The 71689-nt window shown below is 46.7% G+C and overlaps 1 protein-coding gene and 9 non-coding genes across 10 annotated transcripts; 5 read left to right on the top strand and 5 right to left on the bottom strand.

Annotated features, from left to right (window-relative positions):
- Positions 1 to 8039: 8039 nt before the first annotated feature.
- On the bottom strand, positions 8040 to 8112 carry trnaf-gaa (transfer RNA phenylalanine (anticodon GAA)). The gene has a single exon. It is a non-coding gene; the product is annotated as a tRNA-Phe (tRNA).
- A 916-nt stretch (positions 8113 to 9028) lies between these two features.
- Positions 9029 to 9117, bottom strand: trnap-cgg (transfer RNA proline (anticodon CGG)). The gene is given in 2 exon segments: positions 9029 to 9064; positions 9082 to 9117. It is a non-coding gene; the product is annotated as a tRNA-Pro (tRNA).
- A 3540-nt stretch (positions 9118 to 12657) lies between these two features.
- trnaf-gaa (transfer RNA phenylalanine (anticodon GAA)) lies at positions 12658 to 12730 on the bottom strand. The gene has a single exon. It is a non-coding gene; the product is annotated as a tRNA-Phe (tRNA).
- A 7556-nt stretch (positions 12731 to 20286) lies between these two features.
- On the top strand, positions 20287 to 20377 carry trnar-ucu (transfer RNA arginine (anticodon UCU)). Its single transcript is given in 2 exon segments — positions 20287 to 20323; positions 20342 to 20377. It is a non-coding gene; the product is annotated as a tRNA-Arg (tRNA).
- Positions 20378 to 29512: 9135 nt separating this feature from the next.
- On the top strand, positions 29513 to 29584 carry trnaw-cca (transfer RNA tryptophan (anticodon CCA)). Its single transcript has one exon. It is a non-coding gene; the product is annotated as a tRNA-Trp (tRNA).
- Positions 29585 to 43581: 13997 nt separating this feature from the next.
- On the top strand, positions 43582 to 43664 carry trnal-uaa (transfer RNA leucine (anticodon UAA)). The gene has a single exon. It is a non-coding gene; the product is annotated as a tRNA-Leu (tRNA).
- A 4109-nt stretch (positions 43665 to 47773) lies between these two features.
- Positions 47774 to 48133, bottom strand: LOC137350517 (histone H2A-like; the record flags this gene model as incomplete). Its single annotated transcript, XM_068015179.1, has 1 exon — positions 47774 to 48133. A coding segment is annotated over exon 1 (360 nt), but the record flags the coding sequence as incomplete, so codon positions are not given.
- Positions 48134 to 48203: 70 nt separating this feature from the next.
- Positions 48204 to 48286, top strand: trnal-cag (transfer RNA leucine (anticodon CAG)). Its single transcript has one exon. It is a non-coding gene; the product is annotated as a tRNA-Leu (tRNA).
- A 13891-nt stretch (positions 48287 to 62177) lies between these two features.
- Positions 62178 to 62266, bottom strand: trnap-ugg (transfer RNA proline (anticodon UGG)). Its single transcript is given in 2 exon segments — positions 62178 to 62213; positions 62231 to 62266. It is a non-coding gene; the product is annotated as a tRNA-Pro (tRNA).
- A 4472-nt stretch (positions 62267 to 66738) lies between these two features.
- trnar-ucu (transfer RNA arginine (anticodon UCU)) lies at positions 66739 to 66829 on the top strand. Its single transcript is given in 2 exon segments — positions 66739 to 66775; positions 66794 to 66829. It is a non-coding gene; the product is annotated as a tRNA-Arg (tRNA).
- Positions 66830 to 71689: the final 4860 nt, after the last annotated feature.

Below are 71689 nucleotides of genomic sequence, written 5' to 3'. Positions count from 1 at the left end.
AGCTCTGTCAGCAGCTGGAGCTGCGGGTTCGGAGTTGGAGCGGGATATTAACAAAGTGCGAGAAGACTTTGCGGGCTCACACAGCTGGAGCAGGGCCTCAGGGCCACAATAACATGGAACAATCCCATCTGTATCCCTGCGGATGGCGGTGGTGAAGCTTTTCCCGGTGAGGCTTCCCGAAACGGCGTCGAAATGGATAAGAATTGGGGACTGGGCAGGGAGCGTCTGTAAATGGATAAGAATTGGGGACTGGGCAGGGAGCGTCTCTAAATGAATAAAATTTGGGTACTGGTCAGGGAGCTTCTCTAAATGAATAAAATTTGGGTACTAGTCAGGGAGTGTCTATAAATGAATAGGAATTGGGGACTGGGCAGGGAGTGTCTATAATTGAATAAGAATTGGAGACTGGGCAGGGAGCGTTTCTAAATGAATAAGAATTGGGGACTGGTTAGGGAGCGTTTTTTTATTCGTTCGTGGGATGTGGGTGTCGCTGGCTCGATCTCAGCTCGAGTAATGTGTCCAGTTCTGGGCACCAGGCTTTAGAAAGGACATCAAAGCTTCTGAGACAGTTCGGAGGAGATTTACGAGAATGATACCAGAGATGAGGGGTTTCAGTTCTCTGGACAGGCTGGTGAAGCTGGGATTGTTCTCTTCAGAGTAGAGAAGGTTAAGGGAAGATTTAATAGAGGTGTTCAGAATCATGAAGGATTTTCATAGGGTAGAGAGGGAGAAACTGTTTCCACTGTCCTGGGGGTCAGTAACCAGAGGACACAGATTTAAAATAATTGGCCAAAAATGTCAAGGGGAGGTGAGGAGAGATCTTTTTACCCAGTAACTGATTCGGATTTGGAATGAATTGTCTGACAGGGTGGTGGAAACAGATTCAATTATAACTTTCATAAAGGAATTGGACAAATATTTCAAAGTGAAATTCTCCAGGATTATGGGGAAATAGGCAGGGGGTTGGACTAATTGCATCTTTTTGTCAGAGAGTCAGCAGAGGCACAATGGGGCCGAATGGTCTTCTTCTGTGCTGTATGATTCTATGAACATAAGAACGAGGAACCGGAGTCGGCAAGTCAGCCCCTCGAGCCTGCTCTGCCATTCAATACAATCATGGCTGATCTCATCACGGCAGTTCTTGTTTCTTGCCAGTAGATGTCACTTCACTCCAATGCAGTGAAGTTTAGAAATCTGAGAGAGACACAACAGGAAATAATTGTTCACATTATAGTGAATGTGTGGGATTTAGAAATACTAGGAGTGGAGACGAGTTATTACTTGTCTGCTCAATCCCCATTGCCCTGTAAAATTATTTCCTTCAAGTGCCCATTCAAATTCCTTTTGTAATCCTCGATTATCTCCATTTCCACCGCCCTCGTGGGCAGCGAGTTACAGATCATCACCAATCACTGTGTAAAAAAGTTCTTCCGCACATTCCCCCTGTATCTCCTGTCCAAAACCTTCAATCTGTGTCCCCTAGTCCTTGTACCAATAGTTAACGGGAACAATGTTTCCTTGCCAACTTATTTAAAACTGTCATAGCCTAAAACACATCCATCAATTCTCCCCTCACTCTCCTTTGATACAGGCAGAACAGCCCGAGCTTTTCCAACCTACACTTGTGACTAAAATCCTCCATCCCTGGATCCATTCTGGTGAATTGCCTCTGCATCCTCTCAAGGACCCTCACATGCTTTCTTAAGTGTGGTAAGCAAAACTGGAAGCAACACGCCAACTGGGGCCTAACCAGAGCTTTATAATGGTTCAGCATAACTTCCCTGCTTTGTACTCAATGCCTCTATTTATAAAGCCCAAGATCCCATATGCTTTGCTAACCACTCTCGCAATATGTCTTGCCACCTTCAAAGATTGATGCACATGAACCCCAAGTCCCTCTATTCCAATACACTCTTTAGAACTGTGCCATTAAGTAAATATTGCCTCTCCCTATTCCTTATGCCAAAATACATCACCTCACACTAGTCACTATTAAATTCCATCTGCCACCTGTCTGCCCATTCTGCTAGCCTATCATTGTCCTGTTGCAGGCAGTTCATATCATCCTCACTGTTTGCCGCTCCTCCAAGTTTGTTGTCATCGGGATATTTTGAGATTCTACTCAATATTCCAAGATCCAAGTCATTTATCTTTAGCAAAAAAAGCAGTGGTTCTAGCACTGACCCATGGGGAACACCACTGTCGACTATCCTCCAGTCTGACAAAGAATCATTTCATAAGACTCGCTGTTTTCTGTCCTTAAACCAATTTTCTATCCAATTGGACACTGACCCTCCTATACCACGAACCTCAATTTTGTAAACCACCCTTTTCTGTGGTACCTTGTCAAACGCTTCCTTAAAATCCATATAAACAACATCCACTGCATTCCCTTCATCAAGCTGCTCTGTTAGTTCATCAAAAAATGCAGTTAGATTAGTCAAGCATGAACTCCCATTTATAAATCCATGCTCACTCTACTTAATTAACTCAAACGTCTCCAAGTGACTGTTGATTTTTTACCCTGATTATTCTTTCTAAAACCTTACCCACCACTGCTGTTAATCTAACTAGCCTGTAGTTAGCCGGACTGTCCTTGCACCCTTTCTTGAATAAGGGCATCGCATTTGCCACTGTTTACTCCTGGCGCCTCCCCCGTATCCAGGGAAGATTGGAAGATTATAGCAAACTCTTCCATTATCTGCATCCGCATTTCCTTTCGCAACCTGGGATGTGAGCCATCCGGACCAGGTGATTTATCTACCCTAAGCACAGCCAGCCTTTTTAGTACCTCCCTCTCTCAATCTGTACCCTCTCCATTGACTCTACTCTCTTCACTTCAACTGATATTTTGTCCAATTCCACTTCCTTAGTGATCACTGATACAAAGTACTCATTAAGTAGATTAGCATTGCCCTGCACCTCTAAGCATATCTTATCCTTTTTGTCCCTAATAGGCCCGACTCAACCTCTTACTACCCACTTATCATTTACATGCTGCTCGAAGATTTTTGGGTTTCCTTTCATGTTGATTGCCAGTCTATTCTCATAGAAATAGAGAATAAGCAAATATAGAAGATGTAAGTATTTCCCATCCTTGATGAGGTGGAATTTTTTATGTTGTGGGTGGTAATGTCTTGGCCCACGAGTGTGGTGGAAGCAGAGACAATCAATGATTTGAAAAGGAAATTAGATGGATACTTGAAGGAAAGAAACTTGCAGGAGGAAAGGGATCGAGCTGGTGAGTGGAACTGACTAGATTGCTCCGGGGAGAGCCAGCATGGACGTGATAGGCCAAACGACCACCTTCTGTGCTGTAAATGACTCTGTGTTGTTTCTCAAATTCAATTCACTGGTGCTTGGTAAATAATTTCAAAGTAAATTGTGCAACTGGAAAATCAGAACCAAGGCAAGGGACGCATAAGGAAGCAAAATTGCTGAAACCCGGGATTGAACCCTGGACCATTAGATCTTCAGTTTAATGCTCGCCCAACTGAGGTATTTCAGCCCTACATTAACAGTGGTTTGGTGTCCTTGTTTTGGAAGAAAATACATACATTCAAGTTTTCCAAAAAATTAAAGAACACAACATGTGAGTAATATTCCCCATTGCTTTCTCAGTACTGATGGATTGTGAAGCGGGAGACAGCCAGAAGTGCCACTGAGCCACACAGACCCCGAGCTGAGAATGAAATGAGATCAAATTCAATCTTTCATAGTGAGATGCTGCTGAGAGGTAAGAGTCCTGAATCAAAGTGAGACTTGCTCATTTCAAACACTCCCTGTACTCTCTGCTCATGAAGCCTTAAAAAAGGGAAAAACAGAATGGCACTCAAACTCACAACCCTGCCATTAAAAGTCTCATGTTCGACTGACAGAACTGTCACTTCTACTCGGTCTCTTATTGGATGGATGCAACTCCAACGCAGGGATGGCATTCAAATCCTCCCATGGGTCCACATGTCAGACTGAGTTACATGTTGTAGACTCAAGCAAAGGAAATCTGCTCAGTTCCAAAACTATCAGCGAATTGAAGCTGATTACGATCAACATCATCAGAGGTCAGAACTACCTGGTGAAAGAAGACACCCTGAAGAAGGATCCACAATTATTCAAAGGCATCGACAAAGTGAAAAACAAGAAAACCAATGAGTCAATGCAAGCCAAACAACAGAAACACTGAAGAATTCCATTTCATTCCAGTCCAGATGTTTTTGGAGTCAGTTCTCAATTACTGCAACAACTTTATATTCCCACTTGGCTATCTGTACATTTAGTTAATTACAATTTTGTCGACAAGCTCTTTGAATCCAGTTGTCTGGTCCTCAAGCCAGCTCCGTATGGAAGTCAATTCCACCTTCTGCAAGGCTGAAACCAATAGATAACCTTAATCTAAAAATGCCAGCAGACCAGGGCTCGTCCGGGACTTGAACCCAGGATTTCTCGCATGTTAATTAACCATACTCCCTAAGCGAGAATCATACCCCTAGACCAACGAGCCACTGACAGGTTAGGCTTTATTAGCTGCTGTGGAATTTCACTGGAACCCCCCAGCCAATCATCCATTTTTTTTCAGATCAAAGCAACATCCTGCAAATGCTGAAAGAAAAACAGAAAGTGCTGGAAATGCTCAGCAGCTCTCGCAGCATCTGTGCTGTGAGAAACACAGTTAACGTTTCAGGGCACTCACCTTTTGTTTCAGCCATCCTTTCAGACTGCTTCTGTCCATCCAATCTCACTTTCTATTCTATCCACATTCTAACCATTCACTACGTTACTACATTTTTCATGAATTCCTCATTTCTTTTATTAATGACAATTTTGTATTTCTGGCCTTTGCTTCAGACACCACCACAAGTGGAATCATGTCTCCATCTACCCAATCAAACCACTTCGCTGTATCCTCACATTGCAATGTTTCTTTAACCCTGACAGACTGTGGAGTTTCTGCTGCTTGATTGCAGTTCTTGCTTCCTGCCAGTAGATGTCACCTCACTCCAATACAGTGAAGTTTACAAATCTGAGAGAGACACAACAGGAAATAATTGTTCACATTATAGTGAATGTGTGGGATTTAGAAATACTAGGAGTGGAGACGAGTTATTATTGCACTCTGCTATTACATCTTTTATAATGGACTCCAGCATTTTCCCCACGACTGATGTCAGGCTAACCAGTATATAATTCGCTGTTTTCTTTCTGCCTCTTTTTTTAAATAGCGGAGTTACATTAACTACCGTCCAATCCATTGGAAGTGTTCCAGAGTCTATAGAATTTTGAAAAAAGACCAGAAATGCATCTGCTATTTCAAGGGCCACTTCCTTAATTACTCTGGGATGTAGATTATCAGGCCCTGGGGATTTATCGGCCTTCAATCCCATCAATTTCCCAAACATTCCCTACTAATACTGATTTCATACAGTTCCTCCTTCTCACTAGACCCTATGTTCCCCAACATTTCTGGGAGATAATTTGTATCCTCCTTTGTGAAGACAGATCCAAAGTATGTATTTAATTGGTCTGCCATTTCTTTGTTCCCCATTATAAATTCCCCCGTTTCTGACTGTAAGGGGCCCACATTTGTCTTCACTAATCTTTTTCTCTACACATATCTATAGAAGCTTTTACAGTCAGTTTTTATGTTCTCTGCTAGCTGACTCTCATACTCTATTTCCCCCTTCTTAATCAATCCTTTTGTCCTCCTCTGCTAAATTCCAAACTGCTCACAATCTTCAGGTTTGCTGCTTGTTCTGACCATTTTATATTTCTCCTCCTTGGATCTAATACTTTCCTTAATTTCTTTTGTAAGCCACAGTTGAGACACCCTTCCTGTTTTACTTTTGCACAGACAGGAATGAACAATTGTTGTAATTCATCCATGCGCTCTTTAAATGCTAGCCATTGCCTATCCACTGTCAAGCCTTTAAGTAACGTTCCCCAATCTATCATAGCCAACTCCCGCCTCATACCTTCATAGTTTCCTTTGTTTAGATTCAGGACCCGAGTCTCGGAATCAACTCTCTCACTCTCCATCTTAATGAAGAATTTTATCATATTATGGGCGCATTTCCCCAAGGGACCCCACACAACAAGATTGTTAACTAATCCTTTCTCATTACACAATACCCAGTCTAGGATGGCCTGTTCTCTAGAGGTGTTATACACCTCTATCAATTCTCCACTCAATCTCCTTTGATATAGGCAGAATAATCCTAGCTTTTCCAACCTAACCTTGTAACTAAAATCCCCCATCCTTGGATCCATTCTGGTAAATCACCTCTGCGTCCTCTCAAGGGCCCTCACATTCTTTCTAAAGTCTGCTGAGCAGAACTGGAAGCAACACTCCAATTGGGGCCTAACCAGAGTTTTATAATGGTTCAGCATAACGTCCCTGCTTTTGTACTCAATGCCTCTATTTATAAAGCCCAAGATCCCATATGCTTTGCGAACCACTCTCGCAATATGTCTTGCCACCTTCAAAGATTGATGCACATGAACCCCAAGTCCCTCTATTCCAGCACACTCTTTAGAGCTGTGCCATTAAGTATATATTGCCTCTCCCTATTCCTTTACATCACCTCACACTTGTCACTATTAAATTCCATCTGCCACCTGTCTGCCCATTCTGCTAGCCTATCACTGTCCTGTTGCAGGCAGTTCATATCATCCTCACTGTTTGCCACTCCTCCAAGTTTGGTGTCATCGGCATATTTTGAGATTCTACTCTGTATTCCAATATCCAAGTCACTTACCTTTAGCAAAAAAAGCAGTGGTTCTTGCACTGACCCTTGGGGAACACCACTGTCGACTATCCTCCAGTCTGACAAAGAACCATTTAATACGACTCGCTGTTTTCTGTCCTTAAACCAATTTTCTATCCAATTGGACACTGACCCTCCTATACCACGAACCTCAATTTTGTTAACCGCCCTTTTATGTGGTACCTTGTCAAATGCTTCCTTAAAATCCATATAAACAACATCCACTGCATTCCCTTCATCAACCTGCTCTGTCAGTTCATCAAAAAATGCAGTTAGATTAGTCAAGCATGAACTCCCATTTATAAATCCATGCTCACTCTCCTTAATTAACTCGAACCTCTCCAAGTGACTGTTGATTTTTTACCCTGATTATTCTTTCTAAAACCTTACCCACCACTGCTGTTAATCTAACTAGCCTGCAGTTACCCAGACTGTCCTTACACCCTTTCTTGAATAAGGGTGTCGCATTTGCCACTGTTTAATCCTCTGGCACCTCCCCCGTATCCAGGGAAGATTGGAAGATTATAGCAAGCCCTTCCGTTATCTGCATCCGCATTTCCTTTCGCAACCTGGGATGTGAGCCATCCGGACCAGGTGATTTATCTTCCCTAAGCACAGCCAGCCTTTTTAGTACCTCCCTCTCCTAATTTGTGCTCTCTCCATTGCCTCTACTCTCTTCACTTTGACTGATATTTTGTCCAATTCCACTTCCTTAGTGATCACTGATACAAAGTACTCATTAAGTAGATTAACATTGCCCTGCACCTCTAAGCTTATATTATCCTTTTTGTCCCTAATAGGCCCTACTCAACCTCTTACTACCCACTTATCATTTACATGCTGCTCGAAGATTTTTGGGTTTCCTTTCATGTTGACTGCCAGTCTATTCTCATAGAAATAGAGAATAAGCAAATATAGAAGATGTAAGTATTTCCCATCCTTGATGAGGTGGAATTTTTTATGCTGTGGTTAGTAATGACTTGGCCCACGAGTGTGGTGGAAGCAGAGACAATCAATGATTTGAAAAGGAAATTGGATGGATACTTGAAGGAAAGAAACTTGCAGGAGGAAAGGGATCGAGCTGGTGAGTGGAACTGACTAGATTGCTCCGGGGAGAGCCAGCATGGACGTGATAGGCCAAACGACCACCTTCTGTGCTGTAAATGACTCTGTGTTGTTTCTCAAATTCAATCCACTGGTGCTTGGTAAATAATTTCAAAGTAAATTGTGCAACTGGAAAATCAGAACCAAGGCAAGGGACACATAAGGAAGCAGAAGTGCTGAAACCCGGGATTGAACCAGGGACCTTTAGATTTTCAGTCTAACGCTCTCCCAACTGAGCTATTTCAGCCCTACATCAAAAGTTTTTTGGTGTCCTTGTTTTGGAAGAAAATACATTCATTCAAGTTTTCCAAAAAATTAAAGAACACAACATGTGAGTAATATTCCCCATTGCTTTCTCAGTACTGATGGATTGCGAAGCGGGAGACAGCCAGAAGTGCCACTGAGCCGCACAGACCCCGAGCTGAGAATGAAATGAGATCAAATTCAATCTTTCATAGTGAGATGCTGCTGAGAGGTAAGAGTCCTGAATCAAAGCGAGACTTGCTCATTTCAAACACTCCCTGTACTCTCTGCTCATGAAGCCTTAAAAAGGGGAAAAACAGAATGGCACTCAAACTCACAACCCTGCCATTAAAAGTCTCATATTCGACTGACAGAACTGTCACTTCTACTCGGTCTCTTCTTGGATGGATGCAACTCCAACGCAGGGGTGGCATTCAAATCCTCCCATGGGTCCACATGTCAGACTGAGTTCCATGTTGTAGACTCAAGCAAAGGAAATCTGCTCAGTTCCAAAACTATCAGCGAATTGAAGCTGATTACTATCAACATCATCAGAGGTCAGAACTACCTGGTGAAAGAAGACACCCTGAAGAAGGATCCACAATTATTCAAAGGCATCGACAAAGTGAAAAACAAGAAAATCGATGAGTCAATGCAAGCCAAACAACAGAAACACTGAAGAATTCCATTCCATTCCAGTCCAGAACCCAGTCCTGTTGTTTTTGGAGTCAGGTCACAATTACAGCAACAACTTTATATTCCCACTTGGCTATCTGTACATTTAGTTAATTAGAATTTGGTCGACAAGCTCTTTGAATCCAGTTGTCTGGTCCTCAAGCCAGCTCCGCATGGAAGTCAATTCCACCTTCTGCAAGGCTGAAACCAATAGATAACCTTAATCTAAAAATGCCAGCAGACCAGGGCTCGTCCGGGATTTGAACCCGGGATCTCTCGCATGTTAATTAACTATACTCCCGAAGCGAGAATCATACCCCTAGACCAACGAGCCACTGACAGGTCAGGCTTTATTAGCTGCTGTGGAATTTCACTGGAACCCCCCAGCCAATCATCCATTTTTTTTCAGATCAAAGCAACATCCTGCAAATGCTGAAATAAAAACAGAAAGTGCTGGAAATGCTCAGCAGCTCTGGCAGCATCTGTGCTGTGAGAAACACAGTTAACGTTTCACGGCACTCACCTTTTGTTTCAGCCATCCTTTCAGACTGCTTCTGTCCATCCAATCTCACTTTCTATTCTATCCACATTCTAACCATTCACTACGTTACTACATTTTTCATGAATTCCTCATTTCTTTTATTAATGACAATTTTGTATTTCTGGCCTTTGCTTCAGACACCACCACAAGTGGAATCATGTCTCCATCTACCCAATCAAACCACTTTGCTGCATCCTCACATTGCAATGTTTCTTTCACCCTGACAGACTGTGGAGTTTCTGCTGCTTAATTGCAGTTCTTGCTTCCCGCCAGTAGATGTCACCTCACTCCAATACAGTGAAGTTTACAAATCTGAGAGAGACACAACAGGCAATAATTGTTCACATTATAGTGAATGTGTGGGATTTAGAAATACTAGGAGTGGAGACGAGTTATTATTGCACTCTGCTATTACATCTTTTATAATGGACTCCAGCATTTTCCCCACGACTGATGTCAGGCTAACCGGTATATAATTCGCTGTTTTCTTTCTGCCTCTTTTTTTAAATAGCGGAGTTACATTAACTACCGTCCAATCCATTGGAACTGTTCCAGAGTCTATAGAAATATTTAAAAAAGACCAGAAATGCATCTGCTATTTCAAGGGCCACTTCCTTAGGTACTCTGGGATGTAGATTATCAGGCCCTGGGGATTTATCGGCCTTCAATCCCATCAATTTCCCAAACATTCCCTACTAATACTGATTTCATACAGTTCCTCCTTCTCACTAGACCCTATGTTCCCCAACATTTCTGGGAGATAATTTGTATCCTCCTTTGTGAAGACAGATCCAAAGTATGTATTTAATTCGTCTGCCATTTCTTTGTTCCCCATTATAAATTCCCCCGTTTCTGACTGTAAGGGGCCCACATTTGTCTTCACTAATCTTTTTCTCTACACATATCTATCGAAGCTTTTACAGTCAGTTTTTATGTTCTCTGCTAGCTTACTCTCATACTCTATTTCCCCCTTCTTAATCAATCCTTTTGTCCTCCTCTGCTAAATTCCAAACTGCTCACAATCTTCAGGTTTGCTGCTTGTTCTGACCATTTTATATTTCTCCTCCTTGGATCTAATACTTTCCTTAATTTGTTTTGTAAGCCACAGTTGAGACACCCTTCCTGTTTTACTTTTGCACAGACAGGAATGAACAATTGTTGTAATTCATCCATGCGCTCTTTAAATGCTAGCCATTGCCTATCCACTGTCAAGCCTTTAAGTAACGTTCCCCAATCTATCATAGCCAACTCCCGCCTCATACCTTCATAGTTTCCTTTGTTTAGATTCAGGACCCGAGTCTCGGAATCAACTCTCTCACTCTCCATCTTAATGAAGAATTTTATCATATTATGGGCGCATTTCCCCAAGGGACCCCACACAACAAGATTGTTAACTAATCCTTTCTCATGACACAATACCCAGTCCAGGATGGCCTGTTCTCCAGAGGTGTTATACACCTCTATCAATTCTCCACTCAATCTCCTTTGATATAGGCAGAATAATCCTAGCTTTTCCAACCTAACCTTGTAACTAAAATCCCCCATCCTTGGATCCATTCTGGTAAATCACCTCTGCGTCCTCTCAAGGACCCTCACATTCTTTCTAAAGTCTGCTGAGCAGAACTGGAAGCAACACTCCAATTGGGGCCTAACCAGAGTTTTATAATGGTTCAGCATAACTTCCCTGCTTTTGTACTCAATGCCTCTATTTATAAAGCCCAAGATCCCATATGCTTTGCGAACCACTCTCGCAATATGACTTGCCTCCTTCAAAGATTGATGCACATGAACCCCAAGTCCTTCTATTCCAGCACACTCTTTAGAACTGTGCCATTAAGTATATATTGCCTCTCCCTATTCCTTTACATCACCTCACACTTGTCACTATTAAATTCCATCTGCCACCTGTCTGCCCATTCTGCTAGCCTATCACTGTCCTGTTGCAGGCAGTTCATATCATCCTCACTGTTTGCCACTCCTCCAAGTTTGGTGTCATCGGCATATTTTGAGATTCTACTCTGTATTCCAATATCCAAGTCACTTACCTTTCGCAAAAAAAGCAGTGGTTCTCGCACTGACCCTTGGGGAACACCACTGTCGACTATCCTCCAGTCTGACAAAGAACCATTTAATAAGACTCGCTGTTTTCTGTCCTTAAACCAATTTTCTATCCAATTGGACACTGACCCTCCTATACCACGAACCTCAATTTTGTTAACCGCCCTTTTATGTGGTACCTTGTCAAATGCTTCCTTAAAATCCATATAAACAACATCCACTGCATTCCCTTCATCAACCTGCTCTGTTAGTTCATCAAAAAATGCAGTTAGATTAGTCAAGCATGAACTCCCATTTATAAATCCATGCTCACTCTCCTTAATTAACTCGAACCTCTCCAAGTGACTCTTGATTTTTTACCCTGATTATTCTTTCTAAAACCTTACCCACCGCTGCTGTTAATCTAACTAGCCTGCAGTTACCCAGACTGTCCTTACACCCTTTCTTGAATAAGGGTGTCGCATTTGCCACTGTTTAATCCTCTGGCACCTCCCCCGTATCCAGGGAAGATTGGAAGATTATAGCAAGCCCTTCTGTTATCTGCATCCGCATTTCCTTTCGCAACCTGGGATGTGAGCCATCCGGACCAGGTGATTTATCTTCCCTAAGCACAGCCAGCCTTTTTAGTACCTCCCTCTCCTAATTTGTACTCTCTCCATTGCCTCTACTCTCTTCACTTTGACTGATATTTTGTCAAATTCCACTTCCTTAGTGATCACTGATACAAAGTACTCATTAAGTAGATTAACATTGCCCTGCACCTCTAAGCTTATATTATCCTTTTTGTCCCTAATAGGCCCTACTCAACCTCTTACTACCCACTTATCATTTACATGCTGCTCGAAGATTTTTGGGTTCCCTTTCATGTTGACTGCCAGTCTATTCTCATAGAAATAGAGAATAAGCAAATATAGAAGATGTAAGTATTTCCCATCCTTGATGAGGTGGAATTTTTTTATGTTGTGGGTGGTAATGTCTTGGCCCACGAGTGTGGTGGAAGCAGAGACAATCAATGATTTGAAAAGGAAATTGGATGGATACTTGAAGGAAAGAAACTTGCAGGAGGAAAGGGATCGAGCTGGTGAGTGGAACTGACTAGATTGCTCCGGGGAGAGCCAGCATGGACGTGATAGGCCAAACGACCACCTTCTGTGCTGTAAATGACTCTGTGTTGTTTCTCAAATTCAATCCACTGGTGCTTGGTAAATAATTTCAAAGTAAATTGTGCAACTGGAAAATCAGAACCAAGGCAAGGGACGCATAAGGAAGCGGAAGTGCTGAAACCCAGGATTGAACGAGGAACCTTTAGATTTTCAGTCTAACGCTCTCCCAACTGAGCTATTTCAGCCCTACATTAACAGTGTCTTGGTGTCCGTGTTTTGGAAGAAAATACATACATTCAAGTTTTCCAAAAAATTAAAGAACACAACATGTGAGTAATATTTCCCATTGCTTTCTCAGTAGTGATGGATTGTCAAGCGGGAGACAGCCAGAAGTGCCACTGAGCCGCACAGACCCCGAGCTGAGAATGAAATGAGATCAAATTCAATCTTTCATAGTGAGATGCTGCTGAGAGGTATTCCCTATTCCTTTACATCACCTCACACTTGTCACTATTAAATTCCATCTGCCACCTGTCTGCCCATTCTGCTAGCCTATCACTGTCCTGTTGCAGGCAGTTCATATCATCCTCACTGTTTGTCACTCCTCCAAGTTTGGTGTCATCGGCATATTTTGAGATTCTACTCTGTATTCCAAGATCCAAGTCACTTACCTTTAGCAAAAAAAGCAGTGGTTCTCGCACTGACCCTTGGGGAACACCACTATCGACTATCCTCCAGTCTGACCGAGAACCATTTAATAAGACTCGCTGTTTTCAGTCTTTAAAACAATTTACTATCCAAATGGACACTGACCCTCCTAATCCATGAACCTCAATTTTGTTAACCACCCTTTTATGTGGTACTTTATAAAATGCTTTCGTAACATCCATATAAACAACATCCACTGCATTCCCTTCATCAGCATTCTCAGATAGTTTATCAACAAATGCAGTTAGATTCGTCAAGCATGAACTCCCATTTATAAATCCATGCCCACTCTCCTGAATTAACTCAAACCTCTCCAAAGGACTTGATTTTTTTCCCTGACCTGTTGATCTCGTGCTGATTGCAAGCTCACCATCGAGCATGTATTTGGCAATGTGACCATCATCCATTTGGCCCAGTCAACAGAGTCACCGCTGACTCAAGAGGGCAAACATGCTGCGGATCCCTGCACGCTGGTGTACTTCCGCCTTTGGCACTCTGTCCTGCCAGGAGATGCCCAGTATCCATCTGAGGCAGTGGAGGTGGAAGCTGTTCAGCTTCTTTTTTTGGTTTGTATAAGTTGTTGATGCTTCTCTACTCTAAAGGAGGGTGCTGAGAACACAAGCCTGGTACACATGGAGCTTTGTATTTTCGGTCACTTTGATTAGAGATACAGCACTGAAACAGGCCCTTCAGCCCACCGAGTCTATGCTGACCATCAACCACCCATTTACACTAATCCTACACTAATCCCATATTCCTACCAAACATCCCCACCTGTCCCTATATTTCCCTACCACCTACCTATACTAGTGACAATTTATAATGGCCAATTTACCTACCAACCTGCAAGTCTTTTGGCTTGTGGGAGGAAACCCACGCAGACACAGGGAGAACTTGCAAACTCCACACAGGCAGTACCCAGAATCAAACCCAGGTCCCTGGAGCTGTGAGGCTGCGGTGCTAACCACTGCGCCACTGTGCCGCCCTGTGCTGTTGGTTCACACTTGTCTTCTCAACTTTGACATGACAGCTGCAGCATTGGCAATCCTGGTGCTGATTTCAGTATCAAGGGCCAGATTGCTGGTGATTGTTGATTGAAGGTATGTGAAGCTGTTGACAACCTCCAAAGTGAGGTTGTCGATGTTGATGGAAAGTGGAGTCTCTACGTCCTGGCCCATAACTTTCATCTTCCTGATGCTGATCGTCAGTCCAAACTCTTTGCAGGCCAGGGAGAAGCTATCTCCAAGCTGCTGTCAGTGAACTTCATTATGGGATGTCAGCACAGCATCATCAGCAAACAGCAACTCACAGACTAGGAATTTCCCCACTTTGGTCTTGGTGCACAGTCTTGCCAAGTTGAACAGCTTATCGTCAGCTCTGATGTGCAGGTGAACACCCCCATCTGAGTCACTGAAAGCGTACAATAGCAGCATGGAGAAGAATATGCCAATTATAAAGGATGTGATAACTAGACAGTGAGAAAATAATGATATGATTGGGCAGAGTCAACATAGATTTATGAAAAGGAAAACAGGTTTGAAAAACCTGTTGAGTTTTTTGAGGATGTTACCTATAGAACAGATAAAGGAGAACCAGTGGATGATAGAGCCAGAGCCAGCATGATAGAGCCTCCCTCAAATGGCTCGGAACGCATACTGTCCATCCGACTGCTCACCACCTCTGGTCCAGTACACCTACTCAGCATCTATGCTCCAACACTCTGCTCTGCACCTGAAGCTAAAGACCACTCTCAACCTCCATAAATTTGCCCAGGCATGCGCCATGGAGAGGTCACTCCATAGTTGCCTCACAGCGACTGAAACAACACGGAAGGCAGCAGTTACGGGTTATAAGTCCAGATAAATTGGCGTAGAAACTGGGCGCCACGGGTTGCCTTTGTCGGTGGGAGAGGTCATTGCACCTCACTGGACAGCTACCGCCCGCCTCAAACCGGGCAGCCCCCGGTCAATAAAGTTCTGTCCCGCCACAGTCTGCCTGCTTCAATGGGTGCTTGGAGCTCAGGGTCATTGCCCGAAAGGTGGACTGATACACCGCACCAAACAACATGAAAAAAGGAAAGAAGGTACCAGCCCTTCGCTTTGCAAGCTGGAACGTCAGAACTATGTGTCCTGGCCTGTCGGAAGACCTTACACAAATCAACGATTCTCGGAAGACCGCCATCATTAACAACGAGCTCAGTAGACTCAATGTGGACATTGCAGCACTTCAGGAGACTCGCCTCCCCGCGAGTGGCTCTCTAGCAGAGCAAGACTACACCTTCATCTGGCAGGGCAGGGATCCTGAAGAACCAAGACAGCATGGAGTGGGCTTCGCCATCAGAAACTCCTTGCTCAGCATGATAGAGCCTCCCTCAAATGGCTCGGAACGCATACTGTCCATCCGACTGCTCACCACCTCTGGTCCAGTACACCTACTCAGCATCTATGCTCCAACACTCTGCTCCGCACCTGAAGCTAAAGACCAGTTCTATGAACAACTCCATAACATCATTAGCAGCATCCCCAACACCGAACACCTATTCCTGCTGGGGGACTTTAATGCCAGGGTTGGGGCCGACCATGACTCATGGCCCTCCTGCCTTGGGCGCTATGGCGTTGGAAGGATGAATGAGAACGGGCAGAGACTGCTTGAGTTGTGTACCTATCATAACCTCTGCATCACCAACTCGTTCTTTCACACTAAACCCTGTCACCAGGTTTCATGGAGGCACCCAAGATCACGTCGTTGGCACCAGCTAGACCTCATTGTCACAAGGCGAGCCGCCTTAAACAGTGTTCAAATCACACGCAGCTTCCACAGTGCGGACTGCGACACCGACCACTCCCTGGTGTGCAGCAAGGTTAGACTCAGACCAAAGAAGTTGCATCATTCCAAGCAGAAGGGCCACCCGCGCATCAACACGAGCAGAATTTCTCACCCACAGCTGTTACAAAAATTTCTAAATTCACTTGTAACAGCCCTTCAAAACACTCCCACAGGGGATGCTGAGACCAAGTGGGCCCACATCAGAGACGCCATCTATGAGTCAGCTTTGACCACCTACGGCAAAAGTGCGAAGAGAAATGCAGACTGGTTTCAATCTCATAATGAAGAGCTGGAACCTGTCATAGCCGCTAAGCGCATTGCACTTTTGAACTACAAGAAAGCCCCCAGCGATTTAACATCCGCAGCACTTAAAGCAGCCAGAAGTACTGCACAAAGAACAGCTAGGCGTTGCGCAAACGACTACTGGCAACACCTATGCAGTCATATTCAGCTGGCCTCAGACACCGGAAACATCAGAGGAATGTATGATGGCATGAAGAGAGCTCTTGGGCCAACCATCAAGAAGATCACCCCCCTCAAATCTAAATCGGGGGACATAATCACTGACCAACGCAAACAGATGGACCGCTGGGTTGAGCACTACCTAGAACTGTACTCCAGGGAGAATGCTGTCACTGAGACTGCCCTCAATGCAGCCCAGCCTCTACCAGTCATGGATGAGCTGGACATACAGCCAACCAAATCGGAACTCAGTGATGCCATTGATTCCCTAGCCAGCGGAAAAGCCCCTGGGAAGGACAGCATTACCCCTGAAATAATCAAGAGTGCCAAGCCTGCTATACTCTCAGCACTACATGAACTGCTATGCCTGTGCTGGGACGAGGGAGCAGTACCCCAGGACATGCGCGATGCCAACATCATCACCCTCTATAAAAACAAAGGTGACCGCGGTGACTGCAACAACTACCGTGGAATCTCCCTGCTCAGCATAGTGGGGAAAGTCTTTGCTCGAGTCGCTCTGAACAGGCTCCAGAAGCTGGCCGAGCGCGTCTACCCTGAGGCACAGTGTGGCTTTCGTGCAGAGAGATCGACTATTGACATGCTGTTCTCCCTTCGTCAGATACAGGAGAAATGCCGTGAACAACAGATGCCCCTCTACATTGCTTTCATTGATCTCACCAAAGCCTTTGACCTCGTCAGCAGACGTGGTCTCTTCAGACTACTAGAAAAGATCGGATGTCCACCAAAGCTACTAAGTATCATCACCTCATTCCATGACAATATGAAAGGCACAATTCAACATGGTGGCTCCTCATCAGAGCCCTTTCCTATCCTGAGTGGTGTGAAACAGGGCTGTGTTCTCGCACCCACACTTTTTGGGATTTTCTTCTCCCTGCTGCTTTCACATGCGTTCAAATCCTCTGAAGAAGGAATTTTCCTCCACACAAGATCAGGGGGCAGGTTGTTCAACCTTGCCCGTCTAAGAGCGAAGTCCAAAGTACAGAAAGTCCTCATCAGAGAACTCCTCTTTGCTGACGATGCTGCTTTAACATCTCACACTGAAGAATGCCTGCAGAGTCTCATCGACAGGTTTGCGTCTGCCTGCAATGAATTTGGCCTAACCATCAGCCTCAAGAAAACGAACATCATGGGGCAGGATGTCAGAAATGCTCCATCCATCAATATTGGCGACCACGCTCTGGAAGTGGTTCAAGAGTTCACCTACCTAGGCTCAACTATCACCAGTAACCTGTCTCTAGATGCAGAAATCAACAAGCGCATGGGTAAGGCTTCCACTGCTATGTCCAGACTGGCCAAGAGAGTGTGGGAAAATGGCGCACTGACACGGAACACAAAAGTCCGAGTGTATCAGGCCTGTGTCCTCAGTACCTTGCTCTACGGCAGCGAGGCCTGGACAACGTATGCCAGCCAAGAGCGACGTCTCAATTCATTCCATCTTCGCTGCCTTCGGAGAATACTTGGCATCAGGTGGCAGGACTATATCTCCAACACAGAAGTCCTTGAAGCGGCCAACACCCCCAGCTTATACACACTACTGAGTCAGCGGCGCTTGAGATGGCTTGGCCATGTGAGCCGCATGGAAGATGGCAGGATCCCCAAAGACACATTGTACAGCGAGCTCGCCACTGGTATCAGACCCACCGGCCGTCCATGTCTCCGTTATAAAGACGTCTGCAAACGCGACATGAAATCGTGTGACGTTGATCACAAGTCGTGGGAGTCAGTTGCCAGCATTCGCCAGAGCTGGCGGGCAGCCATAAAGACAGGGCTAACTTGTGGCGAGTCGAAGAGACTTAGTAGGTGGCAGGAAAAAAGACAGAGGCGCAAGGGGAGAGCCAACTGTGCAACAGCCCCAACAAACAAATTTCTCTGCAGCACCTGTGGAAGAGCCTGTCACTCCAGAATTGGCCTTTATAGCCACTCCAGGCGCTGCTTCACAAACCACTGACCACCTCCAGGCGCGTATCCATTGTCTCTCGAGATAAGGAGGCCCAAAAGAAAGTGGATGTGTGGTATTTGTATTTTCCTTTGGTAAGGTCCCACACAGGAGGTGAGTAAACAATATCAGAGCACATAGGCTTGGGGATAATATACTGATATGGATTGAGAATTGGTTAACAGACCGAAAACAGAGAGCAGGAATAACGGGTCCTTCTCAGGATGGCAGGCTGTTACTATTGGGGTACTGCAAGGATCAGTGTTGGAGCCACAGCTGTTAACAACCTATATAAATGATTTGGATGTGGGGATTAAATGTAATATTTCCAAGTTTGCAGATGACACAAAGCTCGGTGAAGTGTGAGTTGTGAGGAGGATGCAGAGAGGCTTCCAGGGGACCTGGAGCGGCTCAGTGAATGGGCAAGAACATGGAATATAATGTGAATAAGTGTGAAGTTATCCACTTTGGTGGAATAAACAGAAAGACAGAGTATTTCTTAAATGGTGAGAGGTTGGGAAGTGTCGATGTCCAAAGGGACCTGGGTGTCCTTGTTCCTGAGACACTAAAAGCTCTTGTGCAGGTGCAGCAATCAATTAGGAAGGCAAATGGTATGTTGTACCCACATGAGGGGTCATGAGTACAGGAGCAAAGATGTCTTGCTGCAATTGTATAGAGCCTTGGTGAATCCGTACTGGAGTATTGTGTACAGTTTAGTTTCCTCATCTTATGAAGGATACACTTGCCATAGAGGGGGTGAAACAGAGGGTCAACAGACTAATCTTTTTTTTGCATTTATTTCATTTCATCTCAGTTTGTTCAGTTTGCTTACCTACTGTTTTTTTTCAGGTTTGTACTTGCTGCTGTTCAATATTCAGTCCGTTATTACCTAATCTGTACTAATGCTTTGTCTTTCAACACACCATTAACATATTGTTTGCCTTTGCTGCATGACCTTTTGGTAAGCTATGTGGCCTTGTCCAATCTACACCTTCTCCTTTGTTATCTCTTGCCCCACCCCCACTTCACTTGCTTATAACCTGTGACTTTTCTAATATATGTCAGTTCCGAAGAAGGGTCACTGACCTGAAACGTTAACTCTGCTTCTCTTTTCACAGATGCTGCCAGACCTGCTGAGTGGTTCCAGCATTTCTTGTTTTTGTGTCACCAGACTAATCCCTCGGATGGTGGGATTGTCTTATGAGGAAACTGGGCCTGTATTCCTTAAAGTTTCGAAGAATGAGAGGTGATCTGATTGAAACTGACAAGATTCTTACAGGGCGTGACAGTGTGGATGTGGACAGGATGTTTGCCCTGGTTGGTGAGTCTAAAACCAAAGGACATCGTCTCAGAATAAGGAGTAGGCCATTTAAAACTGAGATGGGTGGAATTTCTTCACTCAGACGGTGGTGAATCATTGGAATACTGTGCCCCAGAGGGCTGTGGCAGCTCAATCATTGAGCATGTTCAAGACAGAAATTGATAGAAATCTTGATACTCATGACATCAAGGGATATGGGGATAGCACAGGAAAGGGGCTTTGAGGTAGATGATCAGCCATGATCGAATTGAATGGCAGAGCAGGCTCGATGGGCTGAATGGCTTACTCCGATGTTCCTCTGTTCCTAAGAGAGTTGGCGCCAGCGTGCAGCCCTGCTTTACCCCACTGCTGATCTTGAAAGCGTCTGATGTTGCTCCATTGTAACTGATGGAACTGTGCATGTTCTCGTGGAAAGAAGAGATGATGCCCAAGAGGTCAGGAGGGCAGCCTATGTTCCATTGCAGTTTGAAGAGGCCGTCTCTGCTGACAAGATCAAAGGCCTTAGTGATGTTGATAAAATTGTGTGAGGCTCTGTGGTGCAATGGATAGCGTGTTGAACTTCTAAATGATGACTATGAAGATATTCGAAGGTTGTGGGTTCAAGTCCCACCAGAGTCAGATTTTGGACCAGAAACAGAGGAGCACAACGGAACAACAAATGAAGAAATGCGCCAAAAGCACAGACTCGGAGACAGAGCGAGAGAGAGAGGAGCAGAGCAGGGGAATAAAATCGAGGAGTGACGTCACAATGGAGAAGTGAGAGCAGGGAAACAGAGAGCCGCTGGGGTGAGCGCACAGGATTTGGTTCTTTCTTCGGTGCAGTGGAAGGAGCTGTTTGGTGAGGAACTGGTAAGCTGTGACATCACAGGCAAGCAGGTAGTTCATTGATTTGGAAGAAGCTGCATGTTTGATGACTATCTGGTAAGTGATTTAGGTCCATTTTAGTCCTAACGTTTAAAATAGTAAACAAACTAGTGGTAAGCTTAATAAAATAAACAATTGAATAAAATAATTAAGTAGTTAATTGAAACACGTTAAGGATGACAGGACAGGTGATGTGTCACAGCTGCAGCATGTGGGAGCTCCTGGATGCCAGTGTGATCCAGGGCAAACACGTCTGCAGTAAGTGTTTGCGGCTCAAAGAGGGAGAAAAAAGGAATGTAGTGGTAGCAGGGGACAGTATAGTAAGGTGGATTGACTCTGTTCTCTGCAGCAAAGAGCAAGAGTCCAGACGGCTGTGTTGCCTGCCGGTGCCAGGATTCAGGACATCTGCTCAGGGCTGGAGTGAAACATACAATGGGAGGGGGAGGATCCAGTCGTCGTGGTCCATGTCGGTACCAATGACATAGGCAGGACAAGGTTAGAGGTTCTGCAAAGTCAGTATGAGGAACTAGGCACCAAATTAAGAAGCAGAACCTCAAAGTTAATCATCTCTGGATTATTACCTGAGCCATGTGCAAATTGGCATAGGACAAATAAGATTAGAGAAAGTAATGTGCGGCTGAAAGACTGGTGTGGTAGTAGTGGGTTCTGGTTCATGGGGCATTGGCACCAGTACTGGGGAAAGAGGTGGCTGTACCGTTGGGACGGTCTACACCTGAACCGTGCTGGTGCCGGTGTTCTAGCGAGCCACATAACGAGGGAAGTAGAGACGGTTTTAAACTGAATAGTGGGGGCAAGGGATCAAATTTGGGAAGATATGGTGAATCAAGGAGGAGAGACAAGGCAACAGAGAAAGGTATAAATATGGGAAATGATAAACAGACTGTGACAGGAAGGGACAGAATGTACAAATCTAAGAGTAAATCGACAGATAAGGCTAGAGGTGACAAAAATAAATAAAAGGACAAAACTAAATGCTCTGTATCTGACTGCATGATGCATTCAAAACAAAACAGATGAACTGAGAGCACAAATAGAATAAATAAGTACGATCTGATAGTCTTTACAGAGACATGGCTGCAGGGCGACATGGATTGGGATGAGAATATTGGAGGTGACATGGCATTTTGGAAGGACAGGAAGCTTGGAAAAGGTGGCGGGGTAGCTCTGTTAATTAATGATGGTATTAGCGTAATAGAGAGGGATGACCTGAGTTCTGGAGATCAGGATGCAGAAGCAGTTTGGGTACAAATGAGAAATCATGAAGGCAAGAAGTCACTTGTGGGAGTGGTGTACAGGCCACCGAACATTAACCACACTGTCGGATGGGATATAAAGGAAGAAATAATGGCAGCTTGTCAGAAAGGTACTGTGATAATTATGGGGGATTTTAATCTATATATAGACTGGAAAATTCAGATGGGCAGAGGTAGCCTAGATGAGGAGTACATAGAATGTTTTGGGGATAATTTCTTGGAACAATACATTCTGGAGCCAACCAGAGAGCAGGCTATACTAGACCTGGCATTGTGCAACGAGATAGGATTAATTAATGACCTCATAGTTAAGGTGCCCCTAGGTAGTAGCGATTATAATATGATTGAATTTTACATTTAGTTTGAGGGTGAGGAGAGTGGGTCCCAGACTAGTATTTTAAATTTAAATAAGGGCAATTATAAGGTCATGAAAGCAGAGCTAGCTAAAGTGAACTGGCAAATTAGGTTAAGGGATAAGTCAATAGAGATGCAGTGGCAGACATTTAAGGGGATATTTCAGACTACACAGAATAGATACATTTCAACGAGAAAGAAAAGTTCCAAAGGTGAGACTCACCATCCATGGTTCACGAAAACAGTTAAAGATACTATCAAACTTAAAGAAAAAGCCTATAATTGTGCAAAGATGGGAGGCAGGTCAGAAGATTGGACAGAATATAAAAAAAACAGCAAAGAATTACTAAAAGATTGATAAGGAAGGTAAAATTAGAGTATGAGAGAAAGCTCGCAAGAAATTTCAAGACAACTAGTAAGAGTTTCGATAGATATTTTAAAAAGAAAAGAGTTAACAAAGCGACTGTTGGTCCTATAGAAAGTGTGTCTGGGGAATTAATAATGGATAATTAAGAGATGGCAGATGAACTGAACAGATACTTTGCATCGGTCTTCACTATTGAGGATACAAATAACATCCCAGTATTAGCCGTATATCAGGAAATTGAAGGGATGGAGGAACTCAAGAAAATTACAATCACCAGGGAAGTGGTACTAAACAAATTGTTGGAGCTGCGGGTTGACAAGTCGCCAGGTCCTGAATTGGCTAGTGAGATAGTTGATGCGCTGGTTTTAATATTCCAAAATTCCCTAGATTCGGGAAGGTTCCGTTAGATTGGAAAAGAGTGAATGTAACTCATTTATTCAAAAAGGGAGGGAGACAGAAAGCAGGAAACGACAGGCCAGTTAGCTTAACATTTGTCTTAGGGAAAGTGTTTGGAGCTATTACAGAGGATGTTATAGCAGGGCATTTAGAAAAAATTAAGGTAATCAGGCAGAGTCAACATGGTTTTTTGAAAGGGAAATCATGTTTAACCAATTTATTGGAGTTCTTTGAGGGAGTTACATGTGCTGTGGATAAAGGGGAACAAGTGGATGTATTGTATTTCGATTTCCAGAAGGATAAGGTGCCATATCAAAGGTTATTGCAGAAAATAAAAGCTCATGGTGTCGGGGGTAACATATTGGCATGGATAGAAGATTGGCTAGCTGACAGGAAACAGAGAGTCAGCATAAATGGGTCATTTTCTGGTTGGCAAGAAGTAACGAGTGGTGTGCCACAGGGATCTGTGCTGGGGCCTCAACTTTTTACAATTTATATAAATGACTTAGATGAAGGGACCGAAGGTATTGTTGCTAAATTTGCTGATCACAAAGATAGGTAGGAAAGTAGGTTGTGAAGAGGACTTAAGGGGGCTACAAAGGGATATAGATAGGTTAAGTGATTGGGCAAAGACCTGGCAAATGGAGTATAATGTGGGAAAGTCGTAAATTGTCCACTATGGCAGGAAGAATAAAAAAGCATATTATCTAAATGGTGAGAGATTGCAGAGCTCTGAGATGCAGAGGGATCTGGGTGTCCGAGGGCATGAATTGCAAAAGGTTAGTATGCAGGTCCAGCACGTAATTAGGAAAGCTAATCGAATGTTATCATTTATCACCATGGGAATTGAATACAATAGTAGGGAGGTTATGCTTCAGCTATACAGGACATTGGTGAGACCTCTTCTGCAGTACTGAGTACAGTACTGGTCTCCTTATTTGCGGAAGGATGTAAATGCATTGGAGGTAGTACAGAGAAAGTTTACAAGACTAATACATGGAATGGGTGGGCTGTCTTACGAGGAAAGATTGGACAAGCTAGGCTTGTCTCCGCCAGAGTTTAGAAGAGAAAGAGGCAACATGATTTGTTATTTAATTTATTAATTAACAAATTAGCTACCCTCCAGTCTTCCGGTACCTCACCCGTGGCTAACGATGATACAAAAATCTCTGCCAGCGCCCCAGCAATCTCCTCCCTTGCTTCCCATAGCATCCTAGGATACATCTGATCAGGCCCTGGGGATTTATCCACCTTAATGCGCTTCAAAACCTCCAACACCTCCTCCTTTGTAATGTTGATATGCTGCAGGATATCGCTGTTCCCTCCCTTGAACTCACTAGCTTCCATGACCTTCTCCACGGTAAATACAGACGAGAAATATTCATTTAAGACCTCGCCCATTTCGCGTGGCTTCACACATAGATTGCCACACTGATCCTTAAGGGGACCTACTCTCTCCCGAGCTACCCTTTTACTCTTAATATACTTATAGAATCTTTTAGGATTCTCCTTTATCTTATCTGCCAGGGAAATCTCATGGCCCCTTTTCGCCCTCCTAATTTCCTTCTTAAGTGTACTCCTACATCCCCTATACTTCTCGAGGGACTCGCTCGATCCCAGCTGCCTATACCTGACGTATGCCTCCTTCTTTGTCCTGACCAGACCCTCAATATCCCTCGTCAACCAAGGTTCCCTAAACTTGCCAGCCTTGCCCTTCCATCTAACAGGAACATGCTGGCCCTGAACTCTTCCTATCTCACTTTTAAAAGCCTCCCACTTGCCAGACGTCCCTTTACCTGTAAACAGCCTCTCCCATTCAACTTTTGAGAGTTCCTGTCTGATGCCATGGAAATTAGCCTTCCCCCAATTTAGGACTTCAACATGAGGACCAGTCCTATTCTTTTTCATAACTATCTTGAAGCTAATAGAGTTATGGTCACTGGTCCCAAAGTGCTCCCCCACTGACACACCAACCACCTGCCCATCCTCATTTCCGAAGAGGAGATCGAGTGTAGCCCCTTCTCTAGTCGGGCCATCCACGTACTGCTTCAGAAAACTATCCTGGATTCACTTAACAAATTATTCCCCATCTGATCCCTTAGCACTAAGGCAGTCCCAGTCAATATTAGGGAAGTTAAAATCACCTACTATTACAACCCTACAATTCCTATACCTATCTGTGATTTCCCCACATATATGCTCCTCCACTTCCCTCTGACTATTGGGGGGCCTATAGTATAATCCCATCAAAGGGATCACCCTTTTATTATTTCTAAGTTCTACCAGTATGGCCTCACTGGACATTCACCCCGGAATATCCTCTCTAAGTACTGCCGTGATGTCCTCCCTAATCAATAGTGCAACTCCCCCTCCTCTCTTACCTCCACCTCTGTCACGCCGGAAGGATCGGTACCGCGGAACATTGAGCTGCCAGTCCTGCCCATCCCTCAACCACGTTTCCGTAATAGCTACAATATCACAATCCCATGTACCGATCCATGCTCTGAGTTCATCTGCCTTACCTGTAAGGATACTTGCATTAAAGTAAATGCAGTTTAGCCCACCAGACCTTCCACGCTCCCTGTCCTGCCCCTGCCTGGCCTGCCTACTGGACTTGCTTGCTTTAACCTCTCCATTTGCCTCAACTATCTCATCGGAGAGACTACTACTTTGGGTCCCACCCCCGCTGCAAGACTAGTTTAAACCCCCCCGTGTATTACTATAAAATCTCCCGACAAGGATATTGGTCCCCTTCCAGTTCAGATGCAACCCGTCCCTCTTGTACAGGTCACCTCTGCACCAGAAGAGATCCCAATGATCCAAGTACCTGAAGCCCTCCCGCCTTCGCCAGTCTTCAGCAATGCATTCATTTGCCTAATCCTCCTATTCCTACCCGCACTAGCACGTGTCACAGGGAGTAATCCTGAGATTACAACCCTAGAGGTCCTGCTCTTTAACCTTCTGCCTAACTCCCTATATTCACTTTGCAGAACCTCCTCTCTCTTCCTGCCTATGTTGTTCGTACCAATATGGACCATGATCTCTGGCTGCACACCCTCCCCTTTCAGAATTTCCGGCAGTTGCTCCGGAACATCCTTGACCCGAGTATTAGGGAGGCAACATACCATCCTGGAGTCTCGTTTGCGGCCACAGAAACGCCTATCTGCACCCCTTATGATAGAATCCCCTATCACAATAGCTCTTCCACCCCTTTTCCTCCCCTGCTGTGCAGCAGAGGCCTCCGTGGTGCCACGGACCGCGCTGTTGCTCTTTTCCCCTGGGAGGTCTTCCCCGCAACAGTAACCAAAGCGGTGTATCTGTTTGAGAGGGGGATGGCCACAGGGGACTCCTGCACTACCTGCCTGCTCCTACTATTCCATCTGGTGGTCACCCATCGCTTTTCTGCCTGTGCATCCATTACCTGCGGTGCGACCACCTCACTAAACATGCTATCCATGACGCCCTCAGCTTCGCGGACGCTCCACAGTGAAACCACCCGCAGGTCCAGCTCCATAATGCGAGTAGCCAGTAGCTGCAGCTGGATACACTTCCTGCACACATGGTCGTCATGGAGACTGGGAGGGTTCCTGAATCCCCACATAGCGCAGGAGGAGCATATCACGGGGCTGAGCTCTCCTGCCATGACTTACCCTTAGATTAATTAGTTACTCCCTTAATTAAAAAATACTAATGACACTAGGGGCCTTGTTCTACCCACTACAATCTAAAGTCCTTCATAAGCTACACTGAATAAAAAAAACACTTTAGTAGTACTCATCTTATCAGCAGAGGTTTTTTTTTCAAGTAAAAAAACTTTGCCCTTTTCTTTAAGATATTTAAATACACTAACAGCAGTGACTCACCAACCAATCACCTTGCAGCTCTCCTCTGACATCACAGTTGGCTTCTTTTTTTTCAAAACTCCAGCACACTGGAAGATCTCCACTCCACTCCTGGAAGGTAAGAGACTGGGCCTCGATCCTCGGATTGGATTTATAGGCTCCGCTCTCAACGTTCTCCTCATATCGGTCCATATAGGCCTGCTCCGCTCCGCTCCTCTCCGCTCCCAGAAGGTAATTCACCAGCTTTTGCAGAAAAGTAGGTCTTAAGCTGTTGCAGTACCTGTTAGAAAGATAGTCTAAGCTTTTCTGAAGTCATCTTCCAATGTCATCTACATGGAAGCAGGATTTTAAAGGATAAGATGTAGTTTTTACAAGTCACTTCAATCTTGCTCAAGAGTCTTTACAAAGAAGCCAAGTAAATCTTGATAAAAAGTCATATACATTTAGAGATCTTTTAAAAGCACTTCAATCTTGTTAATAAAAAGTCAGATGTAAATTTAAGAACTCTGATCAGGCTATGCTAAAAACTTACATACAATTAAGAAATAAAATACCACATTTAAAATGTCTGAACTCCCTCTGAAAGTTGACCACTGCTGCTGCCGGTGTCTTCCTGGAATAGTGGAGCTGTTGTGTCAACAGAAAAGTCCTTCCCGAGCAGCCCTGAGCCTGTTGGTACCGGCTTTAATCCAACCCAGGTAAAAATCAGGGTACATTGTGGGCAATGAGCCCAAATTGCTGAACTACAGGTCCCTGTCACTTTAAAGAGTGGGCTGGTGCGATTATGATCAGAGGCTCCTTCTAAGCACATTTCTCACCACCACAACTTCCAGATGCTGGTGTTAGTGTGTGCATGTACCAGCAGTTGCAGTGCTGTTCAGACCCTCAATAGCAGTGAAAGTCTCAGAGTTCACCGCTATTGGGGCTGTAAAATCCAGGCCGATATCTCACAGTCCTGTTAGATTTGCTCTCCCTCTGTACAAAATCAAACTCTACACATTGTCTTTCACTCACTCCTGTTTCCAGCCCTGACGGTGCAGAAATCCCCTCTCAAAGGTACACAATCCAGTTGATTTCTGATCAAATACCTCCTTCCTCATTCAATAGAGGAAGCAGAGACATGAACAGGAGTCAGGTGCAAGAAAGTTTCACCAACAGAGCAAAGAAAGGCACCAACAAAAGTCACACCTACTTTCCAAATCATTTCATTGGAATATTCTTTCACTTGTTTTGTCGGATGACTGCAATAAATCTGAAAATGAGCACCATGAGGTTTGTGTTCACTAGTCACTTGTTCTCCTGTGTTTGTCTGTCAGGTTTGTAATTCAATTTGTATTGGATATTGAAGAGAATCTCTTTTCAAGATGATTGCACATCGTACTGTGTTTAAAGCAACCAACTTGTAAAATGGAAGATAATGAATGTTTCAATACCTGTGTGACCAGATTCTTCCAATGCTTTTCAACAGCTAGATTGATGATGCTTGTAATCTGTATCCTGTGGAGAATGGGAGAGGAGAATAAAAACATGGTGCATGAACAGGACAGACTGTGTAAAATGGGAGCACAGAAATACTGCCACCTCATTGAAAGTTAATGAGATTTATTCGAAGTCAGATACCTGTCCACAATGAACAAGTGAATACATTAATTGTCCACTTTCAATCTAAATGGGACTGAGGTTCCAACAGAGAAGTTTTCTGGAAAATACCTGCTGCAGTTTTAAAATTGATGAACTGGAACATCTTATACTAACTTTCAAATAACTGTAGTGATTGTATAGTTCTCATAGTGGAGAGAAGGAGTTGTTTATAAATATAAGCAGAAAGACACATTTGTGGATTGGCGAATGAACTTTATCTTTCTGAAATGTATTTGCCCATTGGTTGCAGGTCACTGGAAATTCTTTTTTACATTTCAATTGTAGCAGCAGCAGTTAACAGCAAAATGTCTGATTAATCAGAGTAGTGGGTCTGGGAAACACTTAAACAGCCGAGACCCTGTAAAACAGAACTCCAAGTAATAGTTTAAATAAGGCACTGAACTGACAGAGCGGTAAAGGCCTGCTCAGGTCAGGAAAAAAAACCCGACACGAACCTGACAGAACCACATTGGACCCGAGCCCGACCCGGCCCGAGTATCTCCATTTATTCCCATGCCCGAACCGACCCGAGCCTTACCCGACCACCGGAATGTTCACTTTATCTACCTCCTGATTCCGAATCTACAGGAAGCTGCAGCATGAGCGCAATGACGTCATAGAGATGCTCACTTGCTCACTGAGCAGACTCAGAGTTTCCCTCCTTGATGACCCGGACTCCCAGCTTAGGTTGGCTTTTCAACTTTTGACACTTATTAAACTCAACTTCCCAGCAGAGTTAAATGTAATACTTACTGTGTGTGTCCGACACGGACTCAGCCCGACCTGGACCCAGCCCAACCCGAACCTGGCCCGACCTGACCCGAGCCCGAAAGCCAGACCCGGAAGAGCGACCCAACACGACCCGGACCCGACACAGGTCGTCGGGTCCCGTTGGGTTCAGGTCGGGTGGCAGGCCTTTACAGAGTGGAGGTCAGATGAGGATTGAATTAATTTCAATCACTGAATCTGAACAAGAAGTAAATCTGCCAGGAATGGAAGACTTTGCTTTATCTGTGAGCTTGTGGCGCAACGGTAGCGCGTCTGACTCCAGATCAGAAGGTTGCGTGTTCAAATCACGTCAGGCTCAGTTATGTTTTACAGCAGCTCAAGTTCCTGGATTTTATATCAGAAGAGAGTTCGTTCTCTTGGAATGTTCGTGCATGGTAGAATTTCAAGATCAACTTTAATAGATTAAAGTCCTAATTTCTGGTTCCGTTCCATTTCCATGCTCAGTTCTTATTTCACACTGTTTTATATCAGAACAATGTTTCAGGGATGTGATGTGTCCATTGTTTGTACAATCGCTCTGTCACCCAGTGTGAGAAATAAAACACAAACCGCACAGCGTGCGGCTCAAACCCATACCTGGCTCTGTCTATAGGCCGCTTAGTTCAGTTGGTTAGGACGCAGTGTTGATAACAACAAGGCTGTGGATTTGATCCCCATGTGCGCTGTCACATGGTCAGTCATTAATTTGACACATTTTTGTAACACTTAAAATCCAACTTTTAGATGCAAACAAGTTTACATCAAATGTCAAAGGGAATTTATTTTGAATAACATCCATTGTATCTTTGTCACTGGTCTGGAGTAACACAGAATTCTTTCCAATTATCTTCCGTTTGCTGATAAACATTGAACTCGTGGCCTGTTCTCGTTAATGGTCACGAGCAGCAAAAACAGACAGAGCAAGTCTGACCGCCCAGAGATGTGGAAAAGGCTTCAGTTTGGGACATATGCAGCAAATCAAATGTTCACCCGGCCCCGAAAGATTCAAAAACTGGGGAAAAGGACGCAGGGAGATAGAGAATAAGCTAAAGCTGACAATGTAAATATTTCCCATCATTGATATCTCTCTATTCCAATCCAACCTTCAGAGTTGGGTAAATAATTTCAGTGTAAATTGTGCAGCTCAAGAGTCAAAACCAAAGGGCGATGCAGAATAAAGGAGAACTGCCAAAACCCCAGATTGAACCAGGGATCTTCAGTCTAACACACTCCCAACTGAGCTATTTCAGTCTCACAGGCTTGGGATGATAAGTGGCAAGTAATATTCGCACCACACAAGTGCCAGGCAATGACCATCTCCAACAAGAGAGAATCTAACTATCTCCCCTTGACATTCAATACCATTACAATCACTGAATCCCCCACCATCAACATCATGGAGGTTACCATGGGTAGCCATACAAATAACGTGACTAGAAGAGCAGGTCAGAGGCTTCGAATCCTGAGGTGAGTAATTACAGTGCAGCTGTTGGCTCCACCCCAGGGGCTGAATTTGTTCTGTAAACCATGAAGCAGCTTCCTCTCAAATCCCAGGTTTATCAATAAATCCTCTTACAAAAGCCCCAAAGTGTGATATATTCCTCTCACTCATCCATGACTCCTGACTCCCCAAAGCCTGTCCACCATCTGCAATTCACAAGTCAAGAGTGTGATGGAATACTCTCCACTTGCCTGGATGGGTGCAATTCCAACTCAAGAATTTCAACACCGTCCAGGACAAAGCAGCCCACTTGATTGGCACCCCATCTACAAACATTCTCTCCCTCCACCATCGGCACACAGTGGCAGCAGTGTGTACCGTCTACAAGATGCACTGCAGCAATGCACCAAGACTCCTTAGACAGCACCTTCCAAACCCAGCGACCTTTACCACCGAGAAGGGCAAGGGCAGCAAATGCAGGGGATACCACCACCTGCAAGTTCCCCTCCAAGCCACACACCATCCTGACTTGGAACTATATCGCCGTTCCTTCACTGTCGCTGGGTCAAAATCCTGGAACTCCCTTTCTCACAGCACTGTGGGTGGACCTACCCCACATGGACTGCAGCGGTTCAAGAAGGCAGTTCACCACCACCTTCTCATGGGCAATTAGGGATGGGCAATAAATGCTGGCCTAGCCAGCGATGCCCACATCGCATGAATGAATGAATAAAAATGTGAAGTATCCCTTGTGTCATTCTTTTGGTAGAAAATATAACCCTGGTGGAATTGTCCCTCCCAATCACACCTCACTTCATAGAACATAGAAAATGGAGAAAATTTATGGCACAGAATGAGACCATTTAGCAATCGTGTCTGTGCCAGCTGAAAAAGAGCGATCCAGCCCAATCCCACTTTCCAGGTCTTGGGAATGGGATCTGAACAGATCTCAGAGCTCACATTATGTGAATGTTCTGTTGAAGTGTTGGTGAGCTGATATACCAGGGGAGATTCACACTGTTGGACACAGTGTGAAATACATTCAAGTATTTATAAAACATTGTAACATGTGAGTAATATTCCCCATTGATTTCTCAGCACTGATGGATTGTGAAGTGGGAGACAGCCAGAAGTCCCAGTGATCCACACTGACCCTGAGCTGAGAATGAAATGAGAAAAAGTTCAATCTTCAGCAGCGAGATGCTGCAGGGAGGTAAGAGTCCTGAATCAAGGAGAGACTTTCTCATACTGCTGTTGAATCTCATTTCAAACACTCCTTGAACTCTCTGCCGAGGAATTCAGAGCTGGATAACGCCTGTAAAATCAGCCGAAAAAGGAAATAGAAAACACCCACCGTGGGCTCAAACTCAAAAACTTGAGATTCAGAGTTTCATGCTTTCATCGACTGAGCTCACCAGGCCTGAGACAGTGTCCCCGTCCTGTCTGTTATTGGACGGTGCAGCTGTTGGCTCCACTCCAGGGGCTGAATTTGTTCTGTATACCATGAACCAGCTTCCTCTCAAATCCCAGGTTTATCAGTAAATCCTCTTACAAAAGCCCCAAAGTGTGATATATTCCTCTCACTCATCCAGAATAAAAGTTACATCTTTTGCTCTTTTTACCTTCCAAACATTGACTTCTATTTTACTCAGCATTTATTTCTCTCTCCTTTTTATGTTGTGCATTTCCTAATAAACATTTCATTTCAATTATTTATGAGGGATGAAATGAACAGAAAAGATTTTCTGCAATGGTCCCGGGGTGTGGGACAGAGTGAGTGGTTCGGATCTGGAATACACTGCCTGAGAGTGTGCTGGAGGCAGATTCAATCGTGGCTTTCAAAAGGAAATTGGATAAACACCTGAATGGAGAAAATTTGCAGGGCTACAATGAAAGGGCAGAGGAGTGGAATTAGCTGATCTGCTCTTGCAAAGAGCTGTCAAGGACATGATGGACTGAATGGTCTCCTTCTGTACTGTAACCATTTGATTCCTTGATTCTAACTCTGTCAAAGTTGTTCTGAACTTGCTCTGCTCCAAGGAGAACAACCCCAGCTTTTCCAGTGTCTGCACATAACTGAAGTTATGAGGAACCATGGGGAACCCACTGTAAACCTTCCTCCAGACAGAAATACAACTGTTCACCACCACACTGTGACCCAGCTGTTCACATGATTTGGATGCGGGGACCAAATGTAGTATTTCCAAGTTTGCAGATGACACAAAACTAGGTGGGAATGTGTGTTGTGAGGAAGTTGCAAAGCGGCTTCAAGGGAATTTGGACAGACTTAGTGAGTGGACAAGAAAGTGGCACATGAAATATAATGTGTAAAAATGTGAGGTTATCCACTTTGGTAGGAGAAACAGATGTGCAGATTATTTGTTAAATGGTAAGAGTGTGAATGTACAAAGGGGCCTGGGTGTCCTTGTCAATAAGTGACTGAAAGCTAACATGCAGGTGCAGCAAGCAATTAGGAAGGCGAATGATATGTTAGCCTCTATCGCAAGAGGATTTGAGTACAGGAGTAGTGAAGTCTTGCTTCAATTGTATATAACCTTGGTTGGACTGCACTTTGGAATACTGTGTGAAGTTTTGTTCCCCTTCCCTTAGGAAGGATATCATTGCCATAGAGGGAGTGCAACGAAGGTTCACCAGACTTGTTCCCGGGATGGCGGGACTGTCAAATGAAGAGAGATTGGGGAAACTGGGCCTGTATTCTCTAGAGTTTTGAAGAATGAGAGGTGATCTCATTGAAACTTACAAAATATTTAAAGGGATAGACAGGTAGATGAAGCTAAGATGTTTCCCCCGGTTGAGGAGTCTAGAACCAGGGGACACAATTTCAACCTAAGGGGAAAGCCACTTCGGACAGAGATGAGGAGAAATTTCTTTACTCAGTGGGTTGCAAATCTTTGGAATTCCTACCTCAGAGGGCTGTGGAAGCTCAGTCATTGAGTATGTTTAAAGCAGAGATTGACAGATTTCTAAATACAAATGACATAGGGGATATGGAGATAGTGTGGGAAAAAGGCATTGAAGTGGATGATCAGTCATCATCATATTGAATGGCAGGGTGGGCTCGATGGGCTGAATGGCCTACTCCTGCTCCTATGTTCCTATCAGTCTGCAAACTTCATATGCATGCTGTCATTGTCCCTTTTATTCCATGGGCTTCAGTTTTACTGGCAGTCTAGTATGTGACATCATCAAGAAGGTTTTTAATAAGTTAAATAAGGAGAAATTGTTTCCAGTGGCAAAAGGGTCAGTAACCAGAGGATGTATTTATCAGGTGATTGAGAAAAGAACCAGAGGCGAAATGAGGTATGATTTTTTATACAGTGATGTGTTGTGATCTGAAATGCACTGTCTGATCAGGACTTGAAAGCAGATTCAGTAGTAACTTTGAAAAGCAATTGGGATAAATACTGGAAGGAAAAATGTACAGATTACAGGAGACAGCACTGACACAATGGACCAAATGGTCTCCTTCTTTGGGTATCATTCTATGGTTTTATGAACATAATGTTGATACAATTCGCTGAGTTGGAAGGGAAGTGAACCCAGATTCCGGGTATTCTAAACACCAGACCCAAACCAAATGAACAAGCCTGTTGTTTAATCTCTGTTTTTCACACCAGCTTCTCCTCGCTCTTTCTGTGTTTCCAGCCTGGTCTGTTCCTCTGACCTTCATTCCTGACACTCTATTGAGAATGGCCAACTCACTGCACCTCTCACTCCCACCGTCACTCCACCCCTTCACCCACTTCCAAACCTCTCTGTTCAACAGTACCTCACATCTGCTCCTCTGCTCCATTAATATAACAGGAAAACATTTTCAAACAGACATTTCCAGACAGTGAACGTTCCAGCAAGACAAGGTAAAGAGCAAATTCATTCACTTTAAACACAGAGAGAGCAGCTCTCCCTGTTCAGTCTAAGGAGCAGATGTGGTTTCACTCCCATTAGTCTTAGAGACATGGGCCAGAACTTTAAGGGACCGTTGGAGACGGGAATGGAGGCTGGGGAGGGGGAGGGGGGTGTATAAAATAGGGATGGAAGACGTTGGACCGGATTTTTCTGTCGGCGGCTGACATGGAGGGCAGACTTCGCACATCCACACGGCAAGAAGGCATTTAAAGTATTTCTGAGTCCAATTGTCATCAATTTTATTCACTGGATCCAATTGAACTAATAGCACACGGGAACCACGGGGCTTCAGAGCCTCGCCTGGTTAAAGGAGGTGACTGGGAGGTGGGAGCTGAGTGTTGGCTTCACTGGGAAGCTATCGGGTGAGGCAGCAAAACTTGGCAGCAAGGGTGGAGGGAGAAAGGGCATCAGGAAACACTGTCAGGAGTGGGGGCCAATGTGCCAGCTCTGCAGAGGGAACAACACCAGGGTGCCATTGGGGCAGTGCCACTTCATTGAGGATGACAAGTGAGGTAAATGTGGCTGGGTGTTGTTTACTGTGAAGGCCTTGCACTCAGGGAGGGGCAACCTGTCATGGGCCTCATTCGAGGCTCTCATTGGATTCGAGGCTCCCATTGAGGAGGAGGAGGAGGAGTAGAGAGGAAGGGAGGGAGGCACAGGCACCAGCAGGGGCACCACAGCAGCTTGGGGGCCCACAGGAAGGCCAGCCTCGAACAGGAGGCAGGAGAAGGAGGCAGAGGAACACGTCAGCCGAGGTTCAACTACCTGCAGATGTCCGAGTGACAGTGTCTCCGCAGACTGCACCTCTCCACGGAGGTCGTCACTGATCTCTCTGCCATGATGCAGCTGTGCCCCATGCGACTTGGTGGGCACCTGATGCCAGTGTCACTGAAGGTCACCGTGCCACTGAACTTCTTCACCACCAGATCATTGCGGGGATCCACTGGAGATATGTGTGGAATCTCACAGTCTGTAGTGAATCAGTGCATCAAGGAGGTCACCAATGTCCTGTTCAGGAGGGCCGGTGGCTATGTGCACATTGATCCAAACAATCAAGCTGAGAGAGCGAAAGGATTCGGGGCCATCGCTGGATTCCACCAGGTGTAGGGTGTCATTGACTGCACCCATGTGACCATCAAGGCTCCTGCAGACCAGCCAGCAGCCTTCAACAGGAAGGGCTTCCACTTGCTCAGTGTGCAATTGGTCTGCGACCACTGCAAATGGATCCCATAGGTGTGTGCACAAATCCCGGGAAGCAGCCACAACGCCTGCATACCAAGGCACTCCCAGGTGCCAGAACCTTTCCGCGGCCCCATCCGCTTTCAGAGATGGATCCTTGGAGACAAGGGCTACCCACTGAGGACATGACTACTGACGTATGTGAGGAACCCACGCACGGATGCAGAGGAGAGGTACAACACCTGCTGCGGGTCAACCCGAGCGACCATCAAGGAGGCCATTGGTCTCCTGAAGATGAGATTCAGGTGCCTAGATCGATCCAGTGGAGCCCTTCAGTATGTCCCGGCGAGGGTCTCGCATATCGTGGTGGTTTGCTGTGCACAGCACAATCTGGCATTACAGAGGGGTGAGGTGTTGACTAGTGAGGATATCGTGGAGTGTGATGTCTCCTCTGATGATGAGGATGTGGAGGAGGATGCTGCCCAAGCAGTGCCAGATGAAGAACCTCAGGCACAGCAGGAAAGGGGCCATGGGATACACACAAGGGAGACATGAGACACCTTATACATTCAAGTTTCCTTTGAGCCTTACCACCTTCTGGAACCACAGCAAAAAAGTCTTAGCTTTAAGCAGCCCTGTTGTCGCCTCCTTCCTTCTGCACTGCAGTGTCCAGGTACACATCGCACAGTGACAAGGCCGAAGCTTTGTGAACTCAGGGCTTGGTCCCTCACTTCCAGCCCCTTGGGAGGAAGGGTTTAAATGAAGTCCCAAAGGGCATCAACAATAGGAAGGAGACATAGTGAGAGAACATCATTTCTTTCTTCCGTGTGACACCAAACACAACCCTATCCATCTGGAATGTACATTCACCATGAACCCAAGTGAATCTAGGTGCTCTTCTTAAATCTTTTCCGGGTGCTCCTACGTGGTGCTCCCCCTGCTCTGTCAGCTGAGGTGGAGACAGGCTGCTGACCTTGCTGCCCCATGGCTTGGGATGACATTGGTTACCGTCCTCTTGCTGCCTGAGGCCTGGAGGGCCCCGGCACACTGATGGCCTCCTGCACAGGTACAGGGACCCCCCTCTGTCATCGAGGATGATGGAGGCAGGCACTGGCATCACTTGTGTCACTCGCAGAGGGGCTTTGGAGCTACTGTCCACACCAGGAGCACCCTGAGAGGAGACCCCAGATGCAGCAGCCAGCTGCTCCTCCCCCTTATAAGACACACTTGTACCTCCCTGCTGACCTGAGAGGGATGTGGACCTGGGGAAGAGTTCAGGTGCCTCATCCCCCCTCTCGCCTTGTCACCGCTGGATGGAGCTCATGGACAAAGCAATGGAGTGCAGGTCTGCGCACATCTCCGGCAGCCACTGATTGGTCGGCTGGATCTGGCTCTCCATCAGAGTCACCAATCTCTCAAGGAAGGAAGCCAGACACACCCCCATCAGAGACAGTACAGCATGCAAGGCCTGGATGGACTCCTCCATCATCCAAACTTGGGTACACATAACCTCTGGCAACTCTGCCAGATGTTGCCTGACCTCTTGCTGCAGCTGCAGCATTTCCCGTGTTGCTGGTGACACCAGAGGCACGTCATCAGCCTGGGACTCAGCATGGGCCTGGCCTCCCACAGACTTCCAACTGCCAGTGGCCTCGGCTGTCACAGCCTCCGTCAGCTGCCCGGGCCTGTCTGTGACGTGCTCACCAGCTTGTGTGCCCAAATCTAACAGCAAGTGGATACCCACCGAGTGAGGGTTTCTGTGCTGGTGGAGGGTGCAGGGGAATGAGGCGATGGTGCACCATCTGAGGCTCCCTCCTCCTCCTCAGAGGTGTCCGGCTGTCCCACAGTCTCTCCAGCTCTTCGCTCTTGTCGTTCATCCTAGCCTGCATGTGAAAACAGGGACATTGAAGGGTTAGGGTCTGCCCATCATGACATTCCAACCACCCCTACTGTGCAGCTCCATTGATGCAGTGGTGAACAGATGAGCAGTGTGGCTCCTTTGCAGTGGATGCTCCCTTGTGCCCCAGGAGATGTTCACTCACTCTCTTAGGTAGGGGTCCCTGTCTCTCCATCAGCTATGGAGCAGCTGCTTTGCTGCCCGGCCTGTTCCATGGCCTCCTCCTCCATCGGGATGAGGACATGGAGATAAGGAATCCACTGCCAGTCTTGACATGCTCTTTCCGATTGTGGGCTGTCTTCTCCTGCAGCCACGATGATCAACAAAGTTAGTCTCCCAGCGGGGACAAACCCAATATCTCTGATGGTGATAGTCCAGCAGTCCATGATGTGGACACACATATTCCTCCTGCATGTGGCCCCTCTCGAGGGACTGTGTGAGTTTATACAATGACTGACGTGCACCTCCCACCGAGATGCAGCCAAGCCTCAGGCAGCATGTCCTGCTGCCCTTCCCCAATACACATGACTGGGTGGTCACTCCCTTTCCACCAAACACTCCCTCTCACTCTGCCATGCGCAATGTCCAAAGAGTCCAAAGTGTTTTGAGTTTGTGCCTGAGCAGCCCGGATCCGGTCATTGACCCACTTCGTGCACTGGATCCATGTCTTGGGGGTGACCCCACGGCTGCTGACTTCACCTACTATCTCAAAGCAGCTTTGCTTGGTCAGGTGGACAGGTCTCCACCTCCCATCCGTGGGGAAGAGGATCTTCCACCTATCTGTTGTCACCTGGAGGCGAACCTGCAGGAAGGCATCACCAAACCATTGGACCATGGTCACTGCAGGCTCGCATTCAGCTCCTTACCTATCAGGCAGCAGAGACAGCAGAACGGGTCCTGGGGCATCAGTGACAGCAGAATGGGTCCTGGGCAGCAGAGGCAGCAGAACAGGTCCTGGGGCAGCAGATGCAGCAGAACAGGTCCTGGGGCAGCAGATGCAGCAGAACTGGTCCTGGGGCAGCAGAGGCAGCAGAACAGGTCCTGGGGCAGCAGATGCAGCAGAACTGGTCCTGGGGCAGCAGAGGCAGCAGAACAGGTCCTGGGGCAGCAGATGCAGCAGTACAGGTCCTGGGGCAGCAGAGGCAGCAGAACAGGTCCTGGGGCAGCAGATGCAGCAGAACGGGTCCTGGAGCAGCAGATGCAGCAGAACGGGTCCTGGAGCAGCAGAGGCAGCAGAACGGGTCCTGGGGCAGCAGAACGGGTCCTGGAGCAGCCGAGGCAGCAGAACGGGTCCTGGGGCAGCAGAGGCAACAGAACGGGTTCTGGGGCAGCAGAGGCAGCAGAACGGATCCTGGGGCAGCAGAGGCAGCAGAACGGGTCCTGGGGCAGCAGAACGGATCCTGGGGCAGCAGAGGCAGCAGAACGGGTCCTGGGGCAACAGAACGGGTCCTGGGGCAGCAGAGGCAGCAGAACGGATCCTGGGGCAGCAGAGGCAGCAGAATGGGTCCTGGGGCAGCAGAACGGGTCCTGGGGCATCAGAGGCAGCAGAACGGGTCTTGGGGCAGCAGAACGGGTCCTGGGACAGCAGAACGGGACCTGGGGCAGCAGAGGCAGCAGAACGGGTTCTGGGACAGCAGAGGCAGCAGAACGGGTTCTGGGACAGCAGAGGCAGCAGAACGGGTCCTGGGGCAGCAGAGGCAGCAGAACGGGACCTGGGGCAGCAGAGGGCTCTCAGGAAGACACTCCTTTAAACCAGGCAGCAGTGAATGCAGGTCTGGCAGCCCTTTAAATATGGTGCCAGCACCTGCCGTTGTGTCAGATGTCGGTGCCATCGGTGCCTCGTTCCCTACCTCTGGACCTTGTTTACATGGGCCCCACGCCTCCCCTTCATTAATTGGTCGGCTGCTCCGTGATCGGGGTCGGTCGGCCACATTTCACTCGTGTGGTGACGACACCCACTTCCGGTGCCTCTGCCGAGAGCCGCACCGTTAGTTTAAAATTCAGCCCATGGGGTCAAGAGTGGAAAATCTCCCCTCTGATTCTCTCTACTTAAACTGATGGAGACACCAAATTAAAACTGATGAAACCAGGGATTGTATCCTGGTTCTTCAATCTAGTGTTCTCCCAACTGAGCTATTCCAGCCTCACTGTGAACTCGTCTTCATTGGAGACAAATATAACTCCAGGTGGAATTTCCCACCCGTTCATTCCTCACGTCAGGGGAATGGGACCCGACCAGATCGCGGAACTCAGATTATGTTAATGTTCTGCTCTTGATATCTTAATATTATCTTGCGTTTGAGCCACTTTTAATCAGGTTCACGGACAAATTCTTCCATCATCCCTTCTCCCACATTCTCTCTCTCTCATTCATTCTTTATTCCTCACAATCCAGAAAGGGTTAGGAATCAGAGCTCACCCCCAAACCCTCTGCACACAGACCTCTGTCTGTTACCCTGTTTGATCCAAGAGACCAGTCAATAAATTACACACTTTATAAACACAGAAAGCTGCCTCAGAGTGTTGGACAGAGATAAATACACTGAAGTCTTTTGAAAAAAGTTCATCTTACGGGTTGTTACTGAGCCCACAGAGCAGGGCGGGCCCAGGCTCCAGCCCCAGCCCCAGCCTGTGCTGTGTTAGCTGATGCCACCTGGTGTGATACTGAGCCACACGGAGCAGGAAAGGGCCTGGTTATATTCATGGCCTGTGTTGAGTTAACTGATCCCACTCAGTGTGGTAGGATCCACACAGAACAGAATGGGCCCAGTTTCCTTCCTCAGCCTGAGGGATGATAGTTCTTCTCACACGTTGTTGTACAGAGCCCCACACAGAACAGGGAAATCTCAGGCTCCATCCCCGGCCTGTGGTATTTTACTTCATCGCACCTGGTATGGTACGGAGTCCCCAGAGCAGGAAAGATCCAGTTTCCATCTCCGGCCTGTGCTGAATTAGCTGATTTGACCTGGTTGGCACTGAACCGCAATCAGGGAAGGATGGGCCGAGGCTCCCTGGCCTGTGGTGTGTTAGTTATTCTCATTTGGTGAGGTACTGAGCACCATATAGAGCAGGATGGGCCTGTGCTCAGTGAGCTGATCTCAGCTTGTGTGGTCCTGAGACCCACACACAGAGCAGGACAGGCCTAGGCCTCATCCCCGGCCTGTGTTCAATTAGCAAATCTCAGCCAAATGATTTTGATAAGGTTCCACACAAGAGGCTTCTCTATAAGATTAAAGTCCCTGGTATCAGTGGTAATATATTGATCTGGATTGGGAACTGACTGGCAGACGTAGGCAGAAAGTAGTTACAGATGGATCTGGATCTGTTTGGAGACCAGTTACCAATGGTATCTCACAGGGATCGGTGTTGGGACTGTTGCTCTTTATTATTTTTATTAATGATCTGGATGTAGGTGTAGGGGGCACCATCTGTAAATTTACAGATGATTTGAAGATCTGTGCGAGTGTTTAGACTGTAGACGATACTCGACTGTTTCAGGCTGATCTTAATGTGTTGGGAGATTGGGTTCATGACTGGTAAATGATGTTTAATTTGGGTAAGTGCAGTGTTATTCATGTGGACAGGGCGAATGCTCAACATTCATACACCCTTCAGGGAAAAACATTAAAGTAGGTGGAAAAAAGAAAATAATTTTGAGCAGAGATCTGGATGTTCTAGTGCACAGATCTCTAAAGGTACAGCAGCAATGCTGTGAAGTGATAGTTGGAGCAAATAGAGGGTTGGGCTGCATTCAGAGGACAATTGAGTATAAAATGAGGCATATTCTTTCATGGGATGTGAGCGACACTGACAAGTCCAGAATTTGTTACCCATCCCTAATTGTCCTTGACAAGGTGGCGGTGAGCTCCCTTCTTGAATTGCTGCACTCCATGTGGTGTAGGTACACCCACAGTGCTGTTAGGAAGGGAGATCCAGAATTTTGACCCAGCATCAGTGAATGAACAGCGATATATTTGCAGATCAGATGGTGTGTGACTTGGAGGGGAGCTTGCACATGGTGGTGTTTCCATGCATCTGCAGCCCTTGTCCTTCAAGGTGGTGGAGGTCTTCGGTTTGGAAGGTGCTGTCTGCGGAGCCTTGGTGAGTTGCAGCAGTGCATCTGGTAGATGGTACACACTACTGCCACTGTGCGTCAGTGATGAAGGGAGTGAATGTTTAAGGTGGTGAATGGGGTGACAATCAAGGTGGCTGCTTTGTCCTGAACAGTGTCGAGTTTCTAGAGTATTGTTGGTGCTGCACTCATCCTGGTTTGTGCCTTGTAGATGGTTGACAAGTTTTGGAGAGTCAAAAATCACAAAATTATTGCAGTGCAGAAGGAGGCCATTCGGCCCATTGTGTCTGCACAGAATCATAGAACATAGAAAGTTTACAGCACAGGCAGGCCAAAAAACGAGCCACCCAGCTGAATCCCATTGTCCAGCATTTGGACCGTAGCCCTGCAGGTTCAGGTACTTGAGGTGCACATCCAGACTCCTTTTAAATGAGTTGAGGGTTTCTGCCTCAGCTACCCTTACAGGCAGTGAGTTCCAGACTCCCATAGCCCTCTGGGTGAAAAAACCTTTCCTCATCTCCCCTCCAATTGTTCAACACATCACTTTAAATCTATGCCCCCTAGTCACTGACCTCCCTACTAAGGTAAATAGACCCTTCCCATCCATTCTATCCAGACCCCTCACAATTTTGTACATTTCAATCAAATCTCCCCTCAGCCTCTTCTATTCCAAGGAGAACAACCCCAGTCTATCCAATCTTTCCTCATAGCTGCATTTTTCCAGAGCTGGCAACATCCTCGTAAATCTCCTCTGTAACCTCTCTAGTGCAATTACATCCTTTCTGGAATGAGGTGACCAGAACTGCACACAGAACTCAAGTTGTGGCCTAACTAATGATTGATACAGTTCCAGCATAACCTCCCTGCTCTTATATTCTATACATCGGCTAATACAGGAAAGGATTCCATAAGCCTTCTCAACCAACTTATCAACCTGTCCTGCTACTTTCAGGGATTTGTGGACATTCACTTCAAGGTCCCTCACTTCCTCTACACCTCTCAGCATTCACCCATTAATTGTGTATTCCTTTGCTGTGTTTGACCTCACCAAAGGCATCACCTCACACTTCTCCAAGTTGAGTTCCATTTGCCACTTTTCTGCCCACCTGACCAGTCCATTTCTCCAGCTCTCCTAATGAGCATTTCACCACGTGCCTTGAGCTGAGTTACTCATCACAGAATTCCCACTATCTGATTTACTCTTGTAGCCAGAGTATGTATATGAATGGTCCAGTTAAGCTTTTGTCAATGGTAACCCCCAGGATGTTGATGGTGGGGGGATTCAGCGATGGTAATGCTGTTGATCGTCAAAGGGAGATGGTTACATTCTCTCTTGTTGGAGATGGTCATTGCCTGGTACTTATGTGGTGTGAATGTTACTTGCCACTTAGCAGCCCAAGTCTGAATGTTGTCCAGGTCTTGCTGCTTCTGGACACGGACTCCTTCAGTATCTGAGATGTCCCGAATTTGTCCTTTTATGAAACCTTGGTCAGGACTCACTTGGAATATTGTATCCAGTCTTGGTCTCCTCACATGATGGGTGATATTGAGGCTTTGGAAAGGGTACAGAGGAGAGACATTCGACGAATTCCCAGTATAAGACATCTTGGTTCTCAAGTTAGACTAAAAGAGTTGGGACCCTACACCTTAGAGAAACCTTGACTGAGGGGTGATCCGATTGAGGTTCATAAATAATGAAGGGTCCAATTTAGCATGGGAGAGGAGTCATAACTTTATATTGTAAAAGGCCAGATGGCACCCGGATCACATTAAATTTCATTTTCAGTGGTGAGTTAATGTACCAGGATGGCCGAGTGGTTAAGGTGTTAGACTTAAGAACCAATAGACATGTGTCTGCGTGGGTTCAAACCCCACTCCTGGTATCTGTGCTTACAGAATGTTACTTATTCTTTCCCTGACTTTTGCCTTGCACCATCATCTCTTCTGTCATTTAATCACTCTTGCCTTCCAACTGATCACAGCTTCCTATTATTTGATCTGCCCCAGCACCGTTCCTTGGCTCTGCGCTTGCTTATTAACTGGTAAATCTTTAACTTAATCTCCTCTGTACCCTGACAATGACCTTCTCATCCTTCCTGGATTGTGGTTCCTTACAGGATCCGCTGCCTCTCCGACTCCCCTCCAGGTAACTGAAGGCCCTGAGCCTTGGTCTCGCTTTATACGCTAGCTGGTAGTTGATTCCTTGCAGGTCTGCCACCGCTCAGGAGAAGCTCAAGACCCAGATCAAGCAAAGTATCAAGAGGAATGTGAACAAAGGCTCCCTGGTGCAGAGCAAGGGACAGGGCGCCTCCGGCTCCTTCAAAATCAGCAAGAAGGAAAACCCAGGGAAAGGTGGGAAAGAAGGTGAAGAAACCAGCAGCCAAGAAATCTTTAGTGAAGAAACCAGCAGACAAGAAATCTTCAGTGAAGAAACCAGCAGACAAGAAATCTTTAGTGAAGAAACCAGCAGACGTGAAAGTGACAACAAAGAAAGTAACAGCCAAGAAAACGAGCAGCAAGGCGGCGGCAACGCCAAATAAGGCGGTGAAGAAAGCAGCGCTTCAGAAAAAGTCTCCTGCGAAGAAGGTCAAAAAAGGCAAGCGATCGGCGGGCGGAAAGGCGCTGAAGAAAGTGCAGACATGGAAGAGCAAGGTCAAGACGAAAGCAGCGAAGTCTCAGAAAGCAGGGTCTGGAAAGAAGTGAAAGCGCGGGAAACTTGTAAACATCTGAACACAAAGGCTCTTCTCAGAGCCACCCACATCTCTCAGGAAAGAGCTGATCCCCTGATCAAATGATCCCTGTCCCGGCCCCGCCTGCAGATTCCACATGGAAATGATTTGGAGTAAATCCAGGATCCCTGGTGACTCCCCTCCACCCAGCCCTTTCCCCACTCTCTGTAATAAAACAGAGGGATATCCGGCCCTCACTCGAACTGGGGATGTGTTCGGTGCAGTCTCAGTTCACAAATTCAGGGGGAGAGTCTGGAAGACAGTAACACTGGCGGAGAAACCCCACCTCACAACTCAAACCCCAACACATGAGTTTCTCCAATTCAGCTGGAGTCGGGTGACAACAGGAGCTGGGATAGGCTGTGATCGGGAATGTTAGGAATGGATTTGTTCAGGGAGGAATGTACCTGGAATCTCCGAATATAATAGTTCCTTATTTCCCCAGTTGACACATTCTGCAGTGAGAGTGAAAAGTCTCTTCACTGCTTCACATTTACTAATTGTTTGGTTCGAGATGAATAATGAGTCAGAGAGTAATGACAGGATCTGAAGCTTCTCTCACACCAGCCCTTGAATGACTCAGTGTGAAGTGTCCAATGTGTGAAGCTACTGCCAGGGTTTGTCAATTTGAACAGTTTCAGCTCAGTTCCTGGGGGCCTGGAATCCCCACAGTTTGACTCTGTCTCTGATTGGTCACCCGCTTCTCAATCCAATTCTTAACCAATAGGAGAATCACATATAAGTAAATAGAAGTTCTCATTGGCTTAGATTTTCCAATTGGAAAAAGCCCGGCAATTCCAGAGCAGGAAGGAATTGAAGTGATGGAAAATTTCAATTTTCAGGCAACAATTTTAAAACCTCTCATTTTATGTTCTGTTTTACTGTATTTACCGTCACAAAATCCTGACGCGATTTTAGGAATCGGTTTCATTTGTCAATCTGTTAACTGTAAGCGGCGGGAGGAAGGTCCGGTTCAGCAATTTAAAACGGGACAAATATCAGCTTCCTCTCTGTAAAAGGAACAAATTAGCGACTAACCGCTTCTCACGTCAAAGTCATTTGGCGGAATGCCTCATCACCAGAACTTTCAAACAAGCACCAAGACGTAGCTTGGCTGGTGGTGAGAAGGGCCCTCCCCGTCAGATCCTTCATGCACACCCGAAGTCTCGCCCTCTCCGCACAGTGCCCCCACGTTGGCTGTGGTGGGGAAGAGACGGTCGCCCACCTCCTCCTGGAATGTGCCTTTGCAAAGCAGGTGTGGAAAGAGATGCAGTGGTTTTTGTCAAGGTTCATCCCAAGCAGCTCTGTAACACAGGAGTCTGTGCTCTACGGGCTGTTCCCAGGGACGCACACCGAGACAAACATCAACTGCTGCTGGAGGACTATCAATTCGGTGAAAGACGCCCTTTGGTCTGCCCGAAACTTGCTGGTCTTCCAGCGCAAAGAGTTGTCCACCACCGAATGTTGCAGACTGGCACATTCCAAGGTCCAGGACTACGTGCTGAGGGACGCACTAAAGCTTGGGGCAGCCGCAGCAAAGGCTCAATGGGGAAAGACCACAGTGTAAGGTTCCCCCACCAAGCTAGACTGAGGGGCTGGATCCATGGGAAACCCCTCGAACTGTATCGTTAATATTCTGAATTGCTGTAAATGTAAAACTGTAATTGACATGACAATTGAGAAACGGAAGGGTTGGGAAGAAACTCAGGACAGTATTGAAGGAAACTGATCTCCCTTGCAATGTTTGTATTTTTTGGTGCTGTTTGGAAACTGTTTGGCAATGTAATTTTTACAGATTTTTATGAATAAAGTATATTTTGGAAATAAAAAAAAACGCTTCTCACAGGCTTCTCGGGGACTGACAGAAACGAGCGGTTTCTGATCCTTTCTCCTGAAAGAGGCGGATAATGCTGCAGGGAGCAATGAACTGCCCTTCACTTTCTGGCTGCTAATACACCCCTGACTTTAAACAGTTCAAACAGCGACTGATGCTTCTGCCGGAAAATGAGCAGATTCGCCAGAATGATCCCGGTCCATCATGGCCAAAGACATCCAGCTGGCCCGCCGCATCCGCGGGGAACGCACCTAAAACCCAGCTTCAGTAACAAGTGTAACAAGGGCTCTTTTCAGAGCCACCAAATCAGCAAAGGAAAGAGCTGCCATCTCTGTTCATCATCAAACCCATTAGATTGGAGGGGCGGCCACATGGTTTCTGTTTTGTCACCTCACTTTCCCGAAAGGCCTGCAGGACTGAGAGCTGATCTGGAATTTAGAAAGCAGCATTACCGGAGACTCATTGCTGTTCAGCACAATCTCAACCCCGCTCCTGGGATCCGTTAGCTGGCATTTGGGGAAAAGAAATGGATCCCAGTTTTATTTGGAAGGAATTAATGGAGCCAGCTCCGTTCACGAGGGTTATTTACAAACATTACCCAATGAGTTCACTAATATTTGAATCCATTGGAGATCAGTACACAGGATATGTAAGGTAGCTCGGTCACTGTGACTGAAACCGCCAGTTCCCCGGGGCTGCAGACCCTGACACTGCGGGGAGAGAATCCCCTACTCTCTCCCGCCGCCGGGGGGAACAGACAGCTCTGTGTCCGGAGAATAGGGAGGGCCGGGGAGAAGGCACATATTAAAGCGCTGCAATGGACTCAGCTCCTGTGTGTGCACAAATCTCACTGATTCCGTCCTCTGGGAACAGTGCGGTCTAAACAGATCAGGTTAGGAGAGAAACACACTGCCCGAGAATGGCCTCTTTCTTCCTGCATTTACTCTGTTCCGGGAGCAGATTCTCATTGAGAAGCGCCGCTCAGATCACCGGAGAGAAAAAAAAAACACAATTCAAACTGTCCAAATGAAAAACAGAGAATTAACCCGGACACTTCCATTATTAAATTAATTCATCAGCTCCGAACCAGTTCCCGTTAATGTACCGGGATAATCTCGGGATTTATCAAATCGAAGGCAGCGGGATTTATTAAATTGTTGATTCTGACACCCTGTAGTTCAGTTCTTCACTTAACTAGAGGGGGAGATGTGTGAGCAGAGAAACAGAGCGAAATCCAGAGAGGGAACTGAAAACACACCTGGACAGATGTGAAACAGGTCAATCCACTGTTACAATAACTCCATCACTGATTCCCTCCTGACAGTAACCAGTCCTTTCACAGAGACTGTGGGTGGCTCTGAAAAGAGCCTTTGGTTTATTTGATGACATTTTGGCCGCTTTACTTTTTCTGGGAGCTCTGAGCGCTGGTTTTCTTGGGCAGCAGCACGGCCTGGATATTAGGCAGCACCCCGCCCTGAGCGATGGTCACCCCTCCCAGCAGCTTGTTGAGCTCCTCGTCGTTGCGGACGGCCAGCTGCAGGTGTCTGGAGATGATGCGGTTCTTCTTGTTGTCCCGGGCCGCGTTGCCGGCCAGCTCGAGGATTTCAGCGGTCAGATACTCGAGCACAGCAGCCAGAAAGACCGGGTCTCCGGCACCCACACGCTCAGCATAGTTACCCTTTCTCAGGAGCCTGTGAACACGGCCCACCGGGAACTGCAGTCCAGCCCGGGAGGAGCGAGACTTGGCCTTGGCCCGAGCTTTCCCGCCGGTCTTTCCTCTTCCAGACATTTCCACAATCTCACAAATACTTTCACAAAGAATGAATAATTTCCTTAGCATTGATAGCGTGTTGCTGGCAGTCAGGATGGCCGAGCGGTCTAAGGCGCTGCGTTCAGGTCGCAGTCTCCACTGGAGGCGTGGGTTCGAATCCCACTTCTGACAAGTTGTGTTTTGACTGAACTGGAGGCGTTTGGGAGCAGCGGTGAAGAGCAAAGAGAAAGCAGGAAAGAACATGGACAAACAAAATAACAATGGACCCAAAGATGTTGCATCAAAACATTCGAGGAAGAGGCAACTAAGCAAACAGCAGGGCACATAAAAGATCAAAAATGTAACCTTTGTATCGGGGTGGAAGATGTTGCCAATATCCTTAATGAATACTTTACTGTTTTCCCGAATGAGAGGGTGATGCAGATATTGTTATTGAGGAGGAGGAGTGTGAAGTATTGGACGTGATAACTTAACGAGAGAGGAAATCTTAATGGGATGAGCATCCTTGAATGTGGATAAATCATCAGGACCAGATGAAATGTACCGCAGGCTGTTGAAAGAAGCCAGGGAAGAAATAGTGGAAGGTCTGACCATCATTTTCCAATCCCTCACTGGATACAGGTGTGGTGCCAGAGGATTGGAGGTCTTGTAACGTTGCAATAAAAGCAAAATACGAGGCAGATCAAGCATGGCTGATCCTTTCGAGTAGAGAAACAGGGCTGAATTCCCTGAACCAGGGCTACAGCTTTCAGAATAGAAGGAGCCTATACACACCTGATGGGTTCCACTTAAACAAAAGAGCTGGAGGTGTTGACGGTCAGAACAGATAAAATGTGGAGGAGTGTTTGAAGCAGATGCTGTGTGGTTACTGTAGTTGTACTATGGAGTTATTTCAAGGAGGTGATTCTGAATGTAATGGATCAACGTGGACCCGTCCAAGGCAAAGGTTCCAAGCTTCCCTGTGGTCCAGCCTGGTTGAATGGAACTGAAGCAAACAAATCATCCAGAAGAGGAAAAGATATGTAAGGCCATGAAAGCACAGAATTCAGATGGATGCAATACCAGATGGTATGGCAAGAGCGTAAAACAGCAACAGACTGGTGAATAAAACTTTCCCATTGAATGAGACAAGAGAAAAGAAGGGTAATAATAGTGTCAGAGGTGAGTTGTGACACTATTCACATTCCACCTTGATCTGAATAGGACTGTTGAAGGGAGTGATTGAGAAGAATAGAGGAGAAATGAAAAGAAAGGAGAAATAAACAAAAGGTCTTTTGATTTTAGAATGCTTGTTTTTGGAAATGACAGACTGTAAAGTGTGTGTGTCAGAAGATATAGAGCGAAGTTGGGTATGACAAGATCACAGGAAAGTTGTGCCCTGAGACAAGGTGTGTGTTGACAGGAAAGCTGATCTCTTTTGCACAATATGTATTTTATTCATATAATTTGTGCAATTACATTGCAAAGCAGTTCAAATTTAATATTACATAAGGTACAATACAGATCAGTTTCCTTCAATAATGTACATGATGTATCTCACTATCCCTGCCTGCACAGGTTATATTTACAGTATTTACATTACACATCAAACATTCTCTGGTGCAAACAGCCCGAGGGGTTTTACACGGGTTCCAGCCCCTCACTGTACTATGGCCTACTAGGGCCTTAGACTGCAGCCTTTCCCCATTGAGTCTCCATGGTGGCTTCCCCAAGCTTTAATGCCGTCCCACAGCACATAGTCTTGGACGTTGCAATGTGCCAGTCTGCAACACTCGGTCATGGACAGCTCTTTGCACTGGAATACCTGTCCCACGGCCGGGCTCGTTCTCAATAGAGATCATTTCAAATGAACATTTCCTAAATCCGTGCTTTCTCTCTAGCAATAAAGAGAACAGGATGTCTAGCAGATTCAGTGTGAGACGATAACACTGCCGGGTAAAGGCCGCTTTCCAACTCCAATCTTAACACAGGAGATTCCCCAAACAGCTGCAGTAAGGTGTTTGTAAACTGCAGGAAGCGGATGTGTGTGGAAATGGTGATGTTACTGAGGAGGTTTCTTAGTATAGAATGGATTGTGTTTAGGTGGGAATATTACTGAGTGTTAATTGCATCGGGACCATATTTAAAAGCTCCGGCTTTCTGGAAAGCCTTGACTATGAAGGCCGAGTCTGGAAGGGTTTGTGTGGAGAGCTGGGTTTCGGTTCTACTGTTAATAAAGGGGTTGAAATTGGCAGCCCAGAGGAAACTGGAGGTGGAGCTGAAAGATGAGGGGCCGTTCTCTCTCTGTCTGTCACTCTGGGTGTCTCCTCCATCTAGCTCTCTGTTTAATCTTCACTCTTGTCTCCTCCCCTCCCTGCTCTCACTCTGCCTTTCTCTGCCAGGTTTGGGTGACCTGTATAAAAAGGAGCCTGACAGAATCAGTCTCTTTTATTGTGCACTGATTTGAGGCAAGAATCAACATGTCTGCCAGTAAACAAGAGTATGCTCCAGGCTGGCAGCATGTTAGAATCCATGAGGAAAGGCATCATCACCCTCATCGACAAGCAGAAGGGGGAGAGGACAGAAATCAGAAATTGGTGGCCCAATTTCTGTTTAATGCTGACTACAAGATTCTGTCAAAAGACATAGCCAGTCGATTCAAGTCTGCTCTGGAGTTGGTGATTCACCCTGATCAGACCTAAACTATACCAGGCAGGACAATCTCTGATAGCTTTGCGCTACTCAGGGATATGATCACCTATGTACGGGACAGGAGGGTGGACACCTGCCTCATCAGCCTGGACCAGGAGAAGGCTTTTGACAGGATATCGCACACTTACATGATGGATGTGCATTCCAAAATGGGGTTTGGGGAGGGAATCTGCAATTGGATCAAACGACTCTACACAAACATCAGTAGTGCAGTCTCAATCAACGGGTGGGAATCAGAAAGTTTCCCGATCCAATCTGGAGTCAGACAGGGCTGTCCTCTCTCCCCTGTCTTGTTTGTTTGCAGTATTGAACCCTTTGCTGAGTCTATTAGGAAGAATGCGAGCATCAGAGGGGTGACAATCCCAGGCAGCGGAGGCACTCAGGTTAAAACCTCCCTGTACATGGATGACATCGCCATTTTATGCTCGGATCCACTGTCTGTGCGCAGACTGATGAGCATCGGCGACCAGCTCGAACTGGCCTTGGGAGCCAATGTTAAACACGGCAAGAGCGAGGCCATGTTTAGTTTAGTTTAGTTTAGAGATACAGCACTGAAACAGGCCCTTCGGCCCACCGAGTCTGTGCCGACCATCAACCACCCATTTATACTAATCCTACACTAATCCCATATTCCTACCACATCCCCACCTGTCCCTATGTTTCCCTACCACCTACCAATAGTGGGGGCAATTTATAATGGCCAATTTACCTATCAACCTGCAAGTCTTTTGGCTTGTGGGAGGAAACCGGAGCACCCGGAGGAAACCCACACAGACACAGGGAGAACTTGCAAACTCCACACAGGCAGTACCCAGAATTGAACCTGGGTCGCTGGAGCTGTGAGGCTGCGGTGCTAACCACTGCACCACTCTGCCGCCCTGTTCTTTGGGAACTCGGCTGACCGATCCTTTGTCCCCTTCACCGTTAGGTCAGACTACCTGAAGGTGCTGGGGATATGGTTTGGAAGGGCTGGGACGTGCACCAAAACCTGGAAGGAGCGAGTAGCCGGGGTACAACATAAGCTGAGCATGTGGGAGCAGCGATCGCTCTCCATTATGGGTAAGAACCTGGTCATCAGGTGCGAGGCGCTCACATTGCTGTACGTGGTGCAGGTCTGGCCCAAACCGCATTCCTGCGCTGTGGCGATCACCTGAGCCATTTCCCGCTTCATCTGGGGATCCAAAATGGTCCGAGTCCGGAGGGACACGATATTCGAACCTCTGGATAAGGACGGGAAAAATGTACCCAACGTCGCCCTCATCCTTATGGCTACCTTTGTGTGCGGCTGCATCAAACTGTATGTAGATCCCCAGTTTGCAAACTTCAAGTGTCACTACGTGCTGAGGTTCTATCTGTCCCCGGTGTTGCAAAGGATGGGCCTGGTCATATTGCCGCGGAATGCTCCATCCAGTTGGACTGTGCCGTACTGCCTATCCTTCATGGAAAAGTTTCTGTGGAAAAACACCTTTGACCACCAATCCATCAGGCAGTGGTCTGCACGGAATATCCTCAAGGCCCTACGGGAAAAGGAGATGGTGGATCCTGTCGGATGGTCCCCTGAGCAGAAGTCCAAAGTCATTTGGCAGAATGCCTCATCACCAGAACTTTCAAACAAGCACCAAGATGTAGCCTGGCTGATGATGAGAAGAGCCCTCCCCGTCAGATCCTTCCTGCACACCCGAAGTCTCACCCCATCCACACGCGGCCCTCGAGGTGGCTGTGGTGGAAAAGAGACGTTGCCCACCTCTTTCTGGAATGTGTCTTTGCAAAGCAGGTGTGGAAGAGATGCAGTGGTTTTTGTCGAGGTTCATCCCAAGCAGCTCTGTAGCACAGGAGTCTGTGCTCTACGGGCTGTTCCCAGGGACGCACACCGAGATAAACATCAACTGTTGCTGGGGGACTATCAATTCGTTGAAAGACGCTCTTTGGTCTGCCCGAAACTTGCTGGTCTTCCAGCGCAAAGAGTTGTCCACGACCGAATGTTGCAGACTGGCACATTCCAAGGTCCAGGACTACGTGCTGAGGGACGCACTAAAACTTGGGGCAGCTGCAGCAAAGGCTCAATGTGGAAAGACCACAGTGTAAGGTCCCCTCACCAAGCTGAACTGAGGGGCTGGATCCATGGGAAACCACTCGAACTGTAGCCAGAAAATATTTGTTTGCTGTAAAATGTACATGGCATGACAATGAAATGGAAGGGTTGTGAGGCAATTCACTCCTGTATTGAAGGAAACTGATCTCCTTTGCACTCTTTGTATTGTTTGACTTGGTGCTTTTTGGAACTGTTTTTTTGAATAAAGTATATTTTGGAAATTAATAAAAGAAAGTCTGGCAGAGGTAAAGGAGGGAAAGGACTGGGCAAAGGCGGAGCAAAGCGGCACCACAAAGTGCTTCGTGATAATATCCAGGGCATCACCAAACCAGCAATCCGCCGCCTGGCTCGCCGTGGCGGGGTCAAGCGGATCTCGGGTTTGATCTATGAGGAGACTCGCGGGGTGTTGAAGGTTTTCCTGGAGAATGTGATCAGGGATGCGGTCACCAACACTGAACACTCCAAGCGCAAGACGGTCACTGCCATGGATGTGGTGTGCGCTCTGAAACGGCAGGGCCGCACTCTCTACGGATTCAGCGGCTGAACACTCGACCCTTTCCAGCAAACACAACAAAGGCTCTTCTAAGAGCCACCCACCGCCTCACAGAGAGAGCAGTGACCTGGAAACGGGAGCTGGGATAGGCTGTTTAGAACTGTCTGGAATAAATCTGTGCTGTGTTCGAGATACAAAACTAGAATCCCCAAATTTGACATTTCATTTGTAGCAAGGATGTGCAGTGGATTTGATTTTCTAAACGGGCTGTGTAAACAGTGCCCGAGGCTCTACACTTAGTTATTTCCCCCGTCCACACATGCCCTCAGTGAAAAGCCACATCACTCCTCCAGAATCACTCATTGTTTTCATAGAATTTCAAAATGATTTCGATGCAATGAGGGAATCCGGGAGTTTTGCAGCAGCCGTTGAATCGGTTACTGGAACCAGACCCACTTGTGATGTTATTTCCCCCGAGACGGTGTTTCCTGCACTGAAACTGACAGGGTTTGTGAAACTGATCAGTTTCAGCTCAATCATTCAGGGACCTGGAATTCCCGCAGTTTGAGCCCGCGCTATCCAGAGCCCACTAAAATAAAAGCAAAATACTGCGGATGCTGGAAATCTGAAACAAAAACAAGAAATGCCGGATTCACTCAGCAGGTCTGGCAGCATCTGTGGAAAGAGAAGCAGAGTTAACGTTTCGGGTCAGTTCCGAAGAAGGGTCACTGACCCGAAACGTTAACTCTGCTTCTCTATCCAGAGCCCACTTCTGATTGGTCACCCTCTTCCCATTCGCATGTCTTAACCAATTGCCGAGCCTCGAATTAGAAAATACAGCAAATAATTGGCTTAAATTGTCGTCCTGGCAGAAAGGTTGAATTCAAAAAAGCCGCCAATTTCAGTGTTGGGCAGAATCGAATTACTCAACGAATCTCAATAACGAATTGGCAGCACATTTTATACTTTCCCCGATTTTCCTTTCCATCGATTGGGGTGCTAATTCACACGCGTTTCCTAATACTAACTGTAATCCTCAGATCCATTTAACATTTCAGTAATCCTATTAAATACAAAAGGAATTTTATGATTGAATTTCCATTGGAAGATAGTGAATTAGCACCCCGATCGATGGAAAGGAAAATCGGGCAGAGGATAAAATGTGCTGCCATTTCGTTATTTTGATTTGTTTATATAACTGACCAGGACTGACTTCACCCGAATGCAGCTACTAGCTCCCACCCCACTGACCGCTCTCCCCCCTCTGCAACTCGCTTTCTCCCCCTCCTCCCTACTGGCGAAATTCCGCACTCTGGCTGTTCGCTCTCCGCACCCCCACCCCCCACCCTGTCCCAGCCCAGCCCACAGCTGCTAGCTCTGGCCGTGACACTCGCTCCCACATTTCTTCACCAGGCGCCACCTGTAGAAGCAGGAGGGCCTCAAGGGGTGACAGGGCGACGTAGGAGTGAGTGGCTGAGAGGAGGGAAGCGGCGCGGCCTGGAGCGAGTGGCCAGAGAGTGGGGTGGTGCGAAGCGAGGAACAACTGGCCAGGGGAGTGGGGGGGTGGGGGAGCAGCGAGGTCTGGAGCGAGCGGCTGAGGGGGGGAATCGTCGAGGCCTGGAGTGAGTTGCCGAGGGGGGAGAGCTACAGCTTCAAAATCTCCCATTCAGCCACTTCCTCCAGCCAAGTGGTGGGGGGATGGGGTGGCTAGATACCCAATGACGCTTTGTCACGCATGCACGAAGATGGATTTGTTGCGGAAATGTGATGACGTTGGCGCTGCAAAATGACATCATCCCGTGTACGCGCCACTCAATCCTGGCAAGATGTCAAAAATCACTGTGATTTTTTGGTCTTTTCAGTGCAGTCCTCTTTCTTTAGTTGCCTCTTACTCTAATGTATTGAAGAAACATCTTTGGGTCCATTTTCATTTTACTTGTCAATATTCTTCCATGTTCTCCCTTCACCGCTGCTCCCAAATCCCTCCAGTTCAGTCAAAACACAACTTGGCAGAAGTGGGATTTGAACACACGCCTCCAGAAAACACTACGACCTGAACACAGCCCCTTAGACCACTCGGCCATCCTAACTGCTTCAGGCTTATAACAAAAGCTGAGAAATTATCCATTCTTTGTGAAAGTATTTGTGAGATTGTGGAAATATCTGGAAGAGGAAAGACCAGCAGGAAAGCTCGGTCCAAGGACAAGTCTCGCTCCTCATGGGCTGGACTGCAATTCCTGGTGGGCCATGATCACAGGCTCCTGAGAAAGGGTAACCATGCTGAGCGTTTGGGTGCTGGAGCCCCGGTCTATCTGGCTGCTGTGCTCGAGTATCTGACTGCTGAAATCCTCGAGCTGGCTGGTAACGTGGCCCGGGACAACAAGAAGTTTTTAGTTTTGGAGATACAGCACTGAAACAGGCCCTTCGGCCCACCGAGTCTGTGCCGACCATCAACCACCCATTTATGCTAATCCCACACCAATCCCATATTCCTGCCACATCCCCACCTGTCCCTATCTTTCCCTACCACCTACCTATACTAGGGGCAATTTATAATGGCCAATTTACCTACCAACCTGCAAGTCTTTTGGCTTGTGGGAGGAAACCAGAGCACCCGGAGAAAACTCATGCAGACACAGGGAGAACTTGCAAACTCCACACAGGCAGTCCCAGGATTGAACCCGGGTCCCTGGAGCTGTGAGGCTGCAGTGCTAACCACTGCGCCACTGTGCCGCCCCTAGAATGTTGAAGAAGACCCGCATCATCCCCAGACACCTGCAGCTGGCCGTCCGCAACAGCGAGGAGCTCATCAAGCTGCTGGGAGACGTGACCATCGCTCAGGGCGGGGTGCTGCCTAATATCCAGGCCTTGCTGCTGCCCAAGAAAACCAGCGCTCAGAGCTCCCAGAAAAAGGAAAGCGGCCGAAATGACATCTAATAAACCAAAGGCTCTTTTCAGAGCCACCCACAGTCTCTGTGAAAGAGCTGATTACTGTCAGGAGGGAGTCAGTGATGGAGTTATTGCAACAGTAGATTGACCTGTTGCACATCTGTCCAGCTGTGTTTTTTAATTTGCTCTGTTTTTCTGCTCACACATCTCCCCCTCTAGTTAAGTGAAGAACTGAACTACAGGGTGTAGAATCAACAATTCCCAGGAGCGGGGGTGAGATTGTGCTGAGCAGCAATGAGCCTCCAGTAATGCTGCTGTCTAAATTCCAGATCAGCTCTCAGTCCAACAGGCCTTTCGTATTTTAAATATCACAACAGAGCTGAGCGGGGGTGAGCGCAGCCTCAGCTGCACCGAGTCTCAGGGGCTCTCAGGACCCCAATCAGAGCCGCCAGGCCTGGCGGACGTGCAGCAAGGACCCAGGGGAGGGAGGGTGCACCATTAAAGTGCTGGTGAAGCACCTCCCCCATCCTCGCCGCCACTTCCCGGTTTCTTCTCCCGTTTATCTCAACATTAAGAAGACGCTTTTGCTCTGGACTACACTGGTTATAAAGTAAGACCCAACTTTGTCTCTGAAAGTGATGAATAGCAGCAACAACAGCAGAATCCAACCCCTGCAGTTACATGTGAACTTGCTGATGTTGCAGCAGATTGAATGACTGAGTGAATCCCTTCCCACACACATGGCAGGGGAACGGCCTCTCCCCAGAGTGAGTGTGTTGGTGTTTCAGCAGATCATTACTGCTTTTCAAGCTCTTCTCACAGTCAGGACATTGAAAAGTTCTCTGATCAGTGTGAACAAGTTGATGTTCAGTGAGGTTGGATGACTGAGTGAACCCCTTCCCACACACGGAGCAGGTGAATGATCTCTCCCCAGTGTGAACTCACTGGTGTTTCAGCAGGTTGACTCTGGCTGGGTTCAGTTCTACACTCACTGGTTCCTCTCTCTCTCCTCCCCTGAAGGTGCTGATTCTGACTGTATGTACGTGCTCTCTCCCCCTCCGACCCTCCCTGTCCAATGTAGTATCTCCCAGTTTTGGTGATTTGCTCTCCCTGACCTGTCTCCATTTCTCCTTCTTATACAGACTTGCCCTGACTGTCACTATTTCATAGAATCATACAGCACAGAAGGAGGCCAATCAGTCTTTTGTGCCTGTGCTGAATCTGTGAAAAAAATGATGCAATTAGTCCAACCCCCTGCCTATTTCCCCATAGTCCTGGAGATATTCACTTTGAAATATTTGTCCAATTCCTTTATGAAAGTTATAATTGAATCTGTTTCCAGCACCCTGTCAGACAATTCATTCCAAATCCGAATCAGTTACTGGGTAAAAAGATCTCTCCTCACCTCCCCTTGACATTTTTGGCCAACAATCCCAGCTTCACCACCCTGTCCAGAGAACTGAAACCCCTCATCTCTGGTATCATTCTCGTAAATCTCCTCCGAACTGTCTCAAAAGCTTTGATGTCCTTTCTGAAACCTGGTGCCCAGAACTGGACACATTACTGCAGCTGAGATCGAGCCAGCGACGCCCACATCCCACGAACGGATAAAAAAACGCTCCCTGCCAAATCCCCAATTCTTATCCATTTACAGACGCTCCTTGCCCAGTCCCCAAATCTTATTCATTTAGAGACGCTCCCTGCCCAATCCCCAATTCCTATCCATTTACAGACGCTCTCTGACCAGTTGACCTTGCTGGCGGGCAGTTTCGGGAAGCCTCACAGGGAAAAGCTTCACCGCCACCCGCAGGGACACAAACGGGATTGTTCCATCCTATTGTGGCTTTGACGCCCTGCTCCAGCTGTGTGCACCCGCTACGGGCGCGGTCTCCCTGCACTTTGTGAATATTCCGCTCCAGCTGCAGATGGAGCTCAGCCACTACCGCGCCTGCTCCTTATCAGAGACAATGCAAATTCTGGAGCGCAGAGCATTCTGGGTACCACAACTGTCATTAATGCCAATCTCTGACATGATAATCAGGTTTTATTTCCTACATTTCATTTCCTGGTATGTCAGTGCGTGTTTTCTTTTCTACCTGTCAGTGCCTGGGAGGAGAGAGTCAGCTTCACTTTGTAGCCGTGAATTTCTGGTGTGAGAATGTGGGTTTTTACTCTGTATGTTTCAGTTTTTGGTTTGTGACTGTTTCTGCTATTGCTATGTGAGTTAACTTTGTGGAAAGAGATGCAGTGGTTTTTGTCGATGTTCATCCCAAGCAGCTCTGTAACACAGGAGTCTGTGCTCTACGGGCTATTCCCAGGGACGCACACCGAGACAAACATCAACTGCTGCTGGAGGACTATCAATTTGGTGAAAGACGCCCTTTGGTCTGCCCGAAACTTGCTGGTCTTCCAGCGAAAAGAGTTGTCCACCACCGAATGTTGCAGACTGGCACATTCCAAGGTCCAGGACTACGTGCTGAGGGACGCACTAAAGCTTGGGGCAGCCGCAGCAAAGGCTCAATGGGGAAAGACCACAGTGTAAGGTCCCCCCACCAAGCTGAACTGAGGGGCTGGATCCATGGGAAACCCCTCGAACTGTATCGGAGAAATTTTGTGTGCTGTAAATGTAAAAATGTATATGGCATGACAATGAAATGGAAGGGTTGTGAGGCAACTCATGATTGTACAGAAGGTAGCTGATCACCTTTGCACTGTTTGTATTCTTTGACTTGATGCTGTTTTAAACTATTTGGGAATGTAATTTTTACAGATTTTTATGAATAAAGTATATTTTGGAAATAAAAAAAAATGTGAGTTTCACCACATATCTGTCAACAACTTTATGTGAACATCAGCTTTTGTCCAGATCTATCAGTTTCTGATATAGAGTCATAGAGTTATACAGCACAGAAACAGGCCCTTCAGCCCATTGTGTCTGTGCTGGCCATCAAGCACCTAACTATTCTGATCCCATTTTCCACTATTTGGCCCGTAGCCTTGTATGCTATAGCATTTCAAGTGCTCATCTAAATACTTCTTAAATGTTGTGAGGGTTCCGGCCTCTACCACCTCTTCAGGGAGTGCGTTCCAGATTCCAACCACCCTCTGGGTAAAATTTTTTTCCTCAAATCCCATCTAAACCTCCTGCCCCTTACCTTAAATCTATGCCACCTGGTTATTGACCCCTCCGCTAAGGTAAAATGTTTCTTCCTATCTAACCCATCAATGCCCCTCAAAATTTTGTAAACCTCAATCTTATCTCCCCTCAGCCTTCTCTGCTCTAAGGAAAACAACGCTAGCCTTTTCAGTCTCTCTTCATAGCTGAAATGCTCCAGCCCAGGCAACATCCTGGTGACTCTCTTCTGCACCCTCTCCAGTGCAATCACATCCTTCCTCTAGTGTGGTGCCCAGAACAGTACACAGTACTCCAGCTGTGGCCTAACTAGCATTTTATACAGCTCCGTCATAACCTCCCTGCTCTTATATTCTCTGCCTCGGACGATCTATATTGGCCTGTAATCTAAGGCTTTCCTCCTCACTATTTACGACACCACCAATTTTCGTGTCATGTGTGAGAAAGGGTTTGATTCTATCCCTATCAGTATCCGTTACATGCATGTGTTTTTAATCTGCACCCCCTCTATTTTATTCTCTGTACTTGTCAGCCTCTTGTAGGTGAGTCTGTGTTTTGCTCTTTATCTCTCAGTCTTCGAAGTATGAGCCTGGGTTTGTACCTAATTTTCTTTGTACCTTGCAGTATGGATATTGAAGAGAGGTTTTTACACATTAACTGCCAAATCCTGATAAGTGATTTTTGGGTTTCACACAGTATCTGTCAGTTTCTTGTCTAGGACTGTTGGTTTTACTCTGTCCCTGGCATTTGCTGGTTTGTTAGTGTGGGGTTTACACTGTACCTGTCAGTTTCTCAGATGTGAGTGTTGGTTTCACTTTGTATAGAATCATAGATCACAGAATACTTACAGCACAAAAGGAGGTTTCAGCTCATCGTGCTTGTGCTGCCTCTCTGCACAAGCAACTCAGCTCATGCCACATCCTCATGTATTCCATGAAAACCTGATTTTTTTTTCCCTTCAGATAATTATCATATATCCTTTTGAAAGCTATGGTTGAATCTTCCTCCGTCACACTCTCAGGCAGTACATATCAGATCTTAACCATTTGCTGCATAAAAAAGGTTTTTCCTCATGTTGCCTTTGGTTCTTTTCCCATTCACCTTAAATCGGTGTCCTCTGCTTACTCAGCCATGAGTAATATTTCCCATTGCTTTCTCAGCACTGATGGATTGTGAGGTGGGAGACAGCCAGAAGTCCCACTGAGCCGCACTGACTCCCAGCTGAAAAAGAAATGAGATAAAGTTCAATCTTTCACAGCGAGATGCTGCAGAGAGTTAAGAGTCCCGAATGAAAGAGAGCGTTTCTCATACTGTTGTTGAATTTCATTTCAAACACTCCTTGTACTCTCTGCTAATGAAGCCTAAAAAATGGAAAAACTAAATGGCGCTCAAACTCACAACCCTGAGATTAAAAGTCCCATGATCAACAGACTGAACTGAATATGTCACTTCTATTGTACCTCTGTTTGGATGGAGGCAACTGTATGCAAGGGCAGCTTTCAAATCCTCCCATGGGTCCACACGTCAGACTAAGTTCCATGTTGTAAACTCAAGCAAAGGAAATCTGCTCACTTCCAAAATTATCAGCAAATTGAAGCTGATTACGATCAACATCATCAGAGGTCAGAACTACCTGGTGAAAGAAGACACCCTGAAGAAGAATCCACAATTATTCAAAGGCATCGACAAAGTGAAAAACAAGAAAATCGATGAGTCAATCCAAGCTAAACAGAAACACTGAAGAATTCCATTCCAGACCAGAACACAATTAGAGGCATTTTTTGTATTCAAAGCTGGGCATTAGTATTTAATAGTTGATATATAATTTTGAATATATTTGAATGTCTTTATTCATTTGGCACTGCTGAACATGAAGCAGTCTTAAATCATTTAATTTTTTTTTGTAAAATCTGACTTACCAGATTAAAATATTAGATCAAGGGAGAAATTTCAAAGATTACTGGACCAGTAATCCAGAGGCCTGGACTCAAGATCCAGTGACAGCCAGGACGTCAAGGCGGGTAACACTCCGCACTAGTCTGCAGTGAGCGATTCCATCGAAGGTAGAGCACAATCTCTTTAATATAAGAATGTATATTTTATAATAATTAATCACTCAAGACCTTCCTGGTCTCTGCATCTCACCTGCTCTCTGGATAAACTTGCAGAAAGTATTTCAACCTGTAAAGCAGGAGTCTAGGGAATGTATAATGATATTTTCTAGCCTTCGGGCAATATTTTAATCAATACAGTGTGGGACAACCTGTCTGGGCACAACTCCATGAGTTTCTCTTTAACTAGTGACCTCACAATCACTAACTTCTATGGTAACAATCTTCAGCTCATCACCTCCGGTACGTAGCTCTAATCTTAATGCACATTTCAACAACCTTTCAAGTCCAGTTACAGTTTTTGTTGCCTTACCTGCACAAGCTTAAAAAGTGAAAAACGGAAGCAAGTTTAACTGAACATTCTGGTGGTCAGTTCGGGCACGGGAAAAAAATGAAAGGACTCGGACCAGGTCGGATGTGGTGCTGTCAGGCTTGGGTCGGGTTTCATTTGCTGACCCGAGCAGGCCTTTAGTTACTGTTACAACCTTATATTCCCACTTGACAATCTGTATATTTTGTTCATTTCAATTTTGTCGACTAGCTCTTTGAATCCAGTTCCCCGGTCCTCAAGCAGGCTCAGTTTGGAAATCGATTCCGCTTTCTGGAAGGCTGAAAGCAATCGATGACCTTAAACTAAAAATGGCAACAGAGAAGGGCTCGTCTGGGATTTGAACCCAGGACCTCTCACATATTAATCACTTATATACCCAAAGCGAGAATCATACCCCTAGACCAACGAGCCACCGTTGGCATGGTTTTTATTCGCTCCTGTGGAATTTCACTGGCACCCACAGCCGATCATGCATTTTTTTCAGCTCAAAACAATATCCTACAAAGCTGAAATAAAAACAGAAAGTGCTGGAAATACTCAGCACCTCTGACAGCATCTGTGGAGAGAGAAACAGAGTTAACATTTCAGGGTTTTCACCTTTTGTTTGAGCCATCTTTTCAGACTGCTTCTGTCCATCCAATCTCACTTTTTACTCTATCCACATTCTAAGGGTGGTGCAGTGGTGAGCACTGTAGCTTCACAACTTCAATGACCCCGATTCAGTTCTGTATACTGCCTGTGTGGAGTTTGCAAGTTGTTTATGTGGGCTTCCACAAGGTACTCTGGTTTCCTCCCACAACGAAAGACTTGTGGGTTGATAGATAATTTGACTGTTGTAAATTGGCCCGAGGGTAGGTGATAGGAGAAATGTGGGGATGTGGTAGGGAATTCTGGGTTAACATAGGATTAGTATAAATGGGTGGTTGATGGTCAGTGCAGACTCAGTGGGCCAAAGGGCCTATATCAGTGCTGTATATCTCTATAACCATTCTCTAAGCAAATGCATTTTTCATGAATTCCTCATTTCTTTTATTAACGACAATTTTATATTTCCGGCCCTTGCTTCATACGATACCACAAGTGGAATCATGTTTCCATCCACCCGATCAAACCCCTTCACTATTTCCTCATATTGCAATGTTTCTTTCACCCTGACAGACTGTGGAGTTTCTGCTGCTTGATTGCAGCTCTTGCTTCCCGCCAGTAGATGTCACCTCACTCCAATATGGTGAAGTTTCCAAATCTGAGAGAGACACAACAGGAAATAATTGTTCACATTATAGTGAATGTGTGGGATTTAGAAATACTAGGAGTGGAGACGAGTTATTATTGAATTTGTCAAACCAAACATATGTTATAATGTTGTGTTAAATCTGTCACTCTGTTGTCTTGATTCTGAGAGTGACATAGACTCATCGAGTCATTGGGTCATTTGTGGTACAGAAGGAGGCCATTCGCCCCATCGAGTACAGGCCAGCTCTCCATGGAGCGATCCAGTCAGTCCCACTCGTCTGCTCGATCCCCCGAGCCCTGTAAATTTATTTCCTTCAAATGCCCATCGAAATTCCTTTTGTAACCAACGATTGTCTCCACTTCCTCCGCCCTCAGGGGCAGCGAGTTACAGATCAATACCAATCACTGTGTAAAAAAGCTCTTCCGCACATTCCCCCTGCGTCTCTTGTCCAAAACCTTCAATCTGAATCCCCTAGTCCTTGTACCAATAGTTACTGGGAACAATTTTTCCTTGCCAACTTATCTAAAACTGTCATAGCCTTCGACACCTCTATCCATTCTCCCCTCAATCTCCTTTGATACAGGCAGAAAAAACCCTGTTTTTCTAACCTAACCTTGAAACTAAAACCCTCCATCCCTGGAACTATTCTGGTAAATCTCCTCTGCATCCTCTCAAGAATCCGCACATCCTTTCTAAAGATTGGTGAGCAGATCTGGATGCAACACTCCAATTGGGGCCTAACCAGAGTTCAGCATAACAACCCTGCTTTTGTACTCAATGTCTCTATTTATAAAGCCCAAGATCCCACATGCTTTGCTAACCACTCTCACAATATATCTTGCCAACTTCAAAGAATGATGGTCATGTACTCCAGGCCCCTCTATTCCAGCACACTCTTCAGAACTGTAGCATTGAGTATATATTGCCTCTCCCTATTTCTTCTGCTAAAATGCATCACCTCACACTTGTCACTATTAAATTCCATCTGCCACCTGTCTGCCCATCCTACTAGCCGATAACTATCCTGTTTCAGGCAGTTCATATCATCCTCACTGTTTGCCACTCCTCCAAGTTTGTTGTCATCGGCATATTTTGAGATTCTACTCAATATTCCAAGATCCAAGTCATTAATCTGTAGCAAAAAAAAGCAATGGTTCTAGCACTGACCCTTGGGGAACACCACTGTCGACTATCCTCCGGTCTGACCAAGAACCATTTCATATGACTCGCTGTTTTCTGTCCTTAAACCAATTTCCTATCCAAATGGACACTGACCCTCCTAATCCATGAACCTCAATTTTGTTAACCACCCTTTTATGTGGTACTTTATAAAATGCTTTTGTAAAATCCATATAAACAACATCCACTGCATTCCCTTCATCAACTTTCTCAGATAGTTTATCAAAAAATGCAGTTAGATTCATCAAGCATGAACTTCCATTTTTAAATCCATGCCCACTCTCCTTAATTAACTCAAACCTCTCCAAATGACTTGATTTTTTCCCTGACCTGTTGGTCTTGTGCTTATAGCAAGCTCACCACAGAGCATGTATTTGGCAATGTGACTGTCATTCATTTGGCCCAGTCAACAGAGCCGCCTCTGACTCAAGAGGGCAAACATGCTGCGGATCCCTGCACGCTGGTGTACTTCCTCATTCGGCACTCTGTCCTGCCAGGAGATGCCCAATATCCATCTGAGGCAGTGGAGGTGGAAGCTGTTCAGCTGCTTTTCTTGGCTTGTATAAGTTGTTGATGCTTCTCTACTATAAAGGAGGGTGCTGAGAACACAAGCCTGGTACACATGGAGTTTTGTATTTTCGGTCAGTTTGCTGTCGGTTCACACCCGTCTTCTCAACTTTGACATGACAGCTGCAGCATTGACAATCCTGGTGCTGATTTCAGCATCAAGGGACAGATTGCTGGTGATTGTTGATCCAAGGTATGTGAACTGTTGACAACCTCCAAAGTGAGGTTGTCAATGTTGATGGAAAGTGGAGTCTCTACGTCCAAGTCTCTACGTCCAAGTGGAGTCTTGCCAAGATGAACAGCTTGTCGTCAGCTCTGATATACAGGCGAACACCCCCATCTGAGTCACTGAAAGTGTACAATAGCAGCATGGAGAAGAATACACCAATTATAAAGGATGTGATAACTAGACAGTTAGAAAATAATGATATGATTGGGCAGAGTCAACATAGATTTATGAAAAGGAAAACAGGCTTGAAAAAACCCGTTGAGTTTTTTGAGGATGTTACCTGTAGAACAGATAAAGGAGAACCAGTGGATGCTTTGGTAATGTCCCACACAGGAGGTGAGTAAACAAAATTAGAGCACATAGGATTGGGGATAATATACTGGTGTGGATTGAGAATTGGTTAACAGACCGAAAACAGAGAGCAGGAATAACGGGTCCTTCTCAGGATGGCACGCTGTTACTATTGGGGTACTGCAAGGATCAGTGTTGGAGCCACAGCTGTTAACAACCGAAATAAATGATTTGGATGTGGGGATTAAATGTAATATTTCCAAGTTTGCAGATGACACAAAGCTAGGTGAAGTGTGAGCTGTGAGAAGGATGCAGAGAGGCTTCCAGGGAACCTGGAGAGGCTAAGTGAATGGGAAAGAACATGGCAGATGGAATATAATGTGAATAAGTGTGAAGTTCTCCACTTTGGTGGAATAAACAGAAAGACAGAGTATTTCTTAAATGGTGAGAGGTTGGGAAGTGTTGATGTCCAAAGGGACCTGGGTGTCCTTGTTCATGAGACACTAAAAGCTCTTGTGCAGGTGCAGCAATCAATTAGGAAGGCAAATGGTATGTTGGCCTTCACACGAGGGGTCTTGAGTACGGGAGTAAAGATGTCTTGTTGCAATTGTATAGAGCCTTGGTGAAACCGCGCTGGAGTATTGTGTATAGTTTGGTCTCCTCATCTAAGGAAGGATATACTTGCCATAGAGGGAGTGAAACAGAGGGTCACCAGACTAATCCCTGGGATGGTGGGACTGAAACTGGGCCTGTATTCCTTAAAGTTTCGAAGAATGAGAGGTGATCTCATTGAAACTGATAAAATTCTTACAGGGTGTGACAGTGTGGATGTAGATAGGATGTTTGCCCTGGTTGGTGAGTCTAAAACCAGGGGACATAGTCTCAGAATAAGGAGTAGGCCATTTAAAACTGAGATAGGGTTGAATTTCTACACTCAGACGGTGGTGAATCATTGGAATTCTCTACCCCAGAGAGCTGTGGCAGTTCAATCATTGTGCATGTTCAAGACAGAAATTGTTAGAAATCTTGATACTCATGACATCAAGGGATATGGGGAGAGCACGGGAAAGGGGCGTTGAGGTAGATGATCAGCCATGATCGAATTGAATGGCAGAACAGGCTCGACGGGCTGAATGGCCTACTCCTATGTTCCTCTGTTCCTAAGAGAGTTGGCGCCAGCGCGCAGCCCTGCTTTACCCCACTGCTGATCTTGAAAGTGTCTGATGTTGCTCCATTGTAACTGATGGAACTGTGCATGTTCTCGTGGAAAGAAGAGATGATGCCCAAGAGGTCAGGAGGGCAGCCGAGTTTCCATCGCAGTTTGAAGAGTCCGTCTCTGCTGACAAGATCAAAGGCCTTGGTGATGTCTTTTAAAATATGTGCGGCTCTGTGGCGCAATGGATAGCGTGTTGGACTTCTAAATAATGATAAAGAAGGCATTCAAAGGTTGTGGGTTCAAATCCCACCAGAGTCAGATTTTGGACCAGAGACAGAAGAGCACAACGGAACAGAGAGTTTACAAGTGTGTCAAAAGCACCAACTCAGAGACAGAGCGCGAGAGAGGAGCACGGCAGGAGCGGAGCAGGGGTAAAAAAATCAAGGAGTGACATCACAATGGAGAGTGAGAGCAGGGAAACAGAGAGCCGCTGGGGTGAGTTTCCAGGATTTGGTTCTGACTTCGGTGCAGTGGAAGGAGCTGTTTGGTGAGGATCTGGTAAGCTGTGACATCACAGGCAAGCAGGTAGTTGATTGGTTTGGGAAAAGCTGCATGTTTGATGAGTATCTGGTCAGTGATTAAGGTCCATTTTAGTCCTAATGTTTAAAATAGTAAACAAACTAGTAGTAAGCTTAATAAAATATACAATAAAATAAATAATTGAATAAAATAATTAAGTAGTTAATTGAAACACGTTAAGGATGACAGGACAGGTGATGTGTCACAGCTGCAGCATGTGGGAGCTCCTGGATGCCAGTGTGATCCAGAGCAAACACATCTGCAGCAAGTGTAGTATCTGTTCTTATCAGTGCTTATTTGATTGAGAAGAGACCATGATCATTGCCTTTTGATCCTGGGGGAACTTTGAGTAAAATGGCTATAACCAATTTTCGAGTTTCGGGCCAGGGAGTGCGCAACACTGTTCGGGTGGTCGTGAAGGACAAGGAAGGAGATGCACCGGTCGATCGCACCTTCTTCATCAAGAAAATTCTCTTCGATTGCTGCGGATTTCAAGCGACGGACGTCTTCTGCCTGCAGGATTTCCCCAGCAGTGGATACTTCGACGTGACGTTCCGGAACGTCGCGGGATGCATCAAGTTTCTGAAGGCGTTCAAGGAGAAAGGGGACCGGGCGCCACTGTCGATCCTCACAGCGGAGCCGCTCTTCACGTTTCCGTCACAACGGGACCGGGTGGTGACGATTCACCTCTACAACCCCCATGTTCCGGTGGTGGATGTACTCACCTTTCTCGCCAGGTACGTCGAGGTGGCCGGCAGCAGCACTGATGTCAAGGACCCCTTTGGGATCTGGACCAGCAAGCGGCAGGTCAAGGTGACCTTGAAGGTAGATCCCAGTGGAGCCATCATCCACCCTCCCTCCAGCTTCGCTATCGGGGGAAGTCGAGGCTTCTTGGTCTACGCTGGGCAGCCCAGAGTTTGCCGCACCTGTGGCAAATCTGGTCACATGGCAGCCAACTGCAGCACGGTTGTTTGCAAGAACTGCAAGGAGGAAGGCCATCAGACCAAGGACTGTAAGCAGACTAAGTGTTGCAACTTGTGCGGCGCGGCAGGCCATCTCTACAAGACCTGCCCCAAACGTTGCCTCAGCTATGCTCAGGCGGCAAGGTCCAAGGAAAGGCCGGGAGAAGGTTCGACGAAGGCGTCCGCTGTTCGAAAGGAGACCAGCAACTTTCTCCACAGTGAGGAACTTCAACCTGAGAAGGAAGGGGAGGCAGCTGAAACCAACGACCCAGCACCAACCCAGCGCCCGGAAACCCCTCCTCCACAGACAGAATCAATGGAGGAGGAGGCAGCAGATGGACAAACAGGTCAGTGGCAAGTGGTCCAGAGGAAAACCATAAAGAAAAAACATCCCAAAGCCACCACCCAAACCAGTGGCAAGAGGAGGCTCTCTTCTGAATCAGACTGCAACAACTCCTCTTCACTGGACGGGGAAATGCTGGAACGACAGCCCCTACAAAAGAGGCGGCAGAACTCCGAGATGGATGATAAAGCATCCCAGCCCCCGGGCACTGGAAGCTGTGATGGGCCCGGCGTGGCCCAACCCCAATGCCCCACACGTAACGACGTGGCCAACGCATCTCAGCTCCGGGACACCGGGAGCAAAGACACGTCTGGCGCACCTGAGCTCCGGGAGACCGGGAGCTGTGATGTTTTCGAGGAGGAACAGATGGAAGCAGCTGAGGACAACCAAATGCTCTCTGCCTACAAGACCCCCCCGATGTCACCCGTGCGGCACAAACCCTGCATGAAAAATCAGGAGGGGTTTCTGAGCCCAACCAACGTGAAACTGCTTGCGCACACGATGGGTATGCAGGAACATCCCGAAGGACTGGGACTAGCGAGGACAAATGGTATGGTAAGCAACAACTAATTTTTAGTTAAAAAATGGGTGTAAGAATTGCTTCCATTAATGTGCGTAGCATTAAATCTACTACGCGATGTGTTTCAACCTTGGATTACCTTGCCAAGGTCAAAGCTGACCTACTGTTTCTGCAGGAGTGTTGAATACCACACCTCAGCACCTACAGGCAGTGGTCGCGATGGTGGTCCCACGGGCCATCGATCTGGTCGGGGGGTAATGACTGCCGTTCCTCCGGCCTGGGTATTCTGCTGCGGGGAGGTAACTTCACCATCTCCGAAGTTAAGGAGGTGGTGGGCGGCCGCCTCCTCGTAGCAGACGTGATGTACAACAACGCTCCGCTCCGGTTGATCAACGTGTACGCCCCGGTACAACGCAGCGAGCGGCTGACCGTCTTCCAGCAGCTCCCACTGCTGCTGGCGACGTCCAGGCCGGTCATCCTAGGCGGTGACTTCAACTGCATCATCGATGCCGCTGGACGATCCGGCAGTGACGACAGCAAACTGGACGCTACGTCCAGATTCCTAGCAGAAACAGTTAAGGATGCCAAACTGCACGACGTCTTCAGCAAACCTGCAGACGGAGCGCAGCGCAGATACACATGGTCAAGATCGGACGGGTCTGCCCGTTCCAGGATTGACTTCCTGTTTGTGTCCCGTGCTGTCACGGTCGGATCCACCGACGTCAAGCCGGTGTTCTTCTCCGACCACTGCCTCTTACTGGCCGACTGTCACTTACAGGACGACCAGCGGGTTGGCAGAGGGACGTGGAAGCTCAATGCGACACTGCTGACCCCAGAGAACGTTGAGGAACTCAAAAGGGATTACAAAGGTTGGAGGACCGTGAAACCCCTCTTTGAGTCTCCAGTTCACTGGTGGGAAGCGATTAAGGAGAACATCAAGAGGTTCTTCATCCACAAAGGTGTTCAGAAGGCGAGAGAGAGACAGAGGGAACTGTCCCGACTCCAGAAAATTATGCAAAATCTACTCCGGTTGCAGTCAATGGGGGTCGAGGTCAAGGAGGACCTCCAAGAGGTGAAGAGCCAGCAGGCCTCGCTCTTTGCCAAGGAGGCCTCCAAGATCATCTTCCGGTCCAGAGTCCGCTCCATCGAGCAGGATGAGACGTGCTCGCGTTACTTCTTCCAAAAGGTACACAGAGAGAGCTCTGTTATCAGCAGCCTGAAGGAAGAAGATGGCTCGGTAACGTCTTCGCAGCCCGACATACTCAGGATCAGCAAATCCTTTTATGCTGGGCTGTATGACGCGAAGCCCACAGACAGCAGAGCCTCCCAGTCCTTCCTGTCATCTATCACAGAGGTCTTAGATGACAGCAGGAGGGAGGGACTGGACAAGCCGCTAACTCTGGACGAGCTGACAAAGGCCGTCGAGTCTTTCGAGACGAGTAAAACTCCCGGGAGCGACGGCTTACCGGTCGAGTTGTACTCGGCCCTGTGGGACTGGGTCGGCCCGGACCTGCTGGAAGTATACGAGAGTATGCTCCTGGCCGGCAGCATGTCAGAATCCATGAGAAAAGGCATCATCACCCTCATTTACAAGTAGAAGGGGGAGAGGGCAGAAATCAGAAATTGGCGGCCCATCTCACTGCTTAATGTTGATTACAAGATTCTGTCCAAAGTCATAGCCAGTCGAGTCAAGTCTGCTCTGGAGTTGGTGATTCACCCCGATCAGACCTGTACTGTACCCGGCAGGAAGATCTCTGATAGTCTCGCGCTACTCAGGGATACGATCGCCTACGTACGGGACAGGAGGGTGGACACCTGCCTCATCAGCCTGGACCAGGAGAAGGCTTTTGACAGGATATCGCACACCTACATGATGGACGTGCTTTCCAAAATGGGGTTTGGGGAGGGAATCTGCAATTGGATCCAACTGCTCTACACAAACATCAGTAGCGCAGTGTCAATCAACGGGTGGGAATCGGAAAGTTTCCCGATCAAATCTGGAGTCAGACAGGGTTGTCCTCTGTCCCCGGTCTTGTTTGTTTGCTGTATTGAACCCTTTGCTGAGTCTATTAGGAAGGATGCGAGCATAAGAGGGGTGACAATCCCAGGCAGCGGAGGCACTCAGGTCAAAATCTCCCTGTACATGGATGACGTCGCCGTCTTCTGCTCGGATCCGCTGTCCGTGCGCAGACTGATGAGCATCTGCGACCAGTTCGAACTGGCCTCGGGAGCCAAAGTTAACCACGGCAAGAGCGAGGCATGTTCTTTGGGAACTGGGCTGACCGATCCTTTGTCCCCTTCACCGTCAGGTCAGACTACCTGAAGGTGCTGGGGATATGGTTCGGAAGGGCCGGGGCGTGCACCAAAACATGGGAGGAGCGAGTAGCCAAGGTACGACAAAAGTTGGGCATGTGGGGGCAGCGATCTCTCTCCATTGTGGGTAAGAACCTGGTCATCAGGTGCGAGGCGCTCACATTGTTGCTCTACGTGGCGCAGGTCTGGCCCATACCCCACTCCTGCGCCGTGGCAGTCACCCAAGCCATTTTCCGCTTCGTCTGGGGATCTAAAATGGACCGGGTCCGGAGGGACACGATGTTCAAATCTCTGGACATGGGCGGGAAAAATGTACCCAACGCGGCCCTCATCCTGATGACCACCTTCGTGTGCGGCTGCATCAAGCTGTGTGTCGATCCCCAGTACGCAAACTCCAAGTCTCACGATGTGCTGAGGTTCTATCTGTCCCCGGTGTTGCGAAGGATGGGCCTGGTCACATT

The sequence above is a fragment of the Heterodontus francisci genome, chromosome 35 (assembly GCF_036365525.1).
Source record: "Heterodontus francisci isolate sHetFra1 chromosome 35, sHetFra1.hap1, whole genome shotgun sequence".
Lineage (NCBI taxonomy): Eukaryota > Metazoa > Chordata > Chondrichthyes > Heterodontiformes > Heterodontidae > Heterodontus > Heterodontus francisci.
Note: the sequence above shows the minus strand (reverse complement) of the source record. Positions and strands in the feature narration are given on the sequence as shown.